Below are 70,475 nucleotides of genomic sequence, written 5' to 3'. Positions count from 1 at the left end.
AGGTATCCTGATGATCAGTTTGACCGTATATGGGTGCCTTTCGAGCAGAGTAGTTCTGCCAAAGCAAGCACTGACAATGTTTCTGTTTATGGTTTTTGGAATCTTCCACCTGCAAAAATATTCGAGACGCACATAGGATCTGAACAATTGGAGTCCTTGGAACTGAGTTGGCCTACAGCGCTACTTCCAAGCTCTAAATACTACATCGCACTATACTTTGCTGACAACACTGCTGGATCAAGAGTTTTTAACATAAGCGTAAATGGTATTACTTATTACCATAATTTGATTGTGATCCCATCAGGCACTGTTGTATTTGCCAGCCAGTGGCCTCTTTCTGGTCCTACTACAATAACTTTGACCCCTGATGCAAGTTCAACCCGGGGCCCCTTAATCAATGCTGGTGAAGTTTTTTATCTGCTGCCACTTGAAGGAAGAACTTCAACTCGAGATGGTATAGCTTTTGATTTCATGTTTTTTTCTTAACTCTGGGTCATTTCTGAAATAATCTTGCGCTTGACATTATTTCTTCGCCAACAAGAAAATACGAGTTTCTACGCTCAGGATGGAAAATATCTTCGTCCAGTGCCACTGTAGCAATATATATCCTAAGGTTTTTTGTGTCACTAATCAAAACTGCAAATCTTAAAAAGACTTTACATAAAGAACGGCCACATATTAAGATACAGTTGAGTAAAGTTCTAGAGAAAAGGGATTAGAGGAGTTCTGTTTTGCACTTTTTTTAAGAGAGAAGGGGAGAGAAATTTTTTTAAGAGACGAGTTAAAGAATGATACAGCTACGAATTTTTTTATGAATGATGGGAAGAATTGAAGATAAGAATAGATCAGTATACTGTCACTGTAATAGTATTTTTTTTCATTGTCATGCTTGCACCAGCTTAGTATGGAAGGTTTTGATATTGGACAAATTTGTAGTGAGAAGTGTAACGAAGGCCATTACTACTCGACAATTACCACTTTTTTAACCCGAGTTTTGTTTTCCTTCTCACATATCAAAGAGAAATTCTCAATCCGTTTCTCTGGGGTGGGGGTTTGATGATAGCATGCCATTGCCGGCCCAAAAAAAAAAAAAAAAAAAAACAGGACCTGCTCTTGGTTGACTGGTTATTCTTTATTTTAAGTCGCAACATTTTCATCATAGTTGTAGTGTGTTAGTACGTTAATTGTGGACATGCAAGGTTTTTAAAATGGTAACTTTCTTTTGACAGTTATTGCATTGGAAAAAGTAAAAGAGAGCCTTCGAAATCCACCCCAGGATTGGAATGGTGATCCTTGTATGCCTCAGCAGTACTCATGGACTGGCATCACATGTTCTGAAGGACCACGTATCCGTGTAGTGACTTTGTAAGACCAGACTTGAGTTGTTATAGCACATGGTATCCCGTCCTTTCAGTCCTATTCTGCTGTGTGAATGAATAGCTTACTTATGATTTCCTGTTTTCGTTCAGAAACTTGACAGGTATGGATCTTTCTGGATCTTTATCGCCCTCTGTTGCCAATATGACAGCCCTGACTAACATGTAGGCTCTTTAATTTACGTATATCACTTAATGAAATTTAGTATTTCAAATTTTATGATCAGTAAATCATTGCCTTTCTTGCAGCTGGCTTGGGAATAACAGTTTAACGGGGCAGATTCCTGACCTCAGTTCACTAAAGATGTTACAAACACTGTAAGTTTATACTTGACGTGTGTGTGTATTTTTAAGTGTGACATGATAGTTTATCTTTTAGCATATGGTTTATCTCATCACTGGCTATGGCTAGTCTACCATTTTTCATTTAATGGAAACAAACATATTTTTGCAAGTTATTTTTATCATAAAGCAACTCATGTAGTCGTGTGTTCTATAGCAACTTCTACGACCGAAATGTTTGAAATACAAGAAAACTTCAATGTATTCATGGAGCTCTTATTTTCATATTGTTATTTTATTTTAAGGCACTTGGAAGACAATCAATTCAGTGGAGAAATTCCCTCATCCTTAGGGAACATCAGCAGCTTGCAAGAAGTGTAAGTTGTACCCTATTCTAGATTTACCAGAGGTTACCAAGCAAATTGTGTTTTTTTTTTTTTTTTGCTATTTGAATACGGGAAAAATTTCCTTACAAGACGCCTCCTTCTTCCAGTTACATTTTGATACCTTCAATTATGTGTAGAAAATTAAGTCAACCTGTAAAACTATATTGATTATGATCATTATGAGTTTAGTCATATAACTAATCTCTGCTCATTATTTTGTGATGCTTGATTGGATTGGTAAGAATCAACAGACATTTGTTCAAAGCTAAATGAGTTTTGGCTTTGGCCTGATAAATAAACATGCCGAGGAAAAAAACAAAGTGAATTTCATGTCTATTGAAGAAATAAGAGACTTGATTGTTCAATCCTCGCATACTTTGATTTCGATCAATTCATGAAACTTCACTTGCAAGTAGACTTTAGTTATTAATATTTGTAGACTTTAGTTGCAATTATGCCTGACTACGTCTTTCATGCACCTCTGGCTATCACTGCAATTAGAAATTATATTTACAACTCATGTCCTGGAGAATTTAAAAGATTTATTTCACTACAATTATTTTCTGTCTACACTGTGCTACTCCAATTTTACCATCCCTGGCCCCCCAGGCACCTCGTCAAATTACAACTTTTTGCTTTCTTGTTGGAAAATTTTTATTTCTCATGATCGAATGCCAAAATTAGCACGAGGATAACTTGGAGTGAGGAAATGATTACCAAGCAATACTGTAGTGTCCTTTTAAATAAAATAGGATTTTCTTATATAGTGACACAAACTTAGTAGTATCGCTCATGTACTTGGTATTTGTAAATTATGTATCTTTGAATTCTGGCTGTCATTCCCTCTTAAGATCTGCGAGTTACTCTTCAATTCCATTACGTGTCCGTATAATTGTCTTCTTTTCCATATTTGTTTTATGTTAACTGATGATTGCCCCCTTCCCCCATTTTGTTGCAGATTTTTACAGAACAACAATTTGACTGGTCCAATTCCAGCAAATCTCATTGGAAAACCAGGACTGGATGTCAGGTAAGTAAATACCTATCTCTTCTTATTGTCAGCATCAATCACAGTTGTTGTTTTACTGACATGCGCTTATTTATTACCAACAGAACTTCTGGAAATAATTTCTTATCCCCTCCGGCATCTTGAGTGATTTTATTTCCTTCCAATGTAAAGATGAAGAGTATTCTGATTTTTCAAGAAATTTTTATTCTTTTACATCTTAAGAAGAGTATTCTGATTCTATGGTGGAAGTTCTTCTTTGTCAACTCATCAACTGAAGATCAAACTTCATCTCAGCCTTCCCTTGCTGGAGGAGATACGGGTTTCTTGTATTTACTTGGAGTGTACTTTCAGATTGGTCAGTCGTTGACTCGGTTCCTTTCAAAATGGAATGTTATTTGAAATTGTATCATACAAATCCTTGTATAGTAATTATTCATTAGTTTATTGAAAATTTTGGTTTTGTTTTTTCTTGTTTTTTCATAACTTGCTCTGTCTATTTTCATACTTCTGTGATTTGTATCATGTTCTGATATTAGAGTAATTACCGTGTCTTGTATTTTTATGACATAAAAGCAGTTGTTCGTGCATATTGTGCCGTTTTTTTTTTATTTCTTTTATATTTTGTGGGTATGAGCATAATTTTTTGTTTATCGATTTCTACCCAAAGTGAGATTTGAAATTTATCGTATGGCCTGTTTACTTGAACATATAATCATAAAATAATAAAAAGATGATGCTTGGGAATTTGGTGCGAAAAAAAGTGACGGAAAGATTTTGTTTCCCCTTGAATGATAATGAGGGAGAAATCACTTTAAACTTACTTTCACATTATAAGAATGATAGGGAGGTAAAATAACTTTTTTAATTCCCGAATTAACTTTCTGTTTTCACGTTTCAACCCTTACTTTATGTGGCCCATACGAAATGTGAAATCCCATTTTTACTTATTTCGGTTAAGATAGCTTCTTAAGTTAAGCTTGGCTTTCATTCAGAATTTTACAAATTCAGTTTTTGAATCCAAACACTTAACTGAATTTTTTTTGGTGGTCTTCTTTTTAAAAAGTCATATGTTTATTTCATACATTTTATTTAAAATATAGTATATAATTAAGACATGCTGTATAAAATAAGTGTTTTTTAAACTAAGCTTTATAACCAATAATTTTTAATATATATACATATATATTAAAAATTAGTCACAGAGAGAATGAGAGTCTTGTTCTGTAAATTGTATATTTGAATTTGTATAGTTGTAGATATGTCCTTGTTGCACATTGTTTCTTTTTCTTGTCTATATATTAACTATCCAATCACTTAAAAATGCTTCAATTTAATATTCACGTTAATCTAAGTACATGTTTGTTGCGAGATCTAAAATTATACAAAAATACTAGACAATATGATTTTAGATAAATAATGTTACATTAAAAAAATTGATTATACAACTTAATTTTTAGTTGAAATAAAAAATTTAAGTAGTTTTAAGTTAAATAAAATCCTTGTATAGTATTTTACTACTAGCAAATTATTAAAATAAAAAAAAACATATTTAATCGTATTCAAAACAAAGTTTAGAAAATCATATTTATCAAAAATGAATTTTACACAGACTAATAAAAAAATAATCACACCCTTATTCAGCAGAATGTAAATTAGTTGAATATCTAACGTGTGGTATGATATTGAGCCCAAAATCGCCTTCTTTTTTGTGGAACTCGATTGGGTTCCACTACCATTACTGCAATTCAGTGTTCCTAGTATTCAAAAGATTATTGTTTAATCTGCTTCTGAAGTAGAATTTCTGACACTTGTCCCTCAAGGAATTCAAATATTGCTGAACGTGGTGTGAATCTTTATAAGCGAACACTGATATTTCTCTTTCTCTTTATTTTTATTTAGAAAAATGTATTATTTTAGAAGTGCATAATAATTGCTTGCGTTGATCGATCGATGAGATGTATGTGGCTGACAGGTGCCCATGTGGGACTCGCAAGTTGAGGAACCCTGCATCTTACTGCATCTCACTGCAACTCACTGTCTCGTTACTCTTCATCTATCAAAACTACCGATGCCATTGCCAACCCAGGCCAAAATAATGCACAATCCAATGATTATACAAGTCAGAATTTACATTGTAATTTCTCAGATCCACCCAAATTAACACCTAATCTACCATGGCAACATGATTTGTTGGAACAAATATAAGAAATAACCAAAAACAAACTTATTCCAAAGGATAAAACTAAACAAATAAACATAGGCTTGGTGGCATGCAACATCTTTGGTTTACCTCTCTAATTTTCCTTTCTTAAGTGGGAAAAGAGGGGGCAAGGCGCTGCTTTTCACCTGTGTGCAAATTGGCACGTTGATCATTGGTCTAATTCTAATAGTAGCTGACCTTGTTCTCTCCAACCCTTTCTTTACCCTCTTCACTTGCTGCTCTTTGTTGTTATTCCTTGACCCTTCTTTCCCTTCTTTCGCAGCTACATCACCCAGTGAGCTTGCAGAAGAGGAAGAAGACGAGGAAGAAGAAGAGGGTGACAAAGAAGAAGCACGTTGCTTCTTCAACCTCAACAACTCTTTCCAAAGAACGGTGCACTTTGGTGGCCTTGGAGATGGGTCATCATCGACAAACCAATTTACTCTACTACTATTACTACTATTATCTTCTTTGTTGTTGCTCACCACTGCCTCCTCTTCTAATTCTTCTTCCTCCTCTTCCTCTCCCTCCTTGGTTTTGAGACTGATCTTGCTGAGCTTCTCTAGGTGCTGCATCTGCCAAAAGGGTAGGAGCTTCCCTTCAAAGAAAAGCTCATCAGCAGTTAACACTGTGTTGTTGTTGCTCATGTTGTTTGAAAGGAACTCAAACTCGGCAGCATTCCTTGCTCTCTCACGTTCCTTCTCTTGATCTTTCTCATACTCAGCGTTTGGACTGATGGAGATGAAGTTGTTCTCATCTAAGAACTCTGCCGAGAAAGATATTCTAGGACTTGAAGGTGCATCACTAGATCTGGGGTTGCCCTCAATAGGTTCAAGGGAAACCATAGTGTTTTTTTTTTTTGGAGGGTACGGAGAGATGAGATTGTATGTGGACTTGTTGGCAACTGAGGTGTGTGCGCTTAGGCTCTACTCTAGCATATGCATGAGAATTGTGATTTTTAAAGGGGGAGAAGAGTGCTTTAATGTTGCTTTTCATTTTTAATCTCTCTTCTTTTAACTGTCAGGACGGTGAGATTATAATAATCAAATGGTCTGGTAAACCCGAAACAAGTGATTTAAGGTTCTGTTTAGAATATAGGGACAGCACATGGACGCCTTGGGAAGTAAAAGACAAAAGCTTTTCATTGGCAATTCTTTGCATGCAAGCCTCAACCCCCGTGTCTGCATGCTTAAATATTTTTTTGAATATATGTGTAGTGTATGTGTGAGTGGTTTAATCACTTTTTACCATTTTACTTTCCCATTCCATCTTTCAATGGAGGGTGTTATGTTATGCTACGCTGTCAAGTATCATAATTTTATTTTGGCTTAAATAAAACAATGCTCGACTTGCACACTCCTAAATAGATTTGGTGTGGTCAATGTCACTTGAAAGTTCAAATAGATGAAGCAAGAAGATATTGGTGGGGTTAGAAGTTGGAGAAGAAGTCTAAAATTCAAATGCTTGAAATTTCAAAAGAAGTTAGTTTGGCATAAGTGATGTTTCAAACATTGGATTCCCTTAACTGCTAAAAAGAAAATAAAATGACAACTCCATGTGATTACATGAACGAATATGGTAAACATTTTGAAGTGAAGATATGTAGGCATTTTTCTTTTAGATTGTTTAGTAATGGTTTGTGCAGTACAGAAGATGATACACAAAAGACAGAAAGGGATGAAATTATTTGAAGTTATATTAAGGCTTGACAAATAAGCTTAAGGATCCTGATGACACATATATTAGAATTAAAAGTGCTTGGTCAAAGAAAGATAGGATTGTTATTTTGACTCCACCTGCATGCAGGGACTTAACATGGAGGAGTCCCAAGCATGTGGGCACATGAGAGTAGTTTCTGAGCATGTGACAACTGGGGTTAAAGATTGAAGAGATATGAAGGAAATGACCAAGTTGGCCTCCAAATAAGTTGGTCACAGCTGGTTGAGTTTGTTATTTTTTGAATGTGCAAATGAGTTTATTGTCCTAAGAAGAGGAAATCAAGAGTTGAGCTCTTGAAAAAGCTTCCATTAAGATTTGGTCAGGCTCTAATTAATTCCTGACAGCTAATGAACATTGGGGTAAATCTTTCAATTATTACACATTGGCTTCTTTTGTTTATAAGTACATTATCCTTGGGCATTCTGTGGTCCTGCCGTGGACTATTATTGAAGTGATCGACAATAATGTTAAGTGACAGCAGTGTCAAAAAATACAAAATACTTAAACATGTGATTTCTCATTTATTTAAACTGCTAATTATGCAGATCCTTACCCAAAGCAGAGACTTGTGCAAAATTCAAGGACAATTAATACTTCACCTTTTCTAACAAGTCCACATCATGAGATTTCACATTTCACCAATTAGTGCATGGCTTTGGATTGTTCTAACATTTAATGTTCAAAGGATTTTATCCATAAATCGAGAGCAACATGCCATGTTTTCAAGCTCCTCGAGTGATTATCCTCAACAACTGAACTCCCACTACATACATATATGTGCTTTACAGTTCAAGTTTCTTTGCAGTGCCAGCAATTTCTTTATCTCCTTCTACAGTTGTGCAGAAAGACCAAGAAGGGAAGGAAGACCCTCTAGCCATCAACTGTAAAGATCACTGCTTCTTGGCACCTTGACCTGTAACATTCAAGTGGGGCCCTTCAGAATTGATGCATGTACTATCCAACTTCGCCAGTAACAGACAAGAGTAAAGAGTTATGTAACAAGAACTTAGTAGTAGTACCTTCCAATTCAGCATATATGGGATAGCCAGGCATGTGTTGCTTTGAGAGAAAGAGGGGCCACATGCTTGTCTTGTTGGTGTGGAATTAACATGGAGAGCCTCAAAGTGAAACTAAAACTCGTTGCACCGTGCACGTTTCAAGAGGAAAAACATCCACACTCTATACAGATTGACCACAAACATGGACACATACAGATTCCATGATTCCGAACTATGTTACATCTCCTACACAAAAAAAGGAGATTCGCTGAAAACACAAACACGTAATGATTCTAAACTATATATATTAATTTGTAGAAACATGGACACTTAATGATTTTAAACTATATAATAATTTCTGCAAGAAAAAAACCAATGTGACTACACTGTTCTATGAGAAAGGGACCTTAGACCAATAAGACCATTCTATTAATTTAAAGAGGATTCATGTCAATCACAGCTGTTATGAATAAAAGAGTAAAGAAACGAAGTAATAAACTGAGCTGGATGTTGTCGAGGACTGACATTAGGTGGGTTAAATAATGTTGTTTGCGGTAATAAATTCAAATTAAGTGCTTTTCTCATGTATATGTTTGATTAATCAATATGCATAACTTCCTTTTTTGCCCTTAAGAAACACGGGCAGAAAATGATTGTTCTGTACTGTTGTTGTCATGGCCGAAACAAGTGGAAAAATGAGATAAAATGGAACATAAAAAGAATATTTAGTTGAAGACAGAGTTTCCTAATTTTTGAAATAAATAAGGATAGGTGATGATTAAAATGTTTTAATTTAAGAACACGCAACTTGATTTGTACAAGTTGAGATTCTTGATTATGGAGGAGTTAGGCTTGTTTGTTAGGAGTGTGTCACGTATCATACCACACCTTTCAATACTAATTCAAACCAACAAGAAGAGTCCTCGGGACAACAAATTAGGACTACCTATTCACTCCTAACCTTTACACTTTTTATAGATATTTTATTTTTGGTGTACTTCACCTCTTCTTTTTCTACAGGGTAAGACAATTTTTTTATGACTCCTTATAAAAATTTAATTTTTTTTAATACTAATATATTGTTGGGAATGCAAGTGTCAATCCAAATCTGACATTGGATAGAAATGAGAAAGTAGAGCACTATATAAAGGTGAAAGACCCATTAACCCATTGCTTTAAGATTTTAGGTAGAGAGTAGTGTCAATTCCTTATATAGTCGGACTCATATGTCATTGGTGTTTGTATTTCCTCGGTGAACCTCCTCCTTGATAGACCCAACATATATCTCTATTAAATTAATTGTAAGATTGTAGTTAAGAATAAAACTTAATTAAAATATTATAAACTATTGTTAATTAGTTATCTCAATTCTTTTACTAATTAGTTAAAACTGCTACAGCTAGACAAAATGAACATGATGAAGTAGGAGTCAATAATAAAACTTTACGAACACTGTTTACATACAATAATTCCAATATAAAGATACAATAGAAATTATGAAGGGCCAGTGTTTGTAACGAGGAAATATGTTACAGAAACAATTTATACTAACTAAACGCAAAAACCAATAAATAATACTTGGAACCCTTTATTAACAAAAATATATCATCTTGAAATTTTGGATCAGTGAATTAAAGTCAGAGATATTTTATTTTAATTTGTAAAACCTATAAAACAAAAAGGAAATCCAGAATATAAAAGATGTAGAAGAAATTTACTTTATAAATAAAATTGCCAACAAACTAAGTCAGAAGCATATTTTAAAATAATAAATTCTTTATAAAAGGATAATTAAATAAATAAGAAAACATTGAAGCTACAAAGAAATATAAGTGATGTTTAAACAAAAAGTGTGTGTAATGATTTAATTGTGTAATTCTAAGATACAAAAATAACATAAAATTTCGACCATAATCTCATGATAAATGGTTTATGAATTGATTAAAGAAAGTATATATTCTCTTCTTATGAGATCGGGTTTATTGATAAAAGCATGGACAAAATTTTACTGCCAACAACGCCAAATCAAGAATTTAGTGAAAATAATAATTTATATAAACAATTGAATTTGATAGAATCTCAGTCAAATGGAATAAGGTAAAATTTACTCATTTTTTATGAAAAAAAAATATAGAAAATTGGGAGAAATGATTGAGAGGTCAAACAAAGTGGGGTTTAAAATAGTGATGCTTATACTTTCTAGGAAAAGAAAAAATACAGGTTATGTTGATAATAAAAGTAGGAATAAAAGTAAGGGATGGAAGTCTAAATAGAAATTTAGTGCAAATAGCAAAAGGTTTAAATCTTTCACACTTCCATTCTTGGTTTCTTTCTCATCCAATGTATTTCTTTCTGCACCTCCAATTTTTTTTAAATCCCAATAATAATTTGTTTTTGACTTTAACTTGATAAAAATATAATTCTTTTTCCTTATTTATTCACTCACCAACCTTCACCCCTCACATTTAACCTAGTTGAAACACTTAATTCTCACATTTTGTCACACTGTCTCTCTTATCCTTTTTGAAATCCTGCACTCCACGACTCCCACCCTTCTTGTATCTTCCCCACCACAAACATTTTTATTCTTTAAAGCACAAAGAGGTCAATTTATTTTTTCTTTTACTCTTGTATTTATTATTAATTTAACAATGATTCAGGGATAAATTGAATTTGAAATTTAAGAGTTAGATGATCAATTTTGGTCGATAGGTGAACCAAATTTAGAAATTGGTAGTGTGAGAAGATCTATAGAGGATAGCCTTGGATTTGGAGGATAACTATCGAATTATAAAACCAAATTTAGGAAGGTATGTGATTTGGAAATCTAATTTAAAAAATAATTATATTTCAAAATTCGGTAGAGGAAAACAACGAATTTCGAAATCAATTAATGAGTGTATTAAATTTCAAAATTCAATTAAAGAGTGTATCGAATTTTGAATTTTGGTTAAGAAGTGTATTAGATTTAAAAATTTGGTTAGTATTACCATATTTAGAATTTTGGTTAAGAAGGGTACCTAATTTCAAAATTTGATTAAGGTAAAGTGGATGGATATCTTGGAGGTTTACACAATACTTGTTTACGATGAGCTATGCACATAATGTTGCATATCCATTGTGGGAAGCCTAGGACGGTGATTTCTTTTAAGGGTTGATGAATTGTTTAATTTTTATACGTAATTGTAGTGTGTAGGATTGCTAGGAGATAAATTTAGTCTCATATGGAAACAAATTAAATAAATTTGAAGCATGTCATCTTGCTCATTAAAATTGTATGTTGAATTCTATGCCTTCGTGAAATATTTCATATGTTTACAATGATAAGAGGTTGACATTGACATTTTTTTATAGATGGTATAGAAAGACAGACACTTTCCATGTTCGTGTTATCGAGAGGTTTGTCACACTAAATAATGTTCATGCTGTTGTTCAAATTAATCCCTAGACTTTGAAGGGGCTTTGGAAACTCTCATAGACCTTTTAGGCGTTAACTGCACGATGACTACATCTTAGCTCAAGCAATGTTGTTGTCCCCACATAAGATTGAGTTTGTTGAAAGATGTATATAATGACTACTGTTTGAATCAACAATGAGACTATATTGCATGGGTCTATTTGTTGTATATTATTGGATGTACAAATAAGAGCGTTACAACAATCTTTCATCTTAGAAATAAAGACTCCAACTCTAACCCGTCACAACATGACATCAACATAAAATACTTAATTTATTCAATAAAAATAAGTAAAGATTAATAGATTCATAAAACAAAACAACCAAAAAAATAAAAATAAAAACAGTAAACAAAAGAAGCAAAAAATATGTATTTTTAAATAAAATAATATTGGATTTCAAAATTCGTGACAACTCTTAACAATATTTTGAAAATCAGTGATATTCTTATCCAAATTTCAAAATTCGGTAAATTTTGAAATATAGTACCGTGTTTCATTGGATTTCAATATTTTACGAGTTTCTAAAATGAATTTCAAATTTTATTGAATTCATAAATTAAGTTAGTTATTTAATCAGATTTCAAAATCCAAAATCCAGTGCTTTCCTAAACCTAATTTCAAAATCCAGTATTTATTTAATATGAATTTCAAAATCGAATGTTTTCTTAAATTGAATTTCAAGATTTGGTGCTTCTTTAAACTAGATTTAAAAGTTCACTTATCATTGAAACAATTCATCCTATGACTTTTGAAATCTAAGAAATTCTTTTACAAACTATATTTCAAAATTCGGTACATATAAAATATAATAAAAATAAATAACAATTTTCTATTAGAAAAATAAAAGTATCATTGAAGAAAAACGAAGTAAATATGCGTACTTGTTTCAAACAAAGGTGGATGAAAATAAATAAAGTTTGAAACAAAAATTAACAAAAAGGAAAAAAAGAAAATCTTCGCAGAAAACTAAAGCTCGAGTTGAAGAAGAGAGAAAAAGTCGTTGGTTTTGAAAGTGAAATGACCTTGGATGCAAGGATCTCAGGAAATATACCATGGTCCACACCAAATACGTTTAGTAAGCAATAATCACTACTCACCTAATTAATTTAATATTGTATATATACATATATATATATATATATATATATATATATATATATATATATATATATATATATATATATATATATATATATATATATATAAGAGACATTTGGCATCACAATAAAATATGTGGTGTAAGAAGAAAAATTGAAGGTAAAGAAAGAAAGTCTTACAAAATAATTGTCTAAGCATCATATTATATTAGTTGTTTGTTACAATAATTTAATATCTATTGCAATATTGGTTAACACTTGATTACAATTATGATTGTATTATTTTCTTTAAAGTATAAAAAAAATGACATTGTGTATGTTTAAGTTTGTACTCATTTAATTTTGCATCCTATCTAAATTTGTATTTGAAAAGAGAAAATTTTTGAATTAAGTTTCAAACGACTTTCTTATTAACTTTGTATTATGGGGTAATACCTCGTATGAGTTGCAATTTGAATTTCTTAAACAAAACAATAATTTCACAACATTAATAACCATTGAATTAAATTATTTTTCTAGTAAACATAGGATTTATTATATAACATCTTATATTTCATAATTATATGATTTATAATATTTCATAAATCTCCGTCTAAATTAACTTTGCACCAAACTAGCTATATAAAAAAAATGTGGACTATAAGGAGAGGAGAAAGACAGATAATAGAGAATCAAATGCATAGATAATATAGATAAAAAGAGATATATAAAAATAGTGAGAGGATTTAAAAAACACTTCTTCCCCTTGTTGCCCATTTTTCACAAAAATATTTAAATACCTTTTTTACAAATACACACAGTATATGTAAAAAACTATCACTTTACATCAATTAAAGTGGTGATTAATTAATTTTGAGAGGATTGATCCCGAAAATTTTCTTACATATGTAAAATTACAATTTGTTCAATATTAATTAATTAATTAATTAATTAATTAATACAATACAAATTTAAATATATGAATATTTGACAACAACGAAAGAAGTGTGTGCATCTAAGACCAAAGAAACATGGATCGGGCTGGGTTACCAACCAATCTGACCCAACTTTTAAAATGTGGATGATGCTTGCCGTCTTAGATAATTCTTCCTTCCTTTTTCAACTTCAAATACAAGCCATCTCTCATCTCATCGCTCTTTTCCAAAACCCTAATTCCTCTTTCCGTTCCAATCTCGTTTCACAAGATCGTCTTCGCTGCTTTTCCGTTCAGGTGTGCATCTCAATTCTGTTCTTTCTCCCTGGCGATCACTTTGTTTCACTTTCTGATTCTTCAATATCGACATCCTCGTTCCACCCGATCCGCCTGATGGACTTTTAGCTTCGAATTACGTGTTTTCGTTTTCTATGGCTTTCGATATTTTGAATCGTAATTTGTGTTCATTTCGAGGTTGTTTTGTGAATATAATCTTTAATTTCAGTTCTTGATCTCCGTGTGTCTTGATTATCACAATTATGTCGCCATTATCTATATTGGGAATATAGAAATGCTTAGATGGATGGTTTATTGATTGATACCAAGTAATGTTTTGTTACATAGGAATAATTGTCGTTTTATGGTTGAAATTTTAAAATTTAAAATTGTGTTATTTTTCTTTCTTACAATTGAACATTAATTGTTGACTGGTCTGTGATTAGATTGTAGTTTTATTGTAATGTGCGAGCAATATTCTGTTAAAACAACAAATGATCTGTTGGGATTGGTTTCATTAACATTGATTATGTTAGGTTACAAACGAGTGGATTTAATGGTATGTCTTTTTCTTTTTTCTTTTTATTTTTCTTTTGAGCTCATTTGATTTGATTTCGCAGGAATTATGTCTTTTGTGCGGAATTATCAAGCAGAAGATCGTAGTTTACATAGTGGTTACTGGTCCACCTATGATGAAAACAACTTTGGCCGCAACAATAGGAAAAGAAGTAGAAGCAATTATCACACCAGGAGTTTTAATATTTACAATGATAACCAGACAAAATTTGGCGACCATGGTTGTTCCTTCAATTTTTCCTTGGCCGATCATGCCAATTATCTTAGATATGATGCTGTTCCGTCATCTCTGAAAAGGAGGAAATATTCAGCCCCTGTGTGGCAAGAAAGCCATAGATATTATGTTCCACCCATGGTTCATGACAATATCCCGTCCTCCTGTAATTTTCAAGCTCCTCCTACAAGATCCGATGGTGATGCCTCCACATCAGCTGTCTTCAAGCACTGCTTCTCTATTTTTGAAGATGATAAGCCTGTCTTCATGTCAAGAGATGAGATTGATAGATACTCTCCATCTAGGAAAGACGGTATTGATGTACATCATGAGACACACTTGCGGTACTCCTACTGTGCTTTCCTTCAGAATCTCGGAATGCGTCTCGAGCTGTAAGAGTCAAATTACTTGTCATATATTACATACATTGAGGGTGTAGTAGGTGAAAACTCGTCATTGTTGTGACGTTCAAAAACATTTATAACCATTAGATTGAAACGACAAATCAGATTGTTTGTTTAATTACAGTTATAGGTGAGACTTTTAAAGGATCACCTGAGATCTGTAGTTAAATGATCAATCTGAATAGTTAATTTTAATGTAATTATATCCTATCATAATGGTTATGATTAAATGTCAGCAACTCACAATAACTACGAGTTCTTACCTTATATGTTATATATATTTAGAAAAAGAACATTGCTACTGACATTCATGTAAGATTTTAGTTTGTGTATTTAATTCAATTTATTGATATTTGGCAAGCATAACATAGTGCCATGTTCCTTTTTGCAGGCCTCAAACCATCATTGGGACATCTATGGTTCTGTGCCACCGTTTTTTTGTTCGTCGATCTCATGCATGCCATGATAGATTTGTGAGTTTCTATTTTTCCTTGTAGCTCTAAATCTATTTTTTACTTTTGTTATATGCTTCAATGAGGTCTGCGTCATCCATGAATATTTTTCTACAATTATAATTTATAAATTCTTAGAAATTTTGTTATGGATTTGTATGTAGCTAATGCTTGCTATTTTATTGAAATTGTGTAATGTTAATTTTTTTCCTTCAACTTGCATCTCTGTGGCCAAACTGATTTTCTATTAACATTAATTTGTGTTGCAGTTGATTGCTACTGCTGCTCTTTTTCTTGCTGCAAAGTCAGAGGAGGCTCCACGCCCTTTGAATAATGTATTGAGAGCGTCCAGTGAAATTCTAAATAAACAAAATTTTGCTTTGTTCTCCTACCGGTTACCTGTTGTGAGTATAGTTCAAACTACCTGAAATCTCTTCTTTTTATTTTTACCTGTGGGAGACACACAAACCAAATAATAGCCTGGCATCTATTAACTTGTATGTGGATATGCCTGATATCTATAAAAGTATCTAAGTTTGCTGATTCTCTATAAAGTAAAATTTTAGTCAGTTATCATAATTTTTAATGGAATATTGACTCAAATGTGTCAATTTTCTCGCAAATAAATCCAATTGTCCTTTTAGTTGAATACTAGTTAAGTTGTTATTGTAATTTTTATTTTATATGTTTAACTTGATTTGAGTTGTTTCACAGGATTGGTTTGAACAGTACCGGGAACGGGTGTTCGAGGCTGAACAGTTGATACTTACCACTCTAAATTTTGAACTCAATGTGCAACATCCATATGCATCTCTCACGTCTGTTCTTAACAAATTAGGTCTATCAAAGACTGTTTTGGTGAATCTGGCATTAAACTTGGTCAGCGAAGGGTGAGTTTTCATACATTTTAGGTTTTATATATGATGGTTTCAGTGATGATGTTTGCTTATACCATTCATTTTTGAGGACAAAACGTGGTTGGTCAAATCTGTATGAAATGTTCTGAGCTGTTGGCTGATGTCCTCTTCAGGTATCCCATTTGTTGGTTCTGACTAGGCTTTTATTGTCTAACCGAGTGAATGGAATAAAAAACCTAGTGTAGGGAACAGGACATGGGGCTTTTGGTGTTAAATCTCAACTCAAGCAATAGAATGTCTTGAGGTCTGGAGATCTAGTGGCTGAGGATACCTTGGTGTCTCCCCTACTAAATTTTGGTTCCAAATAGTGTTGATTCTCTCAATATTTTGCTTTAGCCCAACTTCTGTGTGTAGATATTCTGTCATGGAATATTGATTGTTTTGGCATCCATATAATTGCAGGATATTCACAAGATTAGCGTGCTGGCCTGTATGATATTCTTAGCTGGCGGATTGATATGCTGTTCATCAAAAGTTTTGTTTTACATCTGAAGTTGAACTGCTGATGTCTAATGGATTGCTTTACCTTGAATATGTCTCGTCAACTTTTATTTTGGCTACCCAAGCTAGCCTCAAGAGCCCTACCCCACAACTCAGTTTTTCTGTCTAACCCTCAATTCCTTGTTGCTTATGCTGATTCCCATCAGCCAAAGGTGCTCTCCATAATTTTTAGTAAATGGGTTGAAAGAAGATTGTTAAGTGACATACAAACAATATGAAACTAACAAAAAAAGACAGATACAGAGAAAGGCAAACAATCTTATCTTAAACAGTCTTATCATCAAAAGTTTTTGTTTTACATCTGAAGTTGAACCGGTGATGTCTAATGGATTTCTTTTCCTAGAATATGTCTCATCAACTTGTATTTTTGCTACCCAAGCTAGCCACAAGAGCCCTACCCCACAACTCAGTTTTTCTCTATAACCCTCAATACCTTGTAACTTATGCTGATTCACAGTAGCCAAAGGGGCTCTCCATAATTTTTAGTGACATGGGTTGAAAGAAGATAATTTAAGTGACATACAATATGAAATTAACAAAAAGAAGACAGAGAGAGATGCAAACAGTCTTATGTCATCAAAAGTTTTGTTTTACATCTGAAGTTGAACTACTGACGTCTGATGGATTGCTTTACCTTGAATATGGCTCATCAACTTTTATTTTGGCTACCCCACAACTCATCTTTTCTGTGTATTCTCAATACCTTGTAACTTGGCTTGATTTCCATTAGCCAAAGGGCATCTCCATAATTTTTAGTAACGAAGGTTGAAAGAAGATAATAAAGTGACATACAAAATGAAACTAACAAAAAATAAGAGACATAAAGAGATAGAGAGAGGCAAACAGTCTTAGAAAGTGTAATGAATTTTTGTTCCGAACAAGTTTTGGTTCATGGTTAACCATTGATCATAATGAGGCTTTTCAACTAGAGTCAACTTATTACATGGAGGAAAACACGGGTTTTCTTTGCTGCTCTTTTATTTTTACTAAAGAGGGTTAGAGTGTTTTTGTCTATTCATTTTTTCTTAATTGAAAACAAAGACCTATTCCTTGGTCTATATGTTGATTTGGGAGAAAACTGTTTCTAGGATAAATCTTCTGATAAAGTTCTCTCTAGAAGTGTTTCCTTGTGGTCAGTTTAATTGCCAAATTTTGGGTTTGTTAAAAGTTTCTTAACCTCCCTCTTCTTTCCCACATTGAGTATTTTGGTCACTCAAACGTATTAGTTCAGTCACATGATTTTTTCTTTTCCAGGTGTTTAAATTTGAATTTGTTCCTTTTCCTACTTAAAAAGATGTATACACTCTATCCAATAATTTGTTGATGTATCTGAATAAGAGTTTGACTATGACAACTACCTAAAAGGTCGTACATTCTAAATGATTGGATGATATTGTTCAAATTTTTATATTGCGAACATATAAAATATATGTAAACATTTGTTCTAATTTAAAGCTAATTTGTTTTATCAAAAGTTCAAATGTCCTTGTTCATCTCTTACAGATCATTCTTTCAAATTTTTTGTTTCCTTGTTCGTTGACATTTAAGTCTGTAATGGGAATGAAGTCTTTAAAATTTATCTGACTTTCAGTTGAAATAGTTTACATATAAAATATATGTAAACATTTGTTCTAATTTAAAGCTAATTTGTTTTATCAAAAGTTCAAATGTCCTTGTTCATCTCTTACAGATCATTCTTTCAAATTTTTTGTTTCCTTGTTCGTTGACATTTAAGTCTGTAATGGGAATGAAGTCTTTAAAATTTATCTGACTTTCAGTTGAAATAGTTTTTTTTTTTTTTTTTTCATTTTTCAAACTCAATTTTTAGCTGACCCCTACCTAGTTGAATGTGGCTTTATTGTTGTTTAAGTTAAAATTGTGAGAATTCACTTAGTGATATTTTTAGTTTTATGATATTCGGGCAGTTATTCATGGTTTTTTTTGTGTTCGTCATGTGTGGTAAACACTTGCCCTTTGTTTATTGAAGGAGAAAAGGTGGAGAGGAGAGAAATAGGTGAGAGATAAAAGAAAAAAGTGTTTAGGAAACTGGAAATGAGAGAAGAGAGAGAAATAAGGTGTGAGGTTTACTATTATTTTTATTGTATTTCTCACGTATTTATCTCTTTCCTATTTTTCTGTACTAGACACATTCATTTTACTCAACAACTTCTCGTTTCTGTTCACCTTTGTTGCTGGTGACTTTCTGTGATTACTTGATACTAGTTTGTCCTTTGTATTTGTTGTCTCTCTCCTAGCTATTTATCAAATTGTTTATGGAATATGATTTTTCTTGATATGATTTTTCTCCGAACAAAAATAAAAAGAAAAAAGAAAATCATACTGAAGATGTCGCACTTTACTTTTATTCTTCATATAATTTGGCATGTAGTGATCAGCCTCAGTTTTTTTAAAATGTTAATAATTGGGGAGGCTGCTCTTTATCATACTTTAAATAGCTCATCATCTTCACAAAATACGAATACTAATGTTACCAGGTGTTATCGATTGGTATGGTCAGCCTGCTATATTTCAATTGATTTTTGTAAAGAGCTTTTGCTTCCAGTTGAGTTAAATTGCTCAACTGTTTTCGTGAGTTGAAAACGTTTGTTGAATGGGTTGGGGTTGTAGACAGTGGCTCTCACTGTATGCTTCTTGTGTCTGAAGGAAGTTTTGTACTAGTTCTATGGTGTGGTCCAAGCAGCCCTTCTTACCCTTTCTCCAATTTGATTTACAATTAATACCTGCATTGATAAGAAAGTTATGCACAACTAGTGTGAAAATTATAATATACTCCATCTCCTGTGCTCAGCCATGGGAGAAGGAAGATTTGAGAAAAAGAGTTTTTCTTTTTCTCATACTCCTTTTATCCCTGTTCCACTATAAAGGGGTTGTGATGTGTAGTGGTTTATGCAGCCTAAAACCCCTTTCCTTACCGTCTCAGGTCACAATAATAACCTTCCACTTTCTGCAGCAAATTGAAGTGTGCTAGAACACGGGACATTTTTGTACATAATCAAACTACGTACTTGCATTTGTGCGTTAAATGTATGCCAACTTTGATGTGAAAATACAGTAACTTTTGTACTAAAATGTCAATTTGCTGTCTGCTTCAATTCCCTCTTCGCAGCATGTTTTTGTTTTATGTTGTGTAGTGATTTTTAAACTTCTAATTTTGCACCTGCAACATGGACAACAATTGGATTTTGTTCTATAGTTTGTTAAATAAGTTTGCATTCATTGTAAACATTCCAATGAGCATGGTAGCAACAAGGCTCTCCAGGTCAAAATATTGAGGAGATATGGCATTAGCTATGAAAGATTCAGTTGTTTGTAATATGCAGCACAGCACACCATGCATACTTTCTCATTTTAGTTGCATAAAATTTCTGGAGCTTAGAGCCCCACGGCAGAGTTGGGCCTGGAAGTCTGATAAATTCTCTAGATGAGTATAAGATATTGCTATAGTTTGGTTATACTCTTATCAGCAATCCTGCACGGATTCTTGGAATTGTATGCTTCCTGAGTTGCTGCTTTTCTAGTTGGTAAGGAAAAGTTAATAAATTTTTGTTTTCCTCTTGGTATGAATGTTGAATATTATTTGAATTATCTAGTTCATACTACTGCTCATTCTAATAGCTGACATGATCTGTCATGGTGGGAACATATGCTAAGTTGGTGCCTCGGATGGTTAGTTTGACTATTTATGTATTATCTCTATTTGCGTTGAACAATACTGACTGTACTGGTGCCTATCTTGTATGGTCTATTGAAGATGGGAATCTTTTTTGCAGGCTTCGGAGTTCTCTGTGGCTTCAATTTAAACCCCATCATATTGCTGCTGGAGCAGCATATCTTGCTGCCAAGTTTTTGAACATTGATCTCACTGCTCATCAGAACATCTGGCAAGAGTTTCAGACAACACCAACCATTCTTCAAGGTAATCTATATCCACTTCACTGTTCTAATTTTCATCAAGAAACATGATTAGATTTACTGTTCTGTTTTGAAATGATCGGTTCAGGATAGCAGTAGACAAGTGAAGTGCAAGCAGGGCAATTTGTTAATATAGGCGTGTAATTTGGATATTACTTTATTAGTTATTAATATTCGTTTTCTCATTGATGCAGAAATCTCCCAGCAACTAATGGAGCTCTTCTGAAAGTATTGTAGAACTAGATTATGGCATCCTTCCTAATAGAGTAAATTTTGAATATATAGTTCAAAATGTCATATACTCCGAAGGGCGAGGTACAGATCATTATGTGTAGGAGCTTCGACATATATTTTGGTGAGTTACAAGATTGGTGGGTGTGACCTAAGGATTTTTAAATTTTACCGACTTCTATGAATCCTCCGCTAAGGTCTTGAGCATGACTTGCGTTCATTTCTGTTGATGCCTCGTCATCAACTGTGACATGTCAATGTCAAATTGAGGTCGAGTTTAGTCAACGAAGAATCTATCCATGAAAGTACACAAATTTCTAACTTTGTATGTGCAACAAATACAAATTATTAGTTCGGAGGTTAAATTTATTGTTGGTTGCCCCTTACTCTGGTTTTATGTTATGAAAGAAAGTCATTTGATATCTGCAGTTACGGTTAATGTTGGTGCTTACAGAAAATGGGTAAAGTTTTCTAACCTCTTGGCACATAGGTAAAGTTACGGTTATTGTTTTACGTGTTTTACAAGTCTCAAATTATTTATTTAGGTTGAGAAATATGATTTTGTGCTAAATAGAGAATAAATATATCTAATAAATGTTTATAAATAAATTTAGAGTACTTTATTTTTTATCTATTTTTTCTCTTTGAATTTAGATATTCTAGCATTTCTTTTTAAAGTCAAGACTAATAATTTATCCTTTTACTATTATTCTCAAGTTTAAATATATTTCGCACATGCAAAATCAAGAGATCAAAATCTTAATTTAGATAAAAAAAATGTCCTTTAGAATTTTCTTTTATATAAATACTGTCCATACGAAAACATCAATAGAAAATTAAAGTTTTCAAATTAACATCTCAAAACTGAACAATATGTCTTCATATAGAAACAATAAATTAAAATATAATCAGAGTGTTGGAAAAAACCAAATAAAAATTCATGTAGATTAGCAGAATTTAAACTCCAGCAAACCATGCATATTACAAAGAAATCCTCACAAACACAACTGAAATCACATATGAATTAGAATTTATAATTTTTTTCAAACAAAAAGACTAATTGATAAACTATAGTTATTATAATAATCAATTACGATTTCTAAACAATTATTCGTGTAAATGTTTTAAAAGATATTGTAAAAGTAAGAACATAAGAAAAAAAAATCTCTTATGACAAATAATAAATAGAGAAATTTATTTTTAATGTAAGTCATTTTACTAATGACATTAAATATCCACTTTATTCTCCATGACTTTGGTATTAAACATTAAAACTAAAAAAAATAATTAGCTATGGCCAGCTAACACTTAGTTAATTTTAATTTAATTTTTAAATTTTGTATTTTGAGATTTTCATTCATTTTCCTCTTACTTTTCTTTATTTGATGTTAAAAAAAAAAATACCAATAAGTTTTTCTTTCCTTTTCATTCTTATTAGCTTATATTTTTTTTTTCTAAAATTTGATATCAATTATATCTTAGATTATATCTTGTGGACGCTAGTAAAATAAGTAATATATTTATTTGATTATTTTTTAAATAAATAAAGTTAATTTTGCTTCTATTTTTCTTTGATATTTTTCTTTTAGTTATGTAGTTGAGAACTTTGATTTTTCTCCATTAATTTTTAGATTGCTTGTAATTTGTGTTTTTGTTCTTTTGAAGATAAAAGCTTGTAGATACTTAGATTTTTTGAGACTGTTCTTTTTAATTTTTGGATTTCAAGTCAATTTCAAATTTGGAGAGTAAATTTACTTAGTTTTGTTTCAAGAGGTTTCTCCATGCACCTCTAAGGTTTTCTTTGCATCTTCAAACTTTCTGTGAATACCAAAACTACCCTTGCCACTTTTACTCTCACTTTACCTTAGCCTAAACCTAGTTGCACCCCCTTTGTTCATCTCCACCTTACTTTTGTATTAGATTTCGTTCAGTTTCTCTCTTTCTCGATAAATTATTTTTGTTCTGTTATGTATTTTTTTTTTGTGTGTAAATGATTGAGGCATAAATGGTCGATACACGGATTTTACACAGACTTTAAAATTTGATAAAGAGTTTTATTAAATTTCAAAATTTGGTTAAAAATATTAGTGAATCCTTAATTGAATTTTAAAATTCGATGAAATTTTTAATCAGATTTTGCAATCTGGTGTGTATCATTAGTGTTTTATTTTTATTAAAAAAATTATCTATTATGCTTCACTTTCCTAAGGATCAAATTAGGTATTGCAAAATAAATATAACAATAAATAATTGTATTTAATTTTGATTATTGTAGTATTAAATATAATATTTATTAAACTTTGTAATTGAAATGTAAACTTATTAAATATAAAATTTTTAAATGAATTTCTATACGTAAGATAGATGAAGAATCAAATTACTGTAATATAATCTATTATTTAAACAATTATGTTGAATTATAAATATATCACTCTATATATTGCATGTTGAAAAATTTATGACATATTAAATTTTATCAAAAATATATTTAATTAGTATTTATAAAAATTAAAATAAGTTAGAAAAATTGAACCATATACATGAAACTTAGTAAAAGTACAAATTCTAATTTTATGTTATTATGTAAAGTTGTTGGAAAGATTATGGTGTCACAGTACCATTGAAAAATTATTATTAAAGAGTAAATATGAAGAAATATCATAAATTAAATTAATTATTTAAAGGACACAAATTGTTTTCGCTGACGAATTTGGTTTTAATAAATAAAAATAGTAAAAATCGATATATTTTACTATAATAATAAACAACGAAAAATTACATTATTAATACTAATATACCATAAGGTATAATATCATTAATTGTAATATATCAATTATAATATCATTAGTAGTATTACTAGTAAATGATTCATTTATGAATTAAAATAAGTAAATATATTATTTATGATTATTGAATTTTGAAATTTGATAGGAATTATATTCGGATTTCAAAATGTAAAAGAAATGAATATCAAATTTCAAAAGAAGTAAATAACAGATTTTAAAATTGATGAGCATTTAAAATTTGATGCAATTTCAGTTAAAGTTGTTGGAATTTTTGAGTTTTAAGCTAAATAAATAATTGTTTTTTTTTTTTTTTAACTTTATGTTTTGTAAGAATGGTTGCTCATTCTCTTAACCTTTTTATGATTTATATTTCAATATGATTGGATGAGCAAAATTCAATATGAATTATTATTTTTAATAACCGTGACAGATTCATTTACACTTTATGAGTTATTTTCGAACTGTGATGCAATATGATGAAGTGAGATGACATGATATTTGATGCGAGGATTGCGTTGAATGTTATTGAAATATACATAATGATGATATAGTGATTAAATATAATGTAAATGAATGTTATAAATACGTATGGAATTATTAAAAATTTAATAAATTTATCATGTTTATTAAACTTTTTATTTTTTTAAAGCGATTGGAAAAGTTTATTAAAGTTCCTATGTAGAGTTGAATACCTTTTAATTTTTAATTCTTATAATACAATTTTTATTTTTATGAATTTAGACAATAAAATATATTTTTTTAAAAAATAATATGTAAAAATTAAAAGAAACTTTAAAATGTGTTTGTAAAGGTAAATTGAATAACTTTTAAGCATAAATATTAAAAAGGATAACTTTTGTATAGGTTTAGAAAATAAATAATTAACTAAATGAGTTTTTTTTTTATAAATAATTAAAAGGAAAGTGCTTAGGAAATATCTGATGGTTGATTTGATCCTATTTGCTACATGCATAGAAAATAGCTTATGGATTGATTTGATAGCAAAAGCATAGAAAATGAAATTTTAATAGTTTAAAGAAATAATATTAAAAATTGTATAAACAATCAACAAATCTGATACTATCATATATCAGTATCTTTCATTCTTGCAAAGTGATGATTAAAAGGTCTTATGTGCTTAAAAAATGGTTTTAATGGAAAGGGAAAGTCATAAAAAGTAGATGAAGTTGACTTTATTTTCCTTATTTATTCCCTGAATCTACATACTACTAATAATACCTGTGCTTTTCAATCATCACCGCAGAATTCTTTAATTAGCATTCTTATTATTCTAAGTAAAGCAAAATAATTCAATTTTAACTGTCTGTTAATATTAACAGATGGCCATTTTTAAATTAATGTTCACCAATAAAAAATAATGGATGTTTCTCTTATTTAATGATAAAGACATATTTAATTAATTTATTTTACAAAAAGTGAGTTTTAGAAATAGAATTTTGAAAGATTCCGTTTCTTATCCATTGCGTAATAAAGACAGATACATGGATCAATCATCTATCCAATCGCTTTCTTTCTGCTGTTGACCTTAAAAAAATCAAGATTTTAACTAATGTAATTTTCATTAAAAACTAATATATTATCATAAACTTTATATATTTTTTATAAACTCAATACACACTGAACAAAAAGTATCATACCAGTTCAACTTACAAGGTAATGCATTCATTTTGGCTAAAAATATCAAAATTATGTTATTGACGTATTTGATTTAATTTTAAAGTTTAATAACTATGAATTATCACTGTGAATAAATTATATGGCTTTTATAGTAATCAGTCAACTCTATAAATGAATGTTTAAATTTTGAAATTGAAAACATGGAAAAGATTTAGTATATTTTAATTAAGAAATAAAAAAAAATTAATATAACCTTTTGTGCCTGGCGTTTGTTTCAGCTAATCCGATTCATCATCGATATCCTCAGTTATTTTTCTCTCATCCTTTCAGATAAATACGACACAAGTTCAGTTTTTCTCTTATCAAAACGCCACTTGTCCATTGTCGTTTCGACCCCATGGATCACACGCCTGCTGCCCAACGTCGTCTTCGAGCTGTTCACGACCACCTCTCCCCCACCGCCGATGAATCTCCCTCCCACCTCCGATCTAACCCCACCGCCGGCGAGTTTTTCTCAGGTACTCCCTTCTCTCATCACTGCTCTTATTGCACTTGTCGTACCTCACTTGAACGAAGCCAGGATACTGATAGTGACGTTCGATTTCTCTCTCTCTAGGATCATGTTCTGTGTATATCTTTTTTGGTCTTTGATTAGTTGTGAATTGTCGCTTTCGAATTTGAGATTCGAGAAAAAAGAAAAAAAATGGATTGGAGGAGAGGATTCCTATATTGTGCTAGGGGTACTTATAGCTGATTGAGTTTTATGAATGAATATAATCAGGTCTCTTTATTGCTATCTTCGATTTCTGTGTATTTGGGGAGCATTCGGACGTGTTTCCTTCTTTCATGTTTATAGAAATAAAGGGCACAGGGTGTAGCCATTTCTTTTGGAATTAAAATTCAACGGAGGTAGAAATATTTGGTATGGGGGAGTATTTGGTTGTTATAAATGTTTTGGTGGAGAGACTATTAATTTGATAAATCCGAATGGTTCATGTACCGGTTCCAACTCTCCAATTCATCATCACCGGGTTTCTTTATTTATTTTTAATTTTATTTAGCTATTTATCAGAAGCTAGGCGAAGGTTGAACCCTGTAGTGCAAAAGTTTTAGTTCCTGATGTGCCAATACTTTTCATGTATTATGAGTGTTGACTTCCTGCCTTCAAGTTGTGTGGTCTGGGCAATCACATCACTAATTTTGGTACTTAATTGTTAATTAGCTGTAATAATTACGTATTAATTTAGTGATGTCACTCGTCTAGTGTTCTATTAATTTTATTTAGAATCATTTTACATTTTTTGGAGACAATAGTAGGAGCTAGGACTCAAATCAGAATGACGTTTGTCATAACACATTCAGTTTCTGAAAGGTGACCATATTCATAAAACTGTCATTTGTTCTTTGTCAATCATATTACTCAGGTGATATTCATAATGTCACATTTGTTCAAATTTTCCCACAACTTAGGAATTTTTCTATCTCTCGACGAATGGATATTTTCATATGGCATGCTTTTTGTTATTACTACATTACTTTTTGGCAATTTCTTTTTGTTGACATCGTTACTTCTGAACAGAACAAGGGTATAGTGTTGTACTCCCAGAGAAGTTACAAACTGGAAAGTGGAACGTTTACAGGTATACCCCTTCCATTGTTCTTGATCTTGATTTGTATACATCATTCTGGAGCCAAGTCCGAGGCTCATATTATTCTCAATTCTTTCTGGAAGATCTATGCGATCTCCTCTGCAGCTAGTGAGCAAGTTTGCTAATCATCCTGAAATTGGTACCCTGCATGACAATTTCGTGTGAGCATCCCTCCTTTTTCTATGTAAAATTAGCACTGAACTTCAGAAGATTGATAATCTCTATCAACTGTATTTTAATAAAAAAATAATATTCATGCCTAATAAATTGATGTGTTCTTTCAAACTCTGCTAATAATAGGCGCTCAGTTGACACCTTTCGGGACTACAAATATCTGGGAACACGCGTCCGCGTTGATGGAACTGTTGGGGAGTAATAACGCTTTCTGGGGCTTCTTTGCTTTTCATTCAAATTCACCAAACATCCTTCTCATCATTTCCACTATCCCTTCACTTTTTAAGGTACAAATGGATGACTTATGGAGAAGCAGGAACAGCCCGGTCAGCAATAGGTTCCGGTTTGATTTATTATGGAGTCCCAAAGGTGAATGCTAGATTATAGTTTTATGGTTGATTATTATTTTTTGTTTTACGAAGTATCATGTAACAATTGGTTTATGCATTCTTGTTTAGGGTTCCAGTATTGGATTGTATTTTATTAATAGACCGGAGTGGCTCATTCTTGATCATGCCTGCTCTGCATACTCATTTATATCAGTACCTCTGTATGATACTCTTGGTATGTTTTTTACAACTTATCAGAAAGTTTTTTGTCATTTCTATCTACCTTTCAGATTTAACATGAAAGAAACTGCTTGCTCTGTAGGTCCTGATGCTGTCAAGTATATTGTTAGTCATGCTGTCGTGCAAGTTATATTTTGTGTACCTGAAACATTAAATGTAGTAAGTATATGTGAGATTTTTCATAATATTGCATATCCCTTCTGTTCCTTTGTCATGAATACTGTAGAATCACGAGTACCCATTTTGGTAACTTGGTGTAATTTCCCCATGCAAATACTCTGCATTGGGTATACTTTCCATGGCTTTTGGAAAATGTGTGTAATTAAGCTAATCCAACACACACTAGGGTGATTAAATTCTGTAGATCATTCAGTTACGCTAAAACAAAGGGTTAAGGACCTTGTGCATATCTACTTTTGTTTTATATAACTTACGTTCTTGTTTTGCAAAAACTTATGTATCATATAACCTGCCCTTGCAGTTGTTGAGCTACTTATCTGATATTCCAACTGTGCGTCTAATTGTGGTATGTGTGAATTATGGCTTAGGTTTGAAATTAAATGTTCATTTCCAATTCCAAAGTAAGTCATACTGATTTTTGGTTAATGTACAGGTAGTTGGAGGTATGGATGATCAAATTCCATCAGTTCCATCATCATCCGGAGTTCAAATTGTTACATATTCAAAGCTACTCAATGTGGTAATCTTATTGTTGTCTGTGCAAACAAATGTTGATTTTGTGGAGAATAGACAGTGTGTTATCATTATATTATATTGCTTCCTTGAATTAGTAAGGAAATTCCATTTCTGTTCTGTTGTTCTCTTTCTAATTATCTATTTTGGTGTATCAGTCTTAAGATCCTTTTGTAAATGGTGTTGCTACTAATTTGATCTGCTGTTATATATTATACCTGTTACCTCATTGTTCATGTGGTTTGGTTTAGGGACGCAGCAATCTCCAGCCCTTTTGTCCACCCAAACCTGATGACATTGCAACCATTTGCTATACAAGTGGTACAACTGGAACCCCAAAAGTGCGTAGGTTTCAGTAGAATTATGGTTTACCCTTTTTCTTATTGATATTATGTACTATTCCCATAAAATGTTTACTTTGCTCATATTAGCTTTATGAAGCACTTATTTTAATCTTTCTGCTCAACAAATTATGGTCAGGGTGCTGTTTTGACCCATGGAAACTTTATTGCAAGTATTGCTGGGGGTACTATGGATGAGAAATTTGGCCCTTCTGATGTGTGAGTAATTTTTTAATGCATACAGTGTTCATTTCCATTTTTTGCTGTGACAGTTTATTCTAACTTCTTTACCATAATTTTTTTTTTCATTTTCAGTTATATATCCTATCTCCCTTTGGCTCACATTTATGAGCGAGCAAACCAGGTCATGGTAGTACATTTTGGCATTGCTGTGGGATTCTACCAGGGGGTACGCCTCTGACTAATTAAACTTCTTTTTCTTTTATTTGATTTATGTCTACTCATTTTGAATGAGCTTATACTTTTATGAAAAATTAGAATTTTATATACAAGTGCTGTGGCATAGGGAGCCCGTATGATATTTTGTGAATATTTTCGTTTTCATACTTGTATTTCATGAAATGCTGCATTGACCCAAAAGAGATTTCTGTCAAGTAGCAGTCTTTTATTATAGTATTCTTGTGTTCCATATATTCACGTGTATGCATGCATGGATTATAAATTATAATGCAACCTAAAGTGTTGAGTGTGTAAATAATAGCACAGCCTTTTCTGCTCAATTGTTAGTTTTTTCTGGCCATGTAATATACTTTACAGCTCTGCCTTATGTGATGTGTTGAAGGTAGATTTACTAAATTTTGTTTCACTTTATTTTGCAATATTCTCAGATTAGCATAATTTTTTTTCTTTTAACATTCGTATGCAGGATAGTATGAAATTAATGGATGACTTGGCCGTCCTAAGGCCTACTATCTTCTGTAGTGTTCCTCGACTATATAACAGAATATATGCTGGGTAGAGTATTTGTACATTTATGCTGTACTTTTTAGAACTCTCTTTTTCGCTTCTTGTGTGCTCATTGTATCATTCAATTGGAATTCTTTTACAGTATCACCAATGCTGTTAAAACATCTGGTGGTCTGAAGGAGAGACTATTTAATGCTGCCTACAATGCTAAAAGGCAGGCTTTATTGCATGGTAAAGCATATTCGCAATGATCCATCTTTGTGCAGCATACATTTAAATACCTGTTTTGCCAGATTTATTTATGGTGGTGGATCACTATTCTGCCCTATATATTGAATCAAATTGTACTTGTACCTTGGTTTTCCCCTATCCTTTGTTTACTGATGGTTTTAGACAACTTGTTTATATGCAAGATTCTTGTAGTTGGTCAATCTTATTTACCACAATAATATCTTGTTTGTTTTCTGAAACTTGTATTGTCTTTTAAATAGCTGGGAAAGTTTTCTTAGAAAGATAGATATGGCTAAAAAGGTGTAACTTATCATTTTGGCTTTAAAGTTTTATTATCATTTGAAAGAAAACTTACTTTTGACACCATATTTCCATTTGTTTCAGGGAAGAACCCTTCTCCAATGTGGGATAGATTAGTTTTCAACAAGATAAAGGAAAAGCTTGGAGGACGAGTTCGGTTAATGGCATCAGGTGCCTCGCCTTTATCCCCTGATATCATGGAATTTTTAAAGATGTAAGTTTTGCATAATATTAATGTATACAATACTAAAGAGGACATTTCACTTATTAATATTATTATTATTTTTTATCCATTTTGCCATGCTGAATAATATGTGCATTTATTCTGCAGTTGCTTTGGTGGTCGGGTGACTGAAGGATATGGAATGACAGAGAGTACTTGTGTTATAAGCTGCATAGATGAGGGTGACCCACTTGGTGGTCATGTTGGCTCTCCTAATCCTGCCTGTGGTGAGTACTAAGTATGAATTCTGCATCATATAGCTAATAGCTTGCAGTACATTCGTGATTCAAAACCTGTTTGGTATTATATTTCAGGTAGTATGTGACGTACCAATCAACTTGTTCATGAACTGGTTAATTTTTTTCTATTTAAAAAATTAAGTAGTTGCAACATCTCATCATTTGTAGTTAGTCAAAATGTTATTTTCCTTGGTACTGAATTTTAGGGATGGGTTGTTTTCTTTATATGGTGTGTAGTTTTGTAAACATCAAAGTTAAATTCTTGATTGATTTTGATTCACCTGATGAATGAGTAGGTTTATCAGTGTGTTATTGGGCTGCTGAAGGGGTTCTTTTTATAGGATTTCACTTGGACTCTCAGTCTGGAAGTTAATAACCTCAGTATATATCAAATCTGCCCAGAAAGAGTACACGTCTTGAGTTTTGAGCCAATTCTCTCCCACAAATAATGATTCTCCGCTTCTTTTTCTTTTTTTCTTTTTTAAATTTAGTTGCAATGGGGTTTATTATTTTAATTATTTTATTTTTCCCTTGCAGTGACATTGTGTCTAATAATCCTAAAAACGTCTTCTACTTAGCTTTCCTTAAAAGATGAAATTATTTAATTTATGTCAGCTGAAGCTTTGTTATGCCTAGTACCAAGAGTTTTGTTCTTTGTTTCAGAGATAAAACTTGTGGATGTTCCAGAAATGAACTATACATCTGATGATCAGCCCAATCCCCGTGGTGAAATTTGTGTCAGGGGTCCCATTGTTTTTCGAGGTTATCACAAAGATGAAGCTCAGACGTAACTACCTTTCATGCTATGTGCTTCTGAATGAAATTTACCTTGTCTTATTTGAAACTACTTGATTTACAATCCAATTGTGCAGGAGAGAAGTCATTGATGAAGATGGATGGCTTCATACAGGAGATATTGGAACGTGGTTACCTGGTGGTAGACTAAAAATTATTGACAGGTGAGATAGCATCATTGTAATTACTAGTTATAATCCATAATTAATATGATACACACGGCTTCTTAACTTACCACCTGGCATTAGATTGAATCTTTGTTTAACCTTTAATTCATCAGGCCGCAAGTATGCTCTGTTCAATGAGTAGACTTGAATGGCACTTTACAGAGTGAACTTGCTATGTGCCATTGTATTTTGTTCAATGAGTTCTGTTGCTATGAGACTTATAACTGCATACTGCCTCTATTTAACTTTTATAATTTATATATTTAACTTCTGTAGGATGGGCTTTGAATCTTGACACCCCTAGTTTCCTGTCTACTTACCCGACCCAGTTTTTACAACATTGACTGAAATTGTCAAGCATATGAATGAAAGCTTAAATTTTGTTACAGGAAGAAAAATATATTTAAGTTGGCTCAAGGCGAGTATATTGCTCCTGAGAAGATTGAAAATGTATATGCCAAATGCAAGTTTGTGGCGCAATGCTTTGTATACGGTAAGGAAATAAATCAACACACAAATTTGGTGTGTGATCTTTGTATCCTCTCTCTTAATTTACTCCTTACTAGTTTGCTTATGCTTCTTTTTTCATTTTTAGGTGATAGCCTAAATGCTTCTTTGGTAGCTGTTGTCTCAGTGGATCATGATGTCTTGAAAGCATGGGCCACTTCAGAAGGCATAATGGTAGTATAAACTTTTAAGACTGTTTTAATATCTGTTCACATATATCACACATGTACTGAAAGTCCTTCTAGACAGTGCTTAAAAATTGGTTTTACTTTGTTCTTGAAATCTTGAAATCTAATTTTGATTCATATTACTATAAGTCTACAATATATTTTGGAAAATAAATGTGATATGATAAAAAACAAAATTGTGGGATACGCGATCTAAAGTGAACATTTTCAGTTGAGTTGAACCGACTTTTCTGACTTCGTCATGCAAGTGAACTAACTTTTCTTTGATTGGTGATCATACAATTGAATAATAACTATAACTATAACTATATATATATATATATATATATATGGAATTGCATTTTTATCCTATGGTTACCTTTCTCTAGCGTTACACTTCTCGTGATCTTTGTTTACTTTTTCGCCATTGGTGCTGTATATTTTATTTTTAGTCTGCGCAACTCTATTCTTTTAATTAAAAAAGTGCTTTTATCAGTCTATTTTTGCAACTTTTTTCTTTTTGCATGATTTTAAGTAACAATGCTTTTGTGGTTTTTTCAGTCTTTGCATCTATTTTAGCACATGTGGCAGTGGCTCTTTATTTGTACGATAGCTCTTCTATGATTAGATTTAGTATATTAGATATTCATCCTTTGAGGCTTGGCAAAATCATACCGTTTAAAACAAGGGATGCTTTTATGTGACCCTTAAAATCAGAGTGGTCCGATTAATTTTGAAATCAAGAAAGTAGAGTCCTGTGTTTTATATTAAATTCAAGAGAAGTTCAAGAAATTTATTGCAATCATCTTATTTTTCTTCAATGAGGTGATGTTAATTTATGGAAGCAGTTTGCAATATTAACCGATACTCTTGTGTTCTGTGGGCATGGGTGTAGTATAATGATTTAGCACAACTTTGCAATGATTCAAGAGCAAAGGCAGTTGTCTTGTCTGAGATGGATGCTGCCGGACGAGATGCTCAGGTAAGTTATTCATTTTATGTTACACTTACGTTTACCTTACAATTTGGCCTTGTATTTAATTAATAATATTAAATATCTGTAACTTTATGTGATTGTAGCTTAGAGGTTTTGAATTTGTAAAAGCTGTCACTTTGGTGACCGAACCCTTTACATTGGAAAATGGTCTGCTTACTCCAACATTCAAGGCAAGCTTTGAGTCATAAAATTTTTGTTTTTCATTTTAACCTGATGTGGCGCTAAATCATGTTGTGTATTGCGTGCAATTTTTCAGATTAAGAGGCCACAAGCGAAGGAATATTTCGCAAAAGCAATATCTGATATGTACAGTGAACTCTCAAGAACTGATAATTCTCAGAAAACGTTGTGAAATTGAGGGTCTCCCTTCGCAACGGGATTCATAAAGAAACGTGACTCATACCATCGTAAGGCAATAGCAGAAAGATCCAATGGGTACGATCTTGCAACTTGTTTTGTCATGATAAGAGTTGTGCTAGAACCCCAACAAGATTCGTAGCTTTATTTAGTTCTAGTTGCCTTACGTGATTTATATATATATATATATATATATTTCTTTTTTCTTTTTTCTCTTTTTTGGAGTCATATTACTATAATTTTTAATATATTCATTATTATTATTGTTGTTGTCAATCAATCAATAACTATTCAGTAGCATTTTGATTTTATTTTATTTTTCTTTTGGTGGGACTTCGCTAACTAATATTATGCACCTGGGTTTTATGGTAATGACTGTTATTATGATTTTTGTGAATGAAATGGAGTCGAAATAATACTTTCATGACATTATCCAATTTTTTTTTTTTAAAAAGGATCTTGATTCTTTGTTAAATTTAGAAAATGCTAACATAACGTCTCTTACTGTCTTAGGGTAATAATCAGGGGAACAAAAGTAAAAGGTATTCAATAAAAAAGAAAATAGATTAATTCTTTGATTAACTGGTATTCTTGAAATATATGTTAGCAATATCCTTAAAATATTAAATATAAAAACACGAAATGCATTTCTATTGCTACATATTAAATTCAAAGTTTTTTTTTTTTTTTACTTTTTGAAATCAAAATGTTTTGTTAACTAGTTAAATTATATTTTTTTATTAACTTTATTAAATTTTAAGTTCTTTATAAATATATGTATTTATAATTGGGTTTTTATTATTTTTTTATTGAGTATTCAAATTTTATATTTTTTAATTGAACTTTTGTCATTTTTTTTATAATTGAGTAATGCGGCTATCATGCTTGTGTTAAGAAAAAGAAATGTGAAGTTCTAAAATTAATATAAAATTAAATGATACTGTTAAAATGACTTTTTTTAATGAAAAACATGTTAAATAACAAAATACATGTAATAAGAATAAGAGATCATTGTAGTAGTATACATCAATAGTAAAAATGACAATAATTATTTAATTATTTAGTTGTAAATGATGATATAAAAGTGATTGGAAATCATCATGATACCGGTATTTTTAATTAAAGTGATAAAAGTTGCTTATTATTTATATTAACATAGTTGTTTTATATTAATTACAAATTTTTTGTTTCTTAATAAAAAAAGATAAAATGACGATAACATCCATGTAACTTAGTTAACATAACAATTAAACAATAATAATTTAATTAAAAATATAAAAAGTGTTAGTACTAATAAAAACTCAATTGAAAATACTTAAATTTATAAATAACATGGTTAAGCTTAATTAAGTCTTTTTGTTTTATAAGATAATTTGTTCTAAAACAAATTATTTATAAGGTTATTTGATCTAAAACAATTTTAAAGCATGAATATGAAGGTTTCAGTCAAAAGCCATTCCTTTTTTTTTTCAATTTATGTTTAGGATTTGTGTGTTATTTAACCAATTTGATTAAATGATTTTTCAGAACGGTTTTATGTCAATTTTGTGGGACTTTACCTGCATAAAAGTATCGTTATACATTTCTGGATTTATTTATGTTTTCAAATTATCATTAAAAGAAACATATTCTTTCGTTGGGTGAACACTTCCATCAGGCGTTTGAAAAAAAAAAAAAAGAAAAAACTCAATCGGGATTTGATCTGCTGAGTTTATTAAACGGTATAATGTAAGTGTGGAATCTGTTTCTCCACTTGAGTGACAAAAGTAATTGACTTTTTTTTTCCTGATGGTTTCTAAGTGTTGCCTAACAAAACCAATTATGATGAAATCAACCATTATTCGCAGAGCACGCTTTGTTGCAACAACTAAAGCTCTGTCCCGAGACCATGGATGCATGCATTCATACTCTCACTTTACCTTTTTCTTCTTCAACAACAATACAATCATTTTTTTTTTTTTTTTATTTCAAACTGAAGTTTATTTAAGAAATTGATTTTTTTTTCAACAATTTTTCATTACAGATAGACTTAAGAATCAAACTCCTATCAAGATGTTTAATGTGTAAAATTATAGGAAAAACACTTTGTAAAATATCTAATATGCGTTTTTCTTGTCATTCAAAATGGTTTACAAACATGGCTATGATCTAGGCAAAAGGAGTTGCAGAAATTCCATTGATCAGTTTCAATACAAGAAGAAAACAGAAAGTCCATAAAGCAAACTAAGCATAAGACCTTGTTATTAAACATAGCTAGAGAAAGCAAAGTAATAGGACTATTGTCATGGCCAAACTCATCACAGAAAAGGGACCCTTTAGAGCAATCAATGGGTTTGCATTGCTAGGCGAAGGTGCTGGTACATTGGAAGCTTGCACTGTTGGAGAGGCCAAAGCCGATGGAGTAGGTGCTTCAGCAGAAACCTTGAGCACATTTATATCAACCTTCTGTCCCGCTTCGCAGTGGCCGGGGACGCCGCAGAAGAAGAAGTGGTGGCCGTGAGTGGTTATATCGATGGAGTCATTCCCAGTGGTGAATGTTGCAATAGGGGATGATACATTACATGACTTGTACATGCCATGCGTCACTCGCATCACATTGTGGAATTTGGCATTGTATTCAAATACTACAAATACAAACACAAGTTATATTGGTACTAATTATCATAATTAAGTAAAGTCCATGCTCTATTATGATCTTCTTGAGTTGAATGTTTATGAAATATACAGTGTAAATGTCTGCGGTGAGGCCAACACTCTCATTGCATGTTTTGTCTTTTCATCCAAAAGGTTAACACAAGGTGAAGTGGTGGGTCATGCTGCTTTACAACAATATGTGTACAGAGTGTAAAAAGCAAGAGTTTTTATGTAGGGGCCTACCTGAACACATACTTTATTTTCTTAACAATACAAACTCTTGCCATTGGAAGTAATTGAAGTTTTCGACACCCAACTGCTAGAAAGAGATACAGTAGCAGTGCATTTTCTTTCACATTGTTCTATAATGCACTGAAATCTTTAAAATCACAAACTTCTGTGTGTTTCTACTCTTATTTACTGAGTTTCATGCATGATTTTCCAATTTCAAGGTAACAATTCAAACTGTGTTTGGAGAAATGTATTAAAGATTATGTTCTTAGGGCTCCTCTAAGGAGAAAAAAAGAAAGGGTGTCACCTAAATTCTGTATTGTTTGTTTGCATTCTTATCATTATTAGAACAGAAAGCAGAAGTATCAGAAGTATGATTTGATCTCAGTCTCCTAAAAATGAAGAAAAACTAACACAATAGCACAAACAAAGCATGCAATTGGATTTGGAAGGAAGAAACTTACTGATAGTGTCACCAATTTGGAAGTTCTTGGTAGCAGCCCACTTCTTGTAGTCTATTTTGCCAAGGGTAGTCCAACCAGCGGAGTCCCCAACCTTGTACACAGCTGCATTTGAAACCTGCAGAATTTCCATGACTATGAACAAAGCAAGAAATCTCTCTACCAAACCCATGGTTTGAAGTCTTTGTTGTTTTGAGGTTGGGGTCTTTATACCCTTTTGACTACTACTAGCTGCCATTGAAGGCGTTGGATGTTGGAACTTGAAGAATGACAAAGTGGATGAACAGGTCCCACTATTTTTCTTTAATTAAATGGTTTATGTTTGATGAAAAGTTCATCTCTATTGGTAGTATTTGGAAAAGGGAAATGTGGGTCTGAGTAATAAGTGTTCCACTCACTTCTCCCATTCTGCTTTATGTCTGTCTACCATTCAATACCAAACTATGATATGGAGTAAGTCTGTGGATTCTTCTAACTTTCCTTATCTAACAAGTACTTTTCTTTACTGTTAGTTACATTGCAAACTCTGAAAACCTTAAAACACTTACCATAAGTAGTTACAAACAAGTAGTTCGCTTTTTTATATTTTGACTATTATAAATAATTTTTTTACTTTTATTTAATTTTTTTAATGTTTACCCTTATTTTTTAAGCATAAAAATTCATTTTTTTATAATATTTTTACTTTTGAAATGTAGGTCAAATGAACTTAAATGTACATTATCTTATTATTACTCTTTTATTATTATTCTTTTATTATTATTAAATGTAGGTCAAAATAGTATATGAAGCATGTAAAGAGTCTTAACGTTATATTCCTTATGAAAAAAAAAGACAGAAAATAGTATGCATTTCTTCAGTGTATATATTTTTTTAATCTTATGTTTCTTTAAATTAACAAAAAAACGTATAGTTATTTTAACAAAGATAAATATTCAAAAGCAAGAACATTTTTTAAACTTGCATGCTGACTCAGGGTGATTCAGCTAGTTGTTTTACAAACTGAAATCCTTAAAATGTTGACAATACAGTAAAGTTTGTTTACTCGTTTTCTTTTACTTCATTACAGTATCAGTAAGCTATCTGACACAGTTAACTCCTTCATCTTTTTGACAGTTGTATAACACTGCAGAAGAGGAATGAACTAAATATAAGTAGCATAATGAAAAAATACTCATTTGATTAAATTTTGAGTAATGGTATTCTCATTGGTAACAAATAATTTGGTGACTGTCATTATAAACGGCAACCACCATATATTGTTTTCTTTTGATGATCTCATTACTTTGCACATCAGAGAAGCATTAAGCAGGACACTCACTTTACACAACCTCCAACTGAAAGCTACATTAATACCAAATATGAGGAATTCACAAGTAACAACGTAATTAAGGTTTCATAGGGTTAGTAGTATGTATTCCCGTCAGTCTATATTGTCTTCCTTGCGGTTGGTATAACCTATTTTAGTGTATTTTTTCTACCAAATGGCTTCATCAAGAAACTACTAATTCACTTTTGGTGCTATGTAATAAAATAACATCATGACTCCTACCACAGATCACCAACCATGCGTCAAAGTTAATAATGTTTGTTAATTGTTTTAGACTAAATTTTTCCACTTCTAATTCCATCAAAATTACTGTTGACATGTGCTATTGGCTGTTGCAGGAAAGAAAGAAAAAACAGAATATGCAAAAATAAATTTAAGCAAAAGACAAATAATATGCCAGGACTAGGCTTTTTGTTTTTTGAAAAAAAGCCAACAAAGGAGAACAAAAATACAAACATAGTACACCTTATATGACTTGCATAACAGGACAATTAAGTGGCATTACAGTGTTACAGACACATGACACTAACAAAGTGGGAGTACTAACATGGTAAACTGTAACGACCAAATTTGGCCAAACACTGCATAGAGTCTAATATACTCATTTGAGAAACCAAACTATTGGCAGAATTTGTCTAACTTATATCTGAGAAGCAGGTTAAATCTCTGAAGAATCTTACTTATACTTGGTCAATCGGCAGTGACTACTTTCTCTTCTTTAACAGAATCATCTTCGGCAAACCTCTTCCACAGCCAATGGTGCTTCCATACTTTCTCTGTCATCTCTTCAATAGAGACATTTTTTGTCTCCGGAAGCAGGAAAAGCACTAAGGCAGACATGATCAAGACACATCCAGCGAAGAACAAGAAGATTCCAAACTTGAAGAAGCATAGCATTGAGAGAAAGGCCTGTGCAATGAGAAATGTGCAGAGCAAGTTGACACATACAGCAATACTCTGCCCCGCTGAGCGAGTTTCCAGAGGGAAGATCTCACTCGGGATAAGCCAAGTAAGTGGGCCCCATGACCATGCAAATGCAGACACAAAAATGCACACCATCACTACCACCAACACGCCAAAACCCTTTGATAGGTCCTCATAGTGGTCCCTCACCTTTATTCCTATTATAACAGCAATAACAAATTGAGACAAGAACATCTGAACTCCACCTTCGAATAACAGCATTCTCCGTCCTAGTCTGTCCACTGAATAGATTGAGACAACAGTGGAGATCACATTAACGGCACCAATAATCACAGTACAGTAGAGTGAAGCATCTTTCGTGAATCCCAATGTGTTGAACAGAACCGGGCCATAAAACATAATGGCATTGATGCCAGTAAACTGTTGGAAAACCTGGTTTTGGAAAATACTCAAAACGGTATAAGAATCAATCAGATAAATTAGTAAATTTCAATTGATCATATCCATACACCTAAGAATAACATTGTTTCAAATATGTTAGGAAAAGAGTGAATGTACAATTTTATACCAAAAAGTTTCAACAATTTAGTCTAGAGCTAAGGCTATAATTGGTTACATGAAACATTATGTTTGTAAGACTAGACTTCTCTTGAAAATTTAAAATAGGTTATATCTTTTGTAAAAACTTAGAAGGTAGGAGTTTCCCAGTCATATATACTATTTAATCATATAAGAAAAAAGTAAACAAAGGAAGTTGATAAGAAAGTATTTGAGAAGACAGCACTGACATGGAGGACAATAGAAATGAGGAGTTGTGGTCGGTTGCTGCGCTTGAGTATATTCCTGAAAGGGTGTTTGATCTCTTTAGCTACAGTACATGCATCAACAAGAGCCAAGAACTCAGGCTCAATGTTCTCAATGCCACGAATCTTTCTCAACACAGCTTTTCCTTCTTCCAAGTGACCACGCTCAATGAGACTGTTTGGGGTGTCCACCACCACGAAAGCCCCCAAGGTCAGAAACACCGCTGGCAAGCCTCCCAAACCCAGAGATAACCTCCAACCCCAACCACCTTTGATTCTGTTGTTTCTCATACATAGTCAGCACCACCAACAATCAACAACATCATTAATAAACCAATCACACTTTCTCTACCATTGACTTGATTATAGCTTATAAGTTTGACTCAACCTCAAAACCTTTTTCTAAAGTGAGAGGTTTGTACTGAGTGAAATAATAAAAAGCTTAATTATCCAGATAGTTCTAAATCTTAGCTAAAGATATTTTTATTAAAGAAAATCTTTCTGTGAATTTTTATACTATACATCTTTAAATGAATGTTTCTTGATTTAAAAATATTAAATGTTAATGTTTTAAGATTTTCATTATAAAATATTTTTAATATATTTCCAAGTTTTGGGTCAGTACAAATTTTCAACCATTATGAAAGTTTTCATCTCTGGGCCTGGACCAAGCAAGCAGGCCTTTCCCAAACAAGACTCATGGGAAGGAAGCAATTGATGAAATCATGAATGACAAGTTATGGTTTCTTTTCCATCTAAAATACTATGAAAAAAAAAAATATGGGTCACCCGTTTCTTAGAGAAGGGATTTTATTTGTATGGTGAGAAACAGGCAATTGCAACTTTAGCCTATACACTTGCTTTGCTTGAGAGGCTTCTCCTTTGAACCATTAATGGGTCCAAAACCCTAAGCATTGTGGGCAAGCATGTGCTTGACTTTTGGGTATGCCAGAGGTGTAATATAAATGGTAATTCTGCTGGTTTTCTATGCACCAGAATCTCTTTGGAGAACTACTCCAATTAAACCATCAATTTTTTCAAAATTTTAACCACCACCACTCTCTAATGATGCTTTCATTTGGGCATGAGTAGTAACACAGGGAGATTAGTTAAGGTTCTATTTAATGGCTATGATTTGTTCTATAACAGTAATTTTAATGTTTTTTAACACAAATCATATGATCCATTCAACAAAAGTGATGGAATTGGGAGCAGGAACACAGGAAACTTACTTGTTGGTAGCATAGTTGACAAGGTTGGCAAAGAGAATGCCAAGGGTGATATTCAGCTGGAACATTATATTCAGTGCTCCTCGCATTCTTGAAGGTGCGATCTCTGAAAGGAAAACCGGCACGGCCTGCCATCATCAAATCAAATTAAAGCAACAAAGAGTTATTTATTTTGTTCATGATGATAAATTGAATTAGCTTTCGCTGCAAAAAAAAGTAGCACCACAAACAAGTTCAATGTAAAGAAGAGAGATTCTTGGTCATAAAATTGAAGTGATTTCATATTATTAAATGAGAGAAAATAGGGAGTGATTTCCATCAATGTGAAATAGAAAGAACATTTAATGCCTGAAAGGTGGGTTGGAATTTGAAGTGAGAGTAGAAAAACTCTGAAAGTGAATGCCAAGAAAGTCTTTCATATCATTGTGGGGACATTCGTGTCTGTTACATCATCACAATGCCCTTTCTGCATTTTTTATTTTATTTTTTGTCATTATCTTTATAAATTTTAATCCTTTGGGTTGGTCAGATATGTCGGCCACCTCTATCTCTGGTTAATAAAATACAGATACACGCCTAGTAAAAACTACAGAACCTATTTTTGTCTTTAAAGAGGGACACGATCTATATGGCAATATCTCCGTCATAACAATGATATTTTTACGTTAAAATGTGTTAATGATGTTTAATTTTAGTTTATGTTGACTTACATTTAATATTTGATTTTTTTTATTTTTAAATTATTTTGAGGACGGGTTTAATTATATGTTCAAACTTTTTTTATGTGTCAGTGTAATATTTATATACTTTTGTTGTATCATTTTCAAAATTAACTTAGAACATCAATCAATTATTCCTTTTTAACCTTTAAATATGCTTTTATCTTTATAAATATCTTATTAAAATAATAAAAGGGTAACGTTTCGTAACATCTTTTACATGTTACTTTTATAGTAAAATAACTGTGAAAGTCAATATCAACATAAATAACAGCCACACGTTCCGAGATACGTTATTAACTTGTTTTAAATATAAGTTCTACTGTTCATTTTTCTGAAATACTTATATTGAATTAATTTTAGAAGCATACACGTATATGATAAAGACGTATACTTGTGTCAGTGTATGATTTTAAAGTCCACAGGAAAATGAAACCATAGCTCTGTTCAATAATTACAGACATGAACCTGAACCAAATACGAATTATCCTACACATGGGATACCATGATTCGTGATGTATCAATTGGATAGATCCCAAAGGAACATTTTTTCTTCAATTTTTTTTTTTAAATTATAAATAAAAGATTTCCTATTTAGAAGAATATTTCAATTAATTCATACACTTTTTGATCAAATTAGTTAAATTATTTAATATAATAATAATATCCTTATTATATTTAAAGTTTAAATAGTTGAATACGATATTAAGTACTTGTATTTTTTAATCTTATTAAAGTTTAGATTATTTATTTCTATTATTAATTATGTTTTACTAAAATACGTCAATTCACTGAGAAGAGAAAATAAAATTTCTCAACTGTCTCTTTTTTGGTCTAGTTTAGTAGATAAATTAATATAATAAATTTATTAAATAGAATATTATTGAATAAATTTTTGAATGAGTGGTGAAATTAATCTCTAAAATTAAGGAGTAATTTAAAAAAAATTAAAAAAAATAGTGAAGGAAATGATGAATTGTGAGAAAAAAGAACCTGGTTAGCAAAACCAACTCCAGAGCCAAGTAAGAGCCTGCCAATGATGAGCATGAGGAGGTTCTGAGCAGCAGCATTGAAAACAACTCCAGCAATGAAGATGAAACCTGCTATCAACATGGTGGCTCTTCTTCCCTGCTTCCGAGTTATGTGTGAGGCCAAAAATGTAGCTGTTAAACCCGCTAGGTACAGACACGACGTGAATAGTTGCAACTTTTCATTGTCGTATTTGCAGTAGTTGCTCTCCAACATTTTCTCTTCCACTGTCCTTATGTACACCTCTGGAAAAAACTCTTTCAGGAACGCTCCCATCGATGTCACTCCACCTGATTCAACTCACCAAAACTCTAATATCAAAATCTTTATTCATTCCTTTTATATCTTTTATGGATATTCCAAAACTACTTACACGTCAAATAAAAGAGTAAAAAGATTATTACCGGAAACACCAACGTCGTATCCAAACATAAGACCTCCGGTAGCAGCCATTATGCAGGAAAGGATGACGATTGGAGTTATCTTTGCCTCAAAATCATTGGCACCAGTCATAGTTATTTAAGATAATTAAGAAGCTGCTTTTCACTTCAGCACTTTAATGTTTTTACTTTCACTTCCATGCACTTTGATTTATATAACCATTGAGAAAGAGTTTCACTTTGCCTTTTCTTTCTCCCTTTCTTTCCGTGATTTTTCTCGGAATCATAGTTTAGTCTCTTTAATCCATCAATGTCATAACAAACAAATACCTAAAGCTTCTTTTCTTTCTCCACTGTGGGTTATACTGTATTGCTTACTTTTTTATTTCACTCTTCTATATATACCACAAAATAAACTTAATAATTCATAAAAAAAAAACAATTATCAAAATATCCCCGCCAGTTTCAAACATAACTACTTGAAAAGTGGGTTTTAACAATTAATTCAAAAATAAGCAATAATATTCGACGTAACTAGTTTGAAAGATAATTAATGTTTACCATTGTAATTTGAAAATAAACTGATTCGAAATAGAATTTTGATAATGCTAACATTATTTATTTGAAACTATTTTACCAACAAATAAGATTTTTAAAATTTTGGATTTTAATAGTTGTTTTATTTAAAGTTTAATAACTCTTTTGTCTCAATTATTGAGAATACAACTACTAGTTAAAAGTTCAAGTACAAATCATATAAAGAAATAAAAATTCATAAACATTGATTCTTAAGATGTTATATTGGAAGTGGTGCCATATGGACTACTAATACTTTAAAAGTGGTCGATCTTTCCATTTTATCTTAATAAAAAATTCTAAACAATAAATTTATATGAAAATAATAATAAGTCATTAGAAAAAGAGATATAAATGGGTAAAAACATATAATATTTCATAAAATTGTATAGTGTACATGAGTATTTATGGATGTTTGACACGAGACTTTACAGTTTGATCAACAAATATATAGAAAAAATAATTACATAAAACTATAGATTAGCAATGTGCCATGTTGTTAACTTCCTTCTACATGGAAAGGTAATATGGTGATTTACTTCTTTTTTTTATACTTTCAAATTATACTATTTTTTCTCACCCTTTATTTCAAAGTTCAAACTCATTCTCCACTTTCTTAAACATTCTTTCAAGTTTTGAATATGTATATATTTGTCAGCTTTTATTGGACGTATTTCATTTTCCTTTTTGAAATATCTTTGTACAATTCAAGTTAAAAAAACTTCAAAATCATTTTTTTAATATGATATCTCAAATCAATTTTGTTTAAAAGTTTCATTACAAGAAGTATGTTATTCTTTTACAGTACAGTCATATGGGATAAACTTTTAGTTTAATTTTGAGTTCAAAGATATTCAAATACTATGACTTCTAAAAACCTTTTTTATATGAAACAATTTTAAATTCTTCTATTTATTATGTATTGAACATTTAACATATATTTAAAGATCATAATTAATTTTTTCAATATGATTCACTAATTTCTTATATAAGAATTAATATATTTCAAAATCTCATAAAATCAATTTTAGATTCAAGACAATGTCATTTATTAAATTTTAGATACATCTCATCAATCAATTCTAGATTCAATCCAATGTCAACTAAAAAATTTTAGTAACATCATTCTTTTTCTGAATAGTTATATCATGAGAGATTTTAAGATGTTATTTAACATAGTGAATATGGTCTATCAAGGACCTTAAGTAAGTGGGGAAAAGTTATAAAAAGAAAAAAAAATGAGTTTAAATATAAAAGTAAAGAACAAAATAAGCTTGTAATTAAAAAAAAAAATACTTAACATTTTCTTTAAATCGAAGGGGTGCACAGTGCACTTGCACAGCCTCACCCACCAACATAATTTATTCACAATAACTTCTCTACATGCTCAAAGATATATTCATCATCGAAATTAAAATTTCAACATGGTGTATAAAAACACAATAAGTAATGGAAGAATGATATGACATATTAATTAGATTTTAATGAAGTATAAATATGAAATAAAATGATAAATATTATGTTGAAAAAATAAGTTGTAGTTATGGTGTGAGAATGAGTGATAGTTAAGTAATGGAAGAAATTGTAGTTGTTAATCTATTATCATTTTGCATTTATATTTTAATTAATTATAAGAGAAATATAAGAAGAAGAAAAAAGATCCCTAGGTCCAAAAGAATATGTGGAAAGGCATGAAAGATGCATGCATGAGGTTGAATATAAAGTGTATTGGTTGGATATCACGATTGGGCACTCCCTTATTATTATTCAATTGAGAAATGTGATGAAGAAGAAAAATTAAGATATTGGAATGAACAGTTTTAGAAGGAAAAAAATAAATTTATTAAATATTGAAATAGCATGGCTTGATGGTTCACAAGAAGAGAATCTTGTTGATGATTGGCAGTCAGCTTTCTCCCGCAATGTAGCTTACGTTTAGATAATGCTTCATACTTTTATAACATTTTATTTTCTTTCTTTCAAAAAACGTTAGATCGAGTAGTTGGAGCTTTGTCTCGGTTTATAATCAAATTTTAATACAAAAATATATAATCGAATATCAGGTTTGCTGGACTCAATTCATCTATTCAATTCTTAGAATCACATATAAAATTTTATGATACTCTGTTTCAAAAAATTGGGTTTAAATGAATAATTTATATCATATATTTTGTATAAAATAATTCTATATACATCGGATAAAAAATAGAAAAAAAAATAACTTAAATAGAAAAAATATTAGATCAGATCCAAATTCCAATAAGATGGTAATGTTTAAAATATGGATTATAATCAATATTTTAAAAATAGAAAGTTTTTCTCGTTATATATTGTTCTAACTCTATTGTCATGTCTACCATTTCTGAAGTTTTGTTTGTAAGAAAATAGGAGTGAATGTTTCATAATATTTATTCAAAGTAGAAATCATGCACTAAGATAAATTCAATTATGTTATCTTACTATTATAATAGACTCGTAGGAAGATTAGACATTAAAATTATACATAGTTTTAAATATTTTATTATGACCCTAAAATTTATTGACCAAAATATCACACACACACACAATCCGTGACACTATAAACTGATTATTACACTTAATTATATGATTTACCTACCTAAAAATAGAATAAAATTCACCTCAAGCAAATAGAACAAAATAAATATATTTTATTAAATAAATAACTTTACATGCATATATATTTAGATAGATAAAAAAAAAAATCAATAATTATATGTAAACATTTCATCATTGCAATATTTCATTGATCATTATCATTTTTATTTTTATTTCCTAATTTTGTCCTAATAACTTACGTATCATTCATAAACTTCACCTTTTCTTTTTAATCACAATGTTTTTTTTTCTTATATTTAAATTTTAGGATATCATAAATATTTATTATGATTTAAATATACTTAAAGGAGTCGAGGTAGACCTTCTAAAATCTTCATTTGTTTCACTACTTTCTTTAAGTGTAAAATCAATAAATTAATAAAAAAAATATTAAAAACTGTTATATGTACATTGAAAAAATAATAAATAACTAATTTAATAACGTACGTTATGTATGTATATATTTATTATCTGTTTTAAGATTTTTGAAGTGTGATGCTTTTTTAGTAATTATATATTATTAAAATTAGATGTTACAGGTTTTATAAGAATTTTTTCACAAGTCAACCAAAAAAATATTAATATTAAATGTTAAAAAAATTAAAAATTAAAGAATTTTTTAAATGTGAAAAAGATTGATTAATGATGATTTTTTTAATATAATAAATAATTTGTTTCATAATAGATATATGAAATTCAAGATATAAAATAATTCTTGTGAATGAAATCATAATTCTTTTCATAATAGATATTTTTTTGACTGATATAACTTTATCATAAGTTTAGTATAGTCTTTAATTTTTTTTAATAGAATCTTCTTATAATAAATATTTGTGTAGATAATAAAAATACATTAATCATTATGTCAATAGGAATATAAATTAATATAAAAAATCATTATAAATTTAACATGTAAATTCTTTCATTTATTCAAAATTTTGTTATGATTGATCTTATTTAAAATAAATAAGATCATTGAATTTGAAAAATAAAATAGAAATAAGAGTAGTAATGCTTTCTCTGGTAAAAATGAGGCTGTAAATTTTATCCAGTGGGCCAATGCCACCTTTTGCTCCCTTCATTTGTCATTCACAGAGTCTCCCGTGAATCCTTCAAGCATCTAAATTATTTTATTGTACAATTGGGCTCTACTGCTAAGGAATATAATATTATTGGATGTCAGGAATTATGTGAGTTATATTATTACTCATAATTATTACTCATAATTATTACTTAATCTTATTATTACTCTTTTTTGGTAGAATCTCTTTAAATCTCGAAAGACTTATATTAAATCCCAAAATTAGTATTTTCTTTTTTAGACATTTAAAAGTAAAATGAGTGAACGTTTTTAGAGTAACAAGTGATTCATCTAAACAAACTTATTTTGAATCATCCGTTTGATAAATTTAACCTGTGATTAGGGTAAGTCTTTAGATTTAGAAATGCTTCAAAATATATAATATTAATTTACATGTTTTTTTACTCAGCATGTTACATATATATATATATTCGATCGCGTTTATCTTCAGTATACAATTATGATAACTCCACTATTTTTTATTTAATTTTGATTCTCTCAGTCTTGACTTAGGTTATGGGTGTGCTTGTGTGTGTATATATATACATATATATTAATTATGGCCTGGAATCAATCTTCCATAAAACTCTTCCAGAACCAGTGGTTTCTCCAAACTTTGTCTGTCATCTCTTCAATGGGTATATTCTTGGTCTCGGGAACTAGAAAGAGTGTGAATAATGACATGAGAAGCACCCAAGCGGAGAAGAAGAAGAAGATGCCGAACTTGAAGTGGCACATCATGGACAAGAAAGCCTGTGCAATGATGAATGTGAAGAGCATATTCACAAACACTGTCACACTTTGCCCTGCCGATCTAGCCTCTAGGGGGAACGTTTCACTAGGAATGAGCCATCCAAGTGGACCCCAAGACCATGCAAAAGATGACACAAATATGCACACCATCACCACCACCAACACCCCAAGCCCTTCGTTCAAGCTATCTGAGAAATCTTGGACCTTCAACCCTAGCACTATCCCAATCACCACCTGAGACACAAACATTTGCACACATGCTTCCAACAACAATATCCTCCGACCAACTTTGTCCACCAAGTACACAGACACTAAGGTCGACAACACATTCACGGCTCCTGTGATCACAGCTGAGTATAGGGAAGCCCCACTTTTAAACCCCAAGGTGCTGAACAACACTGGAGCATAGAACATGATCGCATTGATGCCCGTGAATTGTTGGAACACCTGCACACCACAAAATATTAAGTAACAAACCATATGACATTAATGAAAGTTTAGTCTAGGATTATTGTGTATTAATTCTTTGAGGCATATAAACAAATAAGTTAGCTGTGTGACCTGCAACATAACGGCAATTATCAATGGAGGACGGTTGTGACGCTTGAGGAGGCTCTTCAAAGGATTCTTGACCGTTTTAGCCACTTTACTGGCTTTAAGGATCTCCTGAAACTCTGGCTCCACATTTTCCACACCACGAATCTTCTTCAGCACAGCCTTCCCTTCATCCTCCAAACCCCTCTCAATAAGACTGTTGGGAGTGTCATGCACAAGCAGGGATCCAAATGTTAGCATCAGTGCTGGAACCCCTGCCAAAGCCAACGATATCCTCCACCCATACCCGCCTTTAATCCTGCATTTCCTAGTCAGTCAAATAAATGAATAAATAAAGTTGCAATTATTCAGATCAGTAATAAGGATCATTGAAGTTACTGTGCAGTAAAGTAGTTGACAATGTTTGCTATGAGAATCCCAATGGTGATATCAAGCTGGAACAAGATGTTAAGCGCTCCACGGATTCTTGTGGGAGCAATCTCAGAAAGAAACACCGGCACTGCCTGTTATGAAACCCAAAATCAGTCAAGAATCGGGAACATTACTATACTTCAAAACACTTACATTGCACGGAAAGGAATGCATATATAATCAAGGACCTGATTGGCGAAACCAACACCACAACCAAGCAATAGCCTCCCAAATATCAGCAGCAGCAAGGTATTTGCTACAGAGTTCAAGACAGTTCCAAGAATAAAGAAAAGCCCTGCAATCAACATAGTGCATTTGCGGCCTAGCTTTCTGGTGACACTGGAGGCAAACAAGGTAGCTACCAATGCAGCAAGGTATAGAGAGGATGTGAACAGTTGAAGACTTTGATTGTCATATTTGCAGTAGTTACTGTCCACTCCATGCTCCTGTATCCTTTTGTATACCTCTGGAAAAAAACGTTCTAGAAAACTTGGCATGGATGTGACACCACCTGCATTCATATTCATTTCACAAAGCATTAAGTAATTAAATTGCTTGAAATCAAACCTAAAACAATAACTCGTTAGTAAATAGCTGCATTACTAACCAACCACTATGTATCATACGTACCTGAAATTCCAATGTCATAACCAAACATCAGACCACCGGTGGCAGCCATAATGCAGGATATTATGACACCATAAGTGATCTTTGCCTCAAATTGGACATCCCCTGAACCTGATGCAAACCCTCCCCCAGCCATGATAATTAAACAGATAATTTTCAATTGATTTTCTTGGTGTGTGCATGGTTGTATATATATGTATGTGAGAATGTAGCTACCTAGGTTCTATATATGGCCTCTCTGTTTTTTCGGGCTTTGCGGAAATTTTATTAACGACGTTTCAAATTAAGCACTTTACAGCATTAACATCGATGGCAGACTACGTACATTGGATACAGGTAGATCAAACACCATTAAATCTTTACACATCTGTCTCTTGCTAACTATATATATATATTAACAGACAATGTAAAAGGAATAAAATAACAATGCTCCCAAACTAATTTTTCTAGTCTCGTCAGAATCTACAAATAAAAGAACGACTAACAAATATGTCACAGAAAAAGATAACAAAAACTCAAAAGAAATACAAAGATTTTGAAGAGAAAATTCATTGATAAGGATGAACTTTATCCCTAACTAGAAAAAATAGATGAATAAAAATATGCAAAAAATCGCCCTACAGTTTAACAAGTATTCCACTCAAAACACCAATACATCACAATCACAAACAATAGAATGAAAAAAATACTCAAATTATCAAGAAACTTTTCTTGCTCTCAAAATTTCTAATACCAGAATATCTTTCATTCATGTCCACTATTAATTAAAAATAAAATATTAAAAATTTAAGAAAAAATAAAAAGTACTTGATTTAAAGTTATATCGAAATAAACATATGATATTAATATCATAAATCGTATACTTCTTTTTATGTAACATCATTAGTTTAGTCCACTAAGCTAAACATATTTAAAAATGCCTATGAGGAATTTAAAAAAAAAATTGAGTAAATTAAACTATATCAACTATTTGCTAACAATTATTAATTAGAAAATTTTGAAGAAATGGTTTCAAACCATTGGCTTTCAACAAAAAATTTAAATTAATTTTTTTCCCATAGGTATGACGTTATGCAGTGTTTCGTTTTTTTCTTTTTTAAATATAGAAAATTATGTTATAAAATATTAAATATTTGAAAATAAGGACTGGTTTTAACAAGAAAGTATGAAATAGTATTGCAATCAATTACTACAAAAACATGAAAAAAGAGAACAAAATATTATCAAAATTTATTTATTTATTTTCTAAATAAAATATAAAAAATACTATTAAATCACAAGTAAATGAATAGTCTATAATACCTTTTCTTCTACTAATTTTAACTTTTTATGTCGAATCATAATAATTAAACATTTCTTCTATTAATTTTACTCCCGTTTCTTTGTATAATTGAATATTTTAAAAATAAGTTTAAAGTTTAAAAATAAGAAATGTTTCGTTTAGAAAAATATTCTTTCACACATCTAAATTTTTTATATTCATTTGACACTATCCTTAATTACTCTTTCTTTTATTTTATTTTTAAAACTACAAAACTTTCCATTTTTAGATAATTTTACTTTTATATTCAGTGTCAAATGAATTTAAAAGTGTGTCATGATATTATTATTATCTGGTTTAGGTTGAATTTCATTTGGTTTACAAAAGTAATTTGTATAATATAATAATATTTTTACTAATTACAGTTTTAAAAAAATAAAATATCATTACTATTATAAGCACTTATAAATCAGTTTTAACAAACACAAATAGTTATACGCATATAATCCTTCACACTGTTAGTCTTTTATGTATTTTGAATCTAATCCTTATAGAAATTATATATTTTCATTTTACTACTTATACGCGTAATCAGTTAGAAATAAGGAGCCAAATTAAAAATAAATAAATAAATACTTTATGCATAAGTGAAACCATTTTACAAAGATCAAATTAAAAATACTTGTATTAACTATTTATTACAAGTACTTATACGTGAACAAAAATAAATTTGGAAAACATACTGTTAATATGTATTTGACTTAAAAATTATGAGCGTAAATGCGTGATATTAATATCGAGATTTTAATATTTATTATTTAATATCTCATTTTAAAGAGATTTACGATTAATTTAGAGTTAGATTACATAGTGTTATAGTACTCTTTCTTAACTCTCCATTCATTTTTTTAACACACTCTAACTTTATTTTATTGAATTTTATGTTTACTAGATAATTGATAAATGTTTTGTAATCTAATTGATATGTCAAATAACCAAGAACATAAAAAACATGTAGAAATTAGAGAAATATGGAGGTCGTATCTGTAAAACATTTATTATAATAATTCTAAACTGAACTTCAATATAACGAAATTATTTTTAAAATTCCACATGGTTTGAATTGAAGAAAGTAATCGCTAATAGAGTTGTAGAACTGCAATTCAAAGTAAACATAGAAAAAAATAACTCTAAGTCAAAGATCTTCATAAAAATAGTTTTTATAAAGATAATATGTTTTAAAATCTATAATAAAAAACTATTTATTTTAAAACTTTTTAATATTAAAATAATTTAATCTTATTATTTTTAAATCATTATCACATCTAAATTGTCAATTTTTCTTAGATTTTTACAAATAAGTCACAAGACAATTGTAAGAGATTATAAAATTATTTTTGATGAATAAAATCTCAATAATATGTTTGACATTTTTTTCATATATTATTCAATTATCATCTTTATTTAATTTCTAATTTAATCTCAAAGTTAAATTATTAAAAATCATTACATATATACACTGATGAATTGTCACTTAATTGACCTTTTAATTTTGTTGTACAAAGTTTTCATCTTAATTCACTTACGACGAATAGACCAACTAAACTATCTAAAATATAAAAATGATATTCTTACTAAAAATGTGAAACATTTCTATATGAACGCTTGAAGGATAAGAAAACTTTGCGTCTTATTACGAACTTCTTGAAAATAAGGTAAAATAATAATAATAATAAAAAAAACAGTTATAAAGACTACATGATACTTACATTACTAAAAAAATATTAATAAAGAGATAATATAAGTATCTCATAAATCTTACAAACATTCTTTTATATATATTTGTAGCCTCTGAATATAAGATAAATGTCAATAAAACAATAGAAAATATAATAAAATTAATAAATTCGGTTTACATTTATAAATATCAAATTATAAAATATTACAATATAATCATATCAATATCCGGATCAATCTATGTACATTAACAATACATAATAATATTTTATATTTTTTTTATCTAAAGTAAAACTTTAATTTTGATTGAACAATTTATCTCTCTTACTTACATATTTAATTTAAATTTTATACATGGATTTCCCACCGAAAAAAATTCCAGCGTTGATTGTAGTGTGTACTCGAATGAAGAATTACAAATAGGTGATTTAAGTGACGAACGAACACATCTAAGATGTGTGTTTTCGGTGGGTGAGTTGTAAATGCCTCTATACACTATTTTTTTTTTAAAATTTTGAAAATTTTCTCGACGATGAATTATTTGTATTCAATTCATTTAAATTATTCAATAATATTATTATTTTTTTCTAAATATTAAAGATAAAATATAAGGAGTGCAGTCAACCTTCCAAAAGTTACATTAAAATTACAAAACTGAAGAATTAAATAAAGGTTGGGATGAAAAAGGTAAATATTTGTTTATAATCTGCAAAATATGTACTTATAGCAGACACGGTGAAAGATCCTCAAGGATTGATGCTTACTAGGATCTGGGATGCCACGTGCACTCTTCCTATTGGTTACTTTGGATACCTCTCTTCACCAACCCCACTTATCTCACGTGTTGGTATAAATCTGTATGTATTAAACTATATTTAGTGTATAATAAATGTTTATTTCAGATTTCATCAACAATAGTGAAGGTTATCATGTATGCTTTTTTACGAGCTTAATTATAAACAAAAAAAACATACTTAGAACGGAAAAAAATTGACATAAAGAACACTATAGAATCGTAGAAAGAAATACTTTTTGGATATGTAAGGTTGGTGAGAAATCATGACAAAGGAGTAGAAAAAATAAATTAAAATATCAAATATATATTATTCATGTAAAATCAGTGATGGTTCGTAAACATGCATGATAATTAAGTAAACTTTCATTACGAAGTGAATTGTGTTATTATTACCTTTCTTTCTATACAATTAAAAAAAATATAATTTTAATAGTGATCGAGAAATTAATTAAAAATCTTAATTTATGTTAAAAAAAATATTTGTGTTGGTTAATGTTAACTAAAAACTAATTTCAATCTACAACGGCTATGAAATAACTTAATTTTCCTCCATAAAAACAACTTCATTGACATTAAATATAAATCATATAAAAATGGCCGTGTTTGTAATTAATTGAAAAACATTGCTTACATGATACAATTTTGTAATTAATGTTATATGATATATAGCACTATTTATATTAATAAATGAATAACTTTCGTGTGACAACAAAAGAGTGAATTTGACAATAATTTAAACTAAGTCAGTTTGTGATCTTCTAATTGATGTCAAGTCAGTAATATATCGAACAAAACCAAAAGAACAAAAATACAGACAAAAACAAAATGACTTGTCAATCTCAATTTAAGCCAATATGAGTAAAAAGTATAAAAACAATGAATATGAAAAATAAAAAATATCATACATTTTTTAATTCTTATCTTTTTTATGATCAAAATTTTATCGAAAAAATAGCTTTTAACTTATTATCTAGATAATATGATTACCTTTTATAATTTAAAATTTATTTAAAAATAAATTACATTTATACATTTCCATCCAATATCCATATTTGATGCCGTGTTTTATCGATCATGTCCCCTTTTAAATGCCTTTGAATTATATCTTTACCAAAGTTTCATCTTTAATCATGTTTCTTTCTATATGGTTGATCTGAATTTGTTTTTTCAAATATTTTAGATATATACATAATAAAATGAAAACATTATTCGACTTTTACATAGATTAGATATTAATGTTTTTTTATAGATCATAAACAGATTAAACATTTACTTAAAGTATTAACACATTACTATATAATCAAACGTAAAAAGGAAAATACATTATATAAACAATTATGTTGGTGAATATTTGCTTCTCATAGAAGTAAAAAATAAAATAAACAAAGAAAAATAACGATATATATTACAAAATATGAAAATATCTCTTACAAAATAGATAATAATATAACTTAGAAAAATGTCAAACTTAAGATCTCTATTATGTTAAAATATTTTTTTATTTGGTTAGGTATATATATATATATATATATATATATATATATATATATATATATATATTAATGTAAGCATAAAAAACAATTAAAACAATATTAATGATGGATTTAATTTTGGATGGAGCTATATTTATGTGTGAACTCATTTTCTCTCTCTCAACGTTATAAACTAATTAATTCATTGTGTAAAATAATTAATGTAACTGTTAATATTAATAGAAACATAAGATTAGGATTAAATTATGTAAAGAAAATATTCAATTTCACACAATCATAATTTTTTTTAAATAGAGTTGATAAATATTAAATTTATTTTTTATTTTATCAAATAAGAAATTATAACAAGTATCACAGATTTTATTGTAATAATTATTGTATTTTATTAAATATGTATATGCATGTGAGATGCTAGGTCTGACTAAAATATTTGCTATAAATAAATTCAAAGATAAATTTAATCAAAAGATCAGGTCATATGAGCATATAATCATTAATTGATGTTTAAGAAAACATTATTGTCAACTATTTTTTTTTTTTTAAAGTAACTGCTATTTTAAAATGTTTTGTATAAAACTGTTACGTTTTTTTTTTTTTTACATTATATGTGTAGTTTCACTAGTAACATCAAGATATTTCTTATTATTCTCGTTGTTTTTTTCTTATAATATAATATAAATACTTAAAAAATGCATACACATGTTACACTAATATTGGATAAATAAAATCGAGTAAAATATATAATTACAATAGAGATGTGGTTTATAATTATATGCATATCTAATCCAATATGAATTTATATTTTAATGTTTACAAATTTGTAGATATATTTTAATCTTTTTTTGGTGTGATATTTTTGTTAAAATATTTAGCAGAAAAATTTATAAATCACAGTCCCTTAAAATCACATATACTTTGTAGGGTTAAACATTCATTACACGTATTTTATTTATTAAAAAAAAAATCTCAACAAAAATTGACTTAACATGAACTCGCAATTTTAATAATTCCACCTAATTAACTTGCAGTCCAAAAAACTCATCTTATTTTGATAAACTAAACGGTGTTATATATAAATTTTAAAATATTAAAATTGAATTATACTTAATTGATCAAATGGGATCTGAATCTAGCCCAACTTCTGATGCTCATACCTACGTGATACCAAGCTAAGCTATTCATGATTTTCATATTATAATTATCACCGATACTAAAAACCTCAACTATACAGTAAAAGTAAAATTATTTGGACAATATTAACAATGAAATGATGATAAGATATTTTTATTTTTAGTTTTGTCCATTTTAATCTTTAATGACTTATTTGTTGTTTAGTATTTTTTTTAATAAATTAATTGTTACATAAAAATTTAATTTGAATTTTGAAGTATTTTAATTTTATTTATCTATCATTTTAATATTAATTTAATAGTTATTATTAAATTTTGTATAAGCAAGTTTTATCACCACAATCTTCCCACATTTATATAAAGCAAAAATAATACATGGTAAGGAGGTGCATAGTTAATTTTTTTTTTTTTTTCTTATAAAATACGTTAATGTGAAACAGCGTAACCCTACTATCTGGTAAGAAATAAACAAGAAATGCCGTAACCCTAATTATTGATATCACTTATCTTAAAGAATACAAGAAGTCTCAAGTTTAACTCGTAATTTTTAATAAATATTTTAGAATCTAGATATATTACAAATTAACTTTTTATAAACAAGAGCATGGACATACTTATAATAATTTATTTACATGATACTTCATGGGTTTCTCACTATTTCTTTTAATCGTATCCCATACTTGATTTCACATTTTTTGTTTCTATTATCTTCTATAAGAATCATAGAAAAGAATCCGTGCTAGAATTCCATTCTTTATTTGAGATAGATAAATTATTGGAACCGATATATTTTATTTTTTTTAATATAACGAAAGGACCAATTCCACAAGAAAATAAGTTGCTGGCTTCAAAGTATTTACTGATAGCGGCATGGCTTTTGTGAAATCCTTTTCGACTGGCAAGGAACAGAAGAAAAATGTAAAAACACACTCTAATCCAGAGACTGAGGTTAGGGCAAATCGGAGAATTGTTAAAACACCACTCAGAAGAAATGCTGTATGGATTAAATATTTTTAAATATGTAAATTAATAATTAATGGAAAGTAAGCGAGTTATTAAATTAGAATAATAAAGATGAATATAAATAGTAATAATAAGATTAGAAAAGGAAAGTAAGAAACGAAGAGAGAGAGAAGAGAAGAGTGACGCTGGGGTGACGGCTAGGGTTTTTTTTTCATAATGTCTACGGCATAAACGAAGCCACGTTGGCTATCTGAGGTAGCACTTCCGGTGCACACATGGCAAAACTATGGGATTTGACGACAGTGAGTGAGAGAGAGTGTGAAAGCACCCGCAAAACGACAACGTGTGAAGTGGGTCCATTCTGACGTGGCACACTTACTTGAAAATATAATATTTTATAATGAAAAGGTCGGATACCTCCACTGACTTGTGCCTTATAAAATTAAATCTGGTTTTATTATTTTACATTTTCCTTTGTAACACTTTCTCCGCATTCCACGCTGATATTAGACCTGTTTTTTAAGACCTGAAATAAAAATTAGTATTGCCTTTTGGAGTTAAAAGCAGAGAAGCAGAGTCTCTCACCCCGGTGACGCTATCTTTTCCTCCATTTGTTTGTTCACAATCAAGATAGATATTTACCTCATCAAAACCGGAACCAAGTGTAACCAATACCAACATCCAAGCCTACCAACGACCCTTTTCACAACCTCCACATGTTGCATAATTTCTCTGCCACGTTCCTCCAACCAAATCCTTTTATTCAATTTCCTTTTAAATTATTCTTACTAATAAACTTCACTCAACTATAGGATCAAGTTCATCTCTATTCATTTTTTCTTTAACAAAAGAACGTCTACATATTATTCTAAGGATCAAAACAAAATACCATGTTTGGTTTTGCTGTCTCCATCTCTTCTCTGTTTTATTTAATTACTAAACACATTTCATTTTTAATTAATTTTTTATTTAGTTTTTAACTGCGATGTAATTTTCAACAACTAGATACTACTATTAGATAAGTTTCATAAATATTTGTGAATTGTTTAATGGTGGGACCCATGTACATGTCATGAAGCTACCACATCTCGCGAACGTGACAATTAGGCCAAAGGAGAGAAAATAATTTCTAGATCGGCAGCTATTGGTGGGCCCACGCTCCTTGGAAGTTCCGTGACCGTGACTCTGAGTTACTCTCGCTTCGGCGCTCATCCATACCGTCCAATCAGAAACTTTCGACGGTGGAGATTGCGTTTGACGATGGACGCGCCCGAACCTCTTGGTTTAGGTGCCATGTCGGACTCGCTGGTTCGTTGGAATCTGCTTGTTTTTTCAATGAATACCTAGTGCCACGTCGGACCCATCCAACGATGCAAAAATCATGTGGTACTGATAACCCAGATCGGTCCGTAGAACACAAATGTTTTTTTGGTTTTTTATTTATTTCAACGTGGGCCCTCTAGTGTAGTCTATTCTCAAATTACTAATATAAATATAAAATATATATACAATCAATTAAAAAATTATAGAAACTGGAAAGGGTAATAATGGAAGCAAATTAAAGAATTTGACCGGTGGAAACGATATTTTCTGCGGTCACCTAGATTCCTTGTGATGGTGGTTTGCTTTTACCAAAGTCATAGCAACGGGTTATATCAGGTGACCACGGGAGGTTTTTTTTTCTAAAAAAATAATTCCCTGTTAATAACAGTAAAATAAAATTCAAACTATAAGACATTAATTTGTTGCATTAATTGAATAATTAAACAAAATGATATTATACCAAATTGGCAGTGAGTAAAGATTGGAAAGTTAGAGAGAGAAATGGACAGGTGGAGGTGATGCGCTGAAAAGGTTAAAAGGTGTAATGCATGAGTGGTGAGATGAACGGTTGAGATGGTGCCATGATGTCATGAGGAAAGGGGATCCGTTGGATTGGTGGAGTAAAGAATGGTGGGGATTGTAACAGGTGACGCGGTGAAGAATCGTGACCGTCCAGGAGTCTTTGGAGTGGGTTTGGCAGAGAGTGAAATAGCGGAAAGAGATGAGATTGGAGCACAAGAAGGGGAAGAAAGAGTGGTGCAGCCTCAGCAGCTAGAGGAAGAGAAGAAGAAGGGAAAACAAAGAGATAAGCAAAGCATAACATAGCAGTCCCCCCTAAGATCTCTCTGATAATTTTGATAACAGGAAAAGAGGATCTTTTTTGGAGAGAATCAAATTTGAGGGGTTGAAAATATCAAATATCAAATTTCTCTCTCCGTGTCTGCGAATTTGGGGTGCAGGTGATTATGGTTGTTGATGAGAGGGTGTAGCTGATTCGGCGGAAAGAGAGGATTTTTGTTGTGGAATGGACAGGATTAGAGAAGCCAGAAGAAGCACTATGGCCGCTAATGGTTTAACCAGAAGAAGGCACAGAACTAACAGTCTCAGAGACTCACCAGGTTCGCAATTCTCTCTCAGATCTCAATAGCCTTCCTACCCTTCCCTCGCTTCCTCTTCCTTGATTCTCACGATGTTTCTCTGTTCTCTTTTCTTTTCTATTTTTTGTTTTGTTTTGTGCAGAGGAAGATGGAACGATGGAGCTGCAAGAGCCATCGAGGTTGCGAGATCGAGGAGGGACTGGGAAAAAGGATCGAGATCGCGAGAGGGACAGGGACAGGGACAGGGAGAGGGAGAGAGATCGATTGGGTCGGAGCAAGAAGAGAAGAGGAGATAGGTTGATGCATAGCAGCAGAGAAGATGGCGTAGAAGACACTTCGGAAGAGAGTATCAACGACGAAGACGACGATGACGACGAGGATGGCGGCGGCGGCAGTGGTAGCGCCTCAGTCAGAATGCTTCCGCTCAACCCCTCCTCGCTCTCCAACCACCATCGGAAGAGCTTCCCTCCGGCGAAAGTTTTTAGACCAACGCCGCCGTCGACGTGGAAGGCCGCCGATGAGATGATCGGAGTCTCCGTTCCCCGGAAAGCACGCTCCGGTAAAAACCGCAAAACCATTTCAATTCACAAACGCTCACTGAATTCGCCGCGTTCCGATGCGCTCACCTTTCTTCTTGTTTTTCTGTTTCTGTTCGCAGCGTCTACGAAGAGGTCGCACGAATGCTGGGCTTCGAGCGGCAGCGGAATCGTGGCGGAGCAAAATCACCGACAGCCGTCGACCTCCCCTGTGAGGGCGGCCTCGCCTTCGTCGTCTAACGCCTCGGTTAGAAAGAAGATAGTGAGTTTCGGAATCCGGGTGCGAGAATCTCACTGTGGTGTGGTGTGTTGGTATTGATGTAAGTGTGCTAACAGTGTTGTTTTGATGAGTGTAGAAGCAGAATGGAGGAGCCAAGTTTCGACCACCTAAAACGACGACGTCGAAGCCGTCTTCTTCGGCGCAGGAAGAGATCGAAATAGAGATCGCGGAAGTGTTGTACGGCATGATGAGACAACCTCAGGGACCGTCGAAACAAGAAATCATCGCCAACGAATCCTCTAAGTTTGATTCCCGAGAACCCAATAAATCTTCCACCGATGCAAAGTCACCGATCTCCAACCCCCAAAATTCAAGCTCTTCTGCCACACCCATGTCTGCTGTTGGTGCGACTTTCTCTCGGCAATTTTTATTTTTATTTTTTGCTTTTTTGGTTTCCTATTGACAGTCCTTTCGGATTTAATTTTGCAGCTCCGAAGAGGAAACGACCGCGACCGGTGAAGCACGAGGATGAGAATCCGTCGAGCTTGAGCGTCCGGAGCAGTCCCATTTCGTCAACGACGAAGGCTGAGAGCGATCAGCCTTCAAAGATTGAAACCTTTTCTTCTAATTTAGATAAGAACGTTGCGTCGGTTACAGAGGCGATCAATCTGGTGAATTCTCAAACGGTTCAGGCTTCGTCGGAGCCGGTGAAGCCAGAGAGCAACGCTTCGTCGGAGTCTAAGCAGGCGACGGAGGAAGCGGAGAAGCAGAAAGACGTGGGGTTGAGTGAGGTGGTGGTGCCTCAGTCGCCCAAGAAGGAATCTCCTATACGACAAGTAGCAGATGATGACCGTGAAGATGTGAAAGCGACTAAAGCGTGAGCAGCATCGACTTTTATTACTCTTTCTTTTTCGTTTTTTTCTTTAATCATTCAGCCTTTTGTGTTGAGTTCGCGCTGAATGTGAATCCTGATCTTTCTTTATTGATTTTTTGGTTCTTCAGGAATCCATCTATATCCGAGAGTGAAAATCAGTGGGAGGAGAAGTTCCCGATAGATCTGATGGTGCTTATCGTTTTCTTCCTAATCTATCTGTCTCTGATATTCCCCGTTTTTTTATGATTGATTTTCATCGATCGGATACTTTTTTTTTTTTTTTTCCAGGCACCACCTCCTCCCTTGAGGTCTTCCCCGGAAAGGGACGTGGAGAATAATTTGGTGGTTGACGCAGAAAAGGTAAGTGGGCCATGTATTAGCTATGGAATCTTTTCGTATAAGAATCAGGACTTAAGGAGTTTGGGTTTGTTCAGGAAGCGAAGCCTGTGGTGAAGGAGGACGAGAAAGCACTGAGAATAAACAAGGAAGAAGCAATGACTATTGAAATGGAGAGAGTGAAAGCAAAGGCCGAAGAAACTGATTCTCAGAAAGCGGGTCTTGTGCAGAAAGAAAGAGGAATTGACTTGCAGCTTGATTTGGAGAAAGCTGATAGGGTGGATCCTATTGGTAATGTCGGTAGCATGGTTAACAAGAAGCAGCAACATCAGAACGTTCAGAGGCAGCAGCAAACAAATTCAGAGAAAAATGGTACTTTCAATTTTGAAGCTAACAATGCCTGTTCTTCTTCTGGCTTTCTTTACTTCCCTCTTTTCTTCTTTTTTTTTTTTTTGGGTGCCTTACTTGGTTTCTCTCTTCTCCCCATTTCCAGTTCAACCCAATTCTCTACCTCTACCGTTGTCTGTTCCCAGCTGGCCTGGCGGGCTTCCTCCCATGGGGTACGGCGAGAGATCAATTATTGTGTTTACTGTTGTTTCAGATATTTGTACTATTGTGGAAATTTGATGTGATCCCTTCCCATCTCATTATTAGCAGATATATGACCCCTCTGCAAGGAGTTGTATCCATGGATGGGACTACCGTGACATCTGCAGCTATACCTGTATGTGCTTTTCTGTTCCCTCTTCAAAACACTTTATCAAACGATGTGAATTGAACTCTTAATAATAATTTGTCTTAAATTTGCAGCCTCCTCATCTTCTTTTTAATCAGCCTCGGCCGAAAAGGTGTGCAACCCACTGCTACATTGCTCGGAATATATTGTATCACCAGCAAATTGCTAGGATGAATCCATTCTGGCCAGCAGCAGCAGGTTCTGCATCGCTGTATGGCGCCAAGCCTAGCAATCTGAATGTTGTGCCCTCCACAGAGTTGCACGGCAATGTTTCCGGCAGGGCTGCAAACTCTTCTCAGGACAAAGGACACGGTGTTTCCATGTTTTCAGGACAGATGGGGAAGGATAAAGCCTCTCAACCTGCCAACGTGGATAATTCATCAAGAAAGCAAATTTTGCTACAGCAAGCTCTACCCCCAGGAGCACCCAGTAACATCTTGGTATGATTTATCTGTCTTCAAAAACTGTAAACTTTTTTTGTCTCCCCCCTTCTGTCTTATAAATTTTTTAATTTCTTTTTTTGTGCTTTGTCACAAATTTCAGCATGGCCCTACTTTCATATTCCCACTGAATCAGCAGCAAGCGGCCGCCGCCGCATCTGTTAGGCCTGGCTCTGTGAAGTCATTGCCAGTTTCAAGCAATGGAACACCATCCAGTGTCAACAATTCGGCCCCTCCAAATGCTTCTGGCACAGGTGCTGCTGCTGCGGCTGCCCCAACAATGAGTTTCAGCTATCCAAATATGCCTGGCAATGAAACTCCGTACTTGGCCATTTTGCAGAATAATGCTTACTCATTTCCTATCCCAGCACATGTCGGTGGTCCACCTGGGTACCGTGGGACTCCCCATGCCCAGGCCTTTCCATTCTTCAATGGCTCATTCTATCCTTCTCAAATGATACATCCTTCACAGATTCAGCAGCAGCAAATTCCTGCTCAGTCACAGCAGAACCAACAGGTCCATCAAAATACCAGTATGTCTAGTGGATCCTCCTCTTCTCAGAAGCAGCATGCCCAAAATCAACAACAGAAGCCTAATAATAATGCTACTGGATCCAATGCGGTTGGAAGCTTGCAAGGCTTTCCTGTCTCCAAAAACCCGCCATCACAGCCACTACAGTTGCAACAGCAACCTCAGCAGAGGCCGAATCATCACACGTCTCATCCAACTCGCCAAATTGAGTATGAAATGGGTGGTGAAGACAGTCCATCCACTGCTGACAGTCGTCTTACTCGTGCTACCATGAACATATATGGGCCAAATTTTGCATTGCCTATGCAGACACCAAACTTTGCTTTGATGACACCTACCTCAATAAGTGGTGCAGCTTCCAATGGTGGTCACAGTGAGACAAAGCAAGCCCAGCAACACCCTGGTCCAAAGGCTGGAGGTGAAACAGCTCCTGCGTTTGCCATGTCATTTGCACCGATTAATGGAGCTTCTGCCCCCTCCGGTCTTGATCTCTCATCAATAGCACAAAATCATTCAATCATGCAGAGCAATCATAATTATCATATGATGGCAGCTGCACAAGCTGCCAGTGCCCAGTTGAAGAAAAATTATCATACCGCTGAGGAAGGGAAAATTGTTAATACTTCTAATAATATAGACGAAGAGAGAAAAGCAATGTCCGGGAAAATTCCAGCAACAATGGGGCAATCCATCGCATTCGGTAGGCCAGACGTAACTGATCCTTCACTAGCGTCAATATCCGGTGGCAACAATGTCATTGATACCTCTGGTCGTAACCTCAACATCGGTTCTGCTTCTTCCCGGGCTTCTGCTTCTGTTATGCCTGCTGCCATAAGCACAAATGCAGCCACTACTCCGCAACAGATGCAGCGAAATCAAATGATTCAGCAGCATCAGAAGCAGAACCAATTTGCAGCTGCTGCAGCCACTTCTCGCACCAAGACCCCATCAAGCAATGGCAATGTGTACTCTGATAACCTCCCTTCTACATCTTCGATGGCAACCAAGTTCCCTAATGCTGTATCGGCGTTTCCTCAGAGCAGTAGCGCCGTGGGTCATTCCGCTCAGTGGAAGAACAATGTAAGGGCAACAACCACTTCGCAGTCACCTCCATCCATGGCTTCAACTGCACCAGCGTCGTCAGTCAAAAATCTTCCACAGCAGCAGGCTCGTTCCCAGCAACCTCATACCCAAATATCTTTTGCAACAAATCCCAAATCATCCACAGCACAAGTGCAACCTGCAAGTTCCACCCAGTCCCCATCTCCCCCAGTCATGGTTGGTTCTCCAACCACTTCTTCAATGTCCAAAAACACTGGTAGCCCAAGGACAACTTCTGCTTCAACAGCAAGCAATAAGATAAACCAAAGTTCTTCCTTGTCCTCCCAGCAAGCCAAGAACACACCCGTGCCTGCTCGAAAATCGTCACCTGTTGGTGGCAGGAATGTGCCGTCAATACTCAATGTCCCTCAGCTAACTCCCTCTTCCAGCACGGGGAGTAAATCCCAATTGCCACAGCAACAAAAGCAGCAGCAGCAGATATCAAAGCAAGTATTGCCACAGGCCCAACTTTACTTCTCAAATCCTTACGTGCATTCACAATCCAACAGCTCCACTTCCACCACCACCGTTCCAAGTAATTATTATCTTCCACGGCGTGGCCCTGAGCAGATGCAACGATCAGGTTCTTCAGGAAATTCCCCTGCCGCAAACAATGTGAAAGGCAGCAGTGGCTTGCCCACGCAGGGGCTTTTGCATCCCGCACAGTTTGCTGCAATGCCACCCTCTGGGAGCCACCCTCAGTTCGTTCCTACTGGCTATTCTTATGCTCATGTTCATTCTGTGCCCTCGGTTCAAGTAAAGCCAGCGGAGCAGAAACAACCTGCGGGTGAGTAGAGAATGAATTATATATCCTTGGGTTGCTTCACCCCCGTGCTTGCGGGGATCAAAGAAGAAAACTAGCTCGAGTGAATCATGTGAATTGGCATATGATTTTGAATAGAAAGAAGGGGTGGTGTCCATGGTGGGGGAAAGTGTTATGCTGATGCAGCTTTGAGCAGATGTGGAAGGAGCTGGCTGGAGTTAGGTGACGGCCAACGAAGATAGAGAATGAATTGGATTCGTAAAGATTTTGGATGGGGAAATCGACCAAGACCATTGATGTGCCCGAATTGTGTTTAGTAATTTGTTTGTGCCCTTGTGTTTATAATCTGACAAGGTTGATGGTGAAGTCTAATCAAAATTCGATTGGTTTTTTATAAGATGTGGTTGATATGGTGGGGGAAAAAAGATGGAGGAAAGGAAGGGAAAGATCCACCTTTTCTTCTTTTGGGGATGTAATGGAGTTTACTTACATGTTCTTTCTCCTCTCTTTTTTATTTATTATTTTTATTTTTATTTTTTTAAATTTGTCTTCTAGGGCTACTACTAGAGCAGCAAACATCTTTTTGACAAAGTGTATGGGGGGAAGGATGAATATGTACGTGGGTGGCTGATCATATATTATAGTAACCCTCAATTTATTTTTTTAATTTTATAGATGAAAAGATGATTTCCCTGATTCCTACATGGGTTATGTTTTGGCCCGAGTGGGCGGCGACAGAGATTAGGAGTGAAGGAGAGTGAAATTGAATGGAAAGACTATAGAAAGGATGGGTTGTTGGTTGGTTGGTTGGTTGGTTGGTTGGCGCAAGGATGGCGTGGTCCTGATCATGTGGTAATGTGGTAAAGATAGGCACAAAGTTCTACCGAGTTAGACAATTTCCTCTGCTGAGATGTGTGGTCTTTACTGTCAACATCGCACACGTGGCTGACGGATTTATAGCAGATGTCTAACTATTCTCTCGGTATTATCATATTTATCATTTTTCATATAAAAATATAATTTATGATTATAAAATGAGATTAAATGTTGGTGGTAGTAGTACTTGGTAGTAGGGTAGGCTCTTTTTCCTTCCACGTAATAAGAGCAGATTGCTTTCCATTCCATGGAGGTCCCCACTCCAGCAATCACACCGCTTACGCCCTTTATAACCAACACATTATTGCGGGTCCTCACTTCCCACCTGTCACAATGTCAATACCCTTTTACACGTGTTTCTAATCTCTTTATCTTAATCACATTTTAATACCATCAACATTAACTTGGAATGGCTCAAATGGCAGAAAACAACTTTTTTATTTTTTTAAAAATAATTATTATAATAAAAAGGGTAATAATAATATTATAGGAATGGAGAGTGATTCATTTATTCGGTTATGTGTTTGTTTGTTTTTTGAGGGGCGCATAGAGATCTTGAGTTGGTTCCCTCTTGATAAACCGAAAAAGACAATATTTTGTGTCATTTTCCGTTTGAAAGGGACCCATCAATTAATGGAATAAGCAAAGTCTCTCCATTACCAATTTGTGAACACTGAAAGATAAGCCTCAATCTCACCACACCTTCCTGTCCTCACTCCAAAAACTCTTTTCTTTTCTATTTTTTAATCACTATATATCACTCAACCTACAATTCAACTTTCCCTTCTTCTCATTCCACACCTATTTTCCCTTTCAGAAATCAATTCCAGTACCTTCACCCTTTCTACCACTTCAACATAAATTAATTTCTATATCTACTGCTTATTTCATATCTTATACCTCCATCTCACTAGGTTGTAGGAGTAGGAGTGGGATTTTTTTATGTGATGTAAGGTGTTTGTCTCCATTTGTTAGATATCGATGGTGAGTCATTGAATGCATGATGAGTGAGTGAGGGGTGAAGAAAAAGTAATCGCAATGAAAAGGAAGAGTACTGTTGTATTTCTCTTTTCCCTATTGATTGAAGCTAAAGGAGAATGAGTGTGAAAAGAAGCAGATGGTGTGTGTGGGGTAGCCCACAGCATAAATAATAAAGATGCGAGGCCTAATTGGAAGGTCCATGCATTTAAGGCAAAGAGCTGAGTCCACGTCGCAGGCGTTGCTGCCAACTTCAAAAGTTTTTATATTTAATAGTATGAAGGGACAAAAGCTTTGCCAACAATTTCTCAAAAGGAAATAAGATAGAAGCAATTCACATGTGTTTTGGATAAAATACTTGTCCTTTGATTACTTGAGAAAGTGGAACAAGCACCCTCTACACTTTCATTATCTCACCTCTATCACCCTACTTAACAAAGTGTCGCCATAACTAATCATGGACCTTCATTCAATTACAATTTCAGAGAACAGATTCTTGACAAGATTTCATGGACTGGCATAAATGAGTTCCTTCAATTCAATGATTTCTAAACTGTAGTTGACCACAAAGAGAGGGCAGATACTCAAAATATATAATCTTCAATTCAGACTAATTATTTTCTCCCAGTCCCTTTCAATCTCTCTTTCTGCACACTCAACTTGCACCCAGAAAGAATGGTCAACATACAATACTAACCATAGGGGACCCTTCCCTTATCTAAACCATTGCCTTCTACTGTTCAAAACAAATCCACTGCTCTACAATGACAAATATCCTCAATTTCCGGCTATGTCTCGACTTTGGATATAAAACATACATATTATTCAATTTTTTCCAACAAACACAACCATATTTCTTTCATTGCTCTTTTATATATGTTTTACAAATATATAAATTATATAATTTATATTTTTGGTGTTTTTCCATGTTTAAACCTTAAAAGTAGAAGAAATGGGTTTGACTATGGGAACTTGTGCTGAGACAGGGATCGAGAAAAGGGAAACCAGAGACAGATTTTCTAACAGTCACTGGCAGAGAGGGAAAATGGCTCCGGTGGAAAAGATGAAGCCTTTAATGCACACCGTACATTTTACTTCTGTTCTGATGGCTGAAATGGGTAGATATTTTTAGCGCTCGGAAGGAAGATCAAACCAAACGAAACCCATGACAGTGGTTTGAAATCCAAAATGAATGACAAAAAAGATATCTCTGAAATGTCTTACCTGCGTTTCCTCCCTCCCTTTAACACCAAAACAGAAACCATTAAATAGAAAAGGTAGAAACAATATGTCAGTTTGAGTTAGGAGCAGAAAATGGGGTTGCCCTCCACCACCATACACAACAGAAAAGAAATGGGTTACTTTCTGATTTGATTTTTATGCAACATCTCTTTTCGCTTCTTATTTATATTTGGGAGAAAAACGCACAAATTCCATCCATATCCATCACTTGCTCATCTGTTTTTAAAATAAAAACAAAACCTTTATATTTTATTCCTTACATGTTTTTTTTTTCTTAACTGTTTATATATTTTGGTTGCTTTCGTTATTTTAAATAGAATTTATTTTCTACTTATTTTAAATTCTTAAATTCAAATTTAACTTGTTCTTTGTTTACTATTTGTCTTATAATTATCATTCAAACAGAGTAATACAGCAATTGTCACAAGATTTTCCTCATTTTCACAAGATCCTATCGGTCGCTGTGATTGAAGATTACTCCACAAATCATATGGTCGGAATGAGATGCGATCCAGAGGATAACGAGACTACATTCTCCCCTTTTTCTTTTTTGTCCATACACAAGATTCTCCCAGATTAACACACATCTTAATATCTTTCTTTATTTTTCAGATGTGGTCATATTGCTATCCACTCATCTTCGACAACCATTTCTATTCAAATATCATTTAATTATATTTCACTTCAAATATTCATTAAAATAGAATTGCTTCACATCATCATATCAAACTTTTGCTTTCGTCTTATATATAGTTTCTTTAAGAAGCAAATGGGCCCCACTTTACCTCATATATTTATCTACTTCCTTATTTTAAAATATCTATCCATCTTTCAATTATTTTACTTTATACCTACCCGTTGCTTCTTTTATATACTATCTCATTCATCATTTTCATTCATTTTTATAATTTCTTTAACAGATAATTTTCCTGCTCACATCAAAATCAAAAATAAATTATCTTTCATTTCTCCTTTTCTCTCGTCTCTACGAAACACATAATAACTTCTGCTCACCAACCTCTCACATTTTATTACGCGTGTCTTCGTATAATTATTGTTCTATATTTTTTATTTTGTTTCATATTCATAAATAAACCATTTAATTCATAATTAAAAACCGTACCGCAAAATTATAATCATATGTTGTTAAATATAAATAAAGTTTAAGTGCAATACAATCAATTCATTAAAAAAGATTAAAAGCCACACTTATGTATGACATGATTTATTAATTAGCTCCAAAACATAAATTATTATATATATAATACAGAAACAGGACGTGTAATTTAGTCTGGTTATTTAAAATCCAAACCGATTTATTCGTTTAAAAAACTATATCTAAGAAAAGTTAGTTATCGAATTATTAATTAATTTTTAAACTTCTTTAAGATTTAATCATGTAACGGAATTTTATATCTTATCTTCAAATAGAACATTCATTATTATTTTTTTCATAGCGTATACTTACATTAATTATTTTCTTCATCATTTATAGAAATGTATTTATTAAAGTAATAAATTTATTTTTTAAAAATACTATAATTATCAATATTATTATTTAATGTGTGAAATGTTTGAATCTGGCATAATTAAGAAGGGGTGGAAATATATTATTATGGATGAGTATAAAATGTTGTACTAAACAAAAAAAAAAAAAAAAAGTTAGCATTAAACGTGAAAGAATGATAAGGGAAAAAATTAAGAGGACTAACTTCCAAGAAGAAGTAGCAAATATGAATATGAAGAGAATAATTGGAAAAAAGAAAAACAATGAAAATAGTGTATTAGCTAGAGACGGAAAGAGAGGAGTGGGGACAAATATTCAATGATGCGCTGCCCCACCATTAAATGGTGTTCCCAGCCCTTACACAGGTGCCGACCGTTCATTAGGAGACTTACTCCCACCAATTATCAAATTTCGTATATAATTTTTTTAAAATATTATTGGTAAATTAAAGATGAATAAGATGTGTAGTGAT

General features: G+C 32.2%; 8 protein-coding genes across 16 annotated transcripts in view; 4 read left to right on the top strand and 4 right to left on the bottom strand.

Moving 5' to 3' along the window:
* The window catches only part of LOC106780383 (putative leucine-rich repeat receptor-like serine/threonine-protein kinase At2g14440), a 5,070-nt gene extending 1,547 nt beyond the window's left edge, over window positions 1-3,523 (top strand). The window contains exons 2-8 of the mRNA XM_014668667.2: window positions 3-454; window positions 1,230-1,365; window positions 1,470-1,541; window positions 1,626-1,694; window positions 1,964-2,035; window positions 3,003-3,074; window positions 3,158-3,523. Coding sequence (XP_014524153.1) covers window positions 3-454; window positions 1,230-1,365; window positions 1,470-1,541; window positions 1,626-1,694; window positions 1,964-2,035; window positions 3,003-3,074; window positions 3,158-3,197 — 913 coding nt within the window. The 3' untranslated portion in view covers window positions 3,198-3,523. The remainder of the gene's footprint in view (window positions 1-2; window positions 455-1,229; window positions 1,366-1,469; window positions 1,542-1,625; window positions 1,695-1,963; window positions 2,036-3,002; window positions 3,075-3,157) is intronic.
* A 1,549-nt stretch (window positions 3,524-5,072) lies between these two features.
* Window positions 5,073-6,345, bottom strand: LOC106780396. The gene has a single exon (XM_014668681.2). It carries the CDS (start codon window positions 6,096-6,098, stop codon window positions 5,340-5,342), a length of 759 nt encoding a protein of 252 aa, XP_014524167.1. The 5' UTR covers window positions 6,099-6,345; the 3' UTR covers window positions 5,073-5,339.
* A 7,188-nt stretch (window positions 6,346-13,533) lies between these two features.
* LOC106780405 (cyclin-T1-4-like) lies at window positions 13,534-21,365 on the top strand. Of its 6 annotated transcripts, XR_001377263.2 has the most exons (8): window positions 13,534-13,736; window positions 14,336-14,897; window positions 15,301-15,382; window positions 15,631-15,765; window positions 16,076-16,251; window positions 16,681-20,321; window positions 20,416-20,466; window positions 20,571-20,713. XR_001377263.2 is itself a non-coding variant. In XM_014668691.2 (7 exons), exons 2-7 carry the CDS (start codon window positions 14,341-14,343, stop codon window positions 20,936-20,938), a joined length of 1,128 nt encoding a protein of 375 aa, XP_014524177.1. In that variant the 5' UTR covers window positions 13,537-13,736; window positions 14,336-14,340; the 3' UTR covers window positions 20,939-21,365. The 6 variants fall into 6 exon arrangements, 2 of the variants coding, with proteins under 2 accessions (XP_014524178.1, XP_014524177.1); XR_001377262.2 differs by having other exon boundaries at window positions 16,681-20,466; XR_001377264.2 differs by lacking the exon at window positions 20,416-20,466 and having other exon boundaries at window positions 20,571-20,711.
* Window positions 21,366-25,764: 4,399 nt separating this feature from the next.
* On the top strand, window positions 25,765-33,979 carry LOC106780411 (long chain acyl-CoA synthetase 6, peroxisomal). Its single transcript, XM_014668699.2, has 23 exons — window positions 25,765-25,885; window positions 26,947-27,007; window positions 27,100-27,177; window positions 27,317-27,388; window positions 27,478-27,559; window positions 27,649-27,754; window positions 27,842-27,918; window positions 28,241-28,285; window positions 28,373-28,459; window positions 28,704-28,793; window positions 28,933-29,012; window positions 29,109-29,202; window positions 29,680-29,768; window positions 29,863-29,951; window positions 30,336-30,465; window positions 30,583-30,701; window positions 31,377-31,500; window positions 31,586-31,672; window positions 32,065-32,168; window positions 32,271-32,356; window positions 33,245-33,331; window positions 33,430-33,516; window positions 33,603-33,979. Exons 1-23 carry the CDS (start codon window positions 25,765-25,767, stop codon window positions 33,696-33,698), a joined length of 2,091 nt encoding a protein of 696 aa, XP_014524185.1. The 3' UTR covers window positions 33,699-33,979.
* A 1,817-nt stretch (window positions 33,980-35,796) lies between these two features.
* On the bottom strand, window positions 35,797-37,310 carry LOC106780401 (mavicyanin). Its single transcript, XM_014668684.2, has 2 exons — window positions 37,033-37,310; window positions 35,797-36,327 (listed from the first exon to the last, which is right to left on the bottom strand). Exons 1-2 carry the CDS (start codon window positions 37,265-37,267, stop codon window positions 35,957-35,959), a joined length of 606 nt encoding a protein of 201 aa, XP_014524170.1. The 5' UTR covers window positions 37,268-37,310; the 3' UTR covers window positions 35,797-35,956.
* Window positions 37,311-38,731: 1,421 nt separating this feature from the next.
* LOC106780385 (sugar transport protein 13) lies at window positions 38,732-43,647 on the bottom strand. The gene is made up of 5 exons (XM_014668669.2): window positions 43,468-43,647; window positions 43,028-43,353; window positions 41,319-41,443; window positions 40,072-40,363; window positions 38,732-39,715 (listed from the first exon to the last, which is right to left on the bottom strand). Exons 1-5 carry the CDS (start codon window positions 43,574-43,576, stop codon window positions 39,050-39,052), a joined length of 1,518 nt encoding a protein of 505 aa, XP_014524155.1. The 5' UTR covers window positions 43,577-43,647; the 3' UTR covers window positions 38,732-39,049.
* Window positions 43,648-48,134: 4,487 nt separating this feature from the next.
* LOC106780403 (sugar transport protein 13-like) lies at window positions 48,135-50,226 on the bottom strand. Its single transcript, XM_014668685.2, has 5 exons — window positions 50,066-50,226; window positions 49,624-49,946; window positions 49,403-49,527; window positions 49,031-49,322; window positions 48,135-48,916 (listed from the first exon to the last, which is right to left on the bottom strand). Exons 1-5 carry the CDS (start codon window positions 50,196-50,198, stop codon window positions 48,287-48,289), a joined length of 1,503 nt encoding a protein of 500 aa, XP_014524171.1. The 5' UTR covers window positions 50,199-50,226; the 3' UTR covers window positions 48,135-48,286.
* Window positions 50,227-59,454: 9,228 nt separating this feature from the next.
* LOC106780404 (protein TIME FOR COFFEE) lies at window positions 59,455-66,104 on the top strand. 4 transcript variants are annotated; one of them, XM_014668687.2, is made up of 12 exons: window positions 59,455-59,883; window positions 60,005-60,421; window positions 60,521-60,678; window positions 60,755-61,022; window positions 61,108-61,495; window positions 61,621-61,681; window positions 61,781-61,852; window positions 61,927-62,200; window positions 62,322-62,388; window positions 62,483-62,552; window positions 62,639-63,004; window positions 63,108-66,104. In XM_014668687.2, exons 1-12 carry the CDS (start codon window positions 59,790-59,792, stop codon window positions 65,430-65,432), a joined length of 4,560 nt encoding a protein of 1,519 aa, XP_014524173.1. In that variant the 5' UTR covers window positions 59,455-59,789; the 3' UTR covers window positions 65,433-66,104. The 4 variants fall into 4 exon arrangements, with proteins under 4 accessions (XP_014524173.1, XP_014524174.1, XP_014524175.1 ...); XM_014668688.2 differs by having other exon boundaries at window positions 59,457-59,883; window positions 62,486-62,552; window positions 63,108-65,432; XM_014668689.2 differs by having other exon boundaries at window positions 59,459-59,883; window positions 60,521-60,660.
* The last annotated feature ends 4,371 nt before the right edge of the window (window positions 66,105-70,475 follow it).

This window comes from Vigna radiata, unplaced genomic scaffold (assembly GCF_000741045.1).
Source record: "Vigna radiata var. radiata cultivar VC1973A unplaced genomic scaffold, Vradiata_ver6 scaffold_315, whole genome shotgun sequence".
In the NCBI taxonomy this organism is placed as follows: Eukaryota; Viridiplantae; Streptophyta; class Magnoliopsida; order Fabales; family Fabaceae; genus Vigna; species Vigna radiata.
The sequence above is the reverse complement of the archived record's forward strand: the minus strand, read 5'-3'. Positions and strand labels throughout refer to the sequence as shown.

Excerpts from the sequence above, each read along its gene's own strand:
- LOC106780396 (XM_014668681.2), bottom strand. The coding sequence starts at position 6,098 with ATGGTTTCCCTTGAACCTATTGAGGGCAACCCCAGATCTAGTGATGCA.
- LOC106780405 (XM_014668691.2), top strand. The coding sequence starts at position 14,341 with ATGTCTTTTGTGCGGAATTATCAAGCAGAAGATCGTAGTTTACATAGT. Across the intron at positions 15,383-15,630 it reads ATGCATGCCATGATAGATTT|TTGATTGCTACTGCTGCTCT; the intron begins GTGAGTTTCTAT and ends TTTGTGTTGCAG. Across the intron at positions 15,766-16,075 it reads TCTCCTACCGGTTACCTGTT|GATTGGTTTGAACAGTACCG; the intron begins GTGAGTATAGTT and ends GTTGTTTCACAG.
- LOC106780411 (XM_014668699.2), top strand. The coding sequence starts at position 25,765 with ATGGATCACACGCCTGCTGCCCAACGTCGTCTTCGAGCTGTTCACGAC. Across the intron at positions 28,460-28,703 it reads ATTCAAAGCTACTCAATGTG|GGACGCAGCAATCTCCAGCC; the intron begins GTAATCTTATTG and ends GGTTTGGTTTAG. Across the intron at positions 32,357-33,244 it reads CCACTTCAGAAGGCATAATG|TATAATGATTTAGCACAACT; the intron begins GTAGTATAAACT and ends GCATGGGTGTAG.
- LOC106780401 (XM_014668684.2), bottom strand. The coding sequence starts at position 37,267 with ATGGCAGCTAGTAGTAGTCAAAAGGGTATAAAGACCCCAACCTCAAAA. Across the intron at positions 36,328-37,032 it reads CCAAATTGGTGACACTATCA|TATTTGAATACAATGCCAAA; the intron begins GTAAGTTTCTTC and ends TTGTATTTGTAG.
- LOC106780385 (XM_014668669.2), bottom strand. The coding sequence starts at position 43,576 with ATGACTGGTGCCAATGATTTTGAGGCAAAGATAACTCCAATCGTCATC. Across the intron at positions 43,354-43,467 it reads ATACGACGTTGGTGTTTCCG|GTGGAGTGACATCGATGGGA; the intron begins GTAATAATCTTT and ends GAGTTGAATCAG. Across the intron at positions 40,364-41,318 it reads GTCAACTATGCTACCAACAA|AATCAAAGGTGGTTGGGGTT; the intron begins GTAAGTTTCCTG and ends GAGAAACAACAG.
- LOC106780403 (XM_014668685.2), bottom strand. The coding sequence starts at position 50,198 with ATGGCTGGGGGAGGGTTTGCATCAGGTTCAGGGGATGTCCAATTTGAG. Across the intron at positions 49,528-49,623 it reads GTGTTGGTTTCGCCAATCAG|GCAGTGCCGGTGTTTCTTTC; the intron begins GTCCTTGATTAT and ends GTTTCATAACAG. Across the intron at positions 49,323-49,402 it reads GTCAACTACTTTACTGCACA|GATTAAAGGCGGGTATGGGT; the intron begins GTAACTTCAATG and ends TAGGAAATGCAG.
- LOC106780404 (XM_014668687.2), top strand. The coding sequence starts at position 59,790 with ATGGACAGGATTAGAGAAGCCAGAAGAAGCACTATGGCCGCTAATGGT. Across the intron at positions 62,389-62,482 it reads GGCGGGCTTCCTCCCATGGG|CAGATATATGACCCCTCTGC; the intron begins GTACGGCGAGAG and ends TCTCATTATTAG. Across the intron at positions 62,553-62,638 it reads TGACATCTGCAGCTATACCT|CCTCCTCATCTTCTTTTTAA; the intron begins GTATGTGCTTTT and ends TTAAATTTGCAG.